The 72089-nt window shown below is 41.3% G+C and overlaps 2 protein-coding genes and 1 long non-coding RNA gene across 5 annotated transcripts; 1 reads left to right on the top strand and 2 right to left on the bottom strand.

The window, feature by feature from the left end:
* Positions 1–18456: 18456 nt before the first annotated feature.
* LOC148848509 (uncharacterized) lies at positions 18457–18813 on the bottom strand. Its single transcript, XM_088951328.1, has one exon. The coding sequence runs from the start codon at positions 18811–18813 to the stop codon at positions 18457–18459; it is 357 nt and encodes a 118-aa protein (XP_088807454.1).
* Positions 18814–38254: 19441 nt separating this feature from the next.
* On the top strand, positions 38255–39196 carry LOC148848508 (uncharacterized). Its single transcript, XR_016101182.1, has 2 exons — positions 38255–38704; positions 38867–39196. It is a non-coding gene; the product is annotated as an uncharacterized LOC148848508 (long non-coding RNA).
* An 8307-nt stretch (positions 39197–47503) lies between these two features.
* LOC148848507 (AT-hook motif nuclear-localized protein 10-like) lies at positions 47504–71723 on the bottom strand. Of its 3 annotated transcripts, none has more exons than XM_088951163.1 (6): positions 71452–71723; positions 70726–71259; positions 70572–70624; positions 58461–58592; positions 48610–48771; positions 47504–48523 (listed from the first exon to the last, which is right to left on the bottom strand). In XM_088951163.1, exons 2-6 carry the CDS (start codon positions 71168–71170, stop codon positions 48242–48244), a joined length of 1074 nt encoding a protein of 357 aa, XP_088807289.1. In that variant the 5' UTR covers positions 71171–71259; positions 71452–71723; the 3' UTR covers positions 47504–48241. The 3 variants fall into 3 exon arrangements, with proteins under 3 accessions (XP_088807289.1, XP_088807291.1, XP_088807290.1); XM_088951165.1 differs by having other exon boundaries at positions 70726–71066; positions 71452–71592; XM_088951164.1 differs by lacking the exon at positions 71452–71723 and having other exon boundaries at positions 70726–71322.
* Between the last annotated feature and the right edge of the window lie 366 nt (positions 71724–72089).

Below are 72089 nucleotides of genomic sequence, written 5' to 3'. Positions count from 1 at the left end.
CAAACCATTCTTAGTTCTTATGATGCCTACCAAGCTACTTTTTAGTACGGGTGAGCTACCTAGATCCTTGTTTATGTGTAGTATCGTCATAGATTGTCTATGTTCCAGGCCTGAGCAACTTTTTTCCCTTCGAGTGTCACAAGCTCATATGTGTTTCCACCGAAAACTTTAGAAATCCTATAGGGTCCTTCCCAATTCAAACCGAGCTTCCCTACTATAGGCTCAGGTGCCATGATTTTCTTGAGCACAAGGTCGCCGATCCTAAAATTCCATTTCCTGACTCTAGCATTATAGTATTGCACAACACATTGTTGGTACGCTATAGTCCGAATGTAGACGAGTTCTCTTGTTTCTTCTAGTAGGTCAAGGTTAGCTTGTAGCTCTTCCCCATTTGTTCCTTCAGCGTACGCTTTAGATCTCAGGGTTGGAATTTCTAATTCTATTGGTATTATGGCTTCAGTCTCATAAGTTAAGTTAAAGGGTGTTTCACCATTTGCCATTTTGACAGTGGTCCTATAAGCCCATAGCATGCTGGGCAGCTCGTCTACCCATAATCCTTTGGCTCAAGATAATCAGGCTTTGAGTCCTCGTAGTATCACTCTGTTGGTAACTTCGGCTTGCCCATTAGCTTGGGGATGTGCCACTGATGTGAATCTTTGTTCTATTCCCATTTGTCTACACTAGTCTTGGAATTTAATGTCTTCAAATTGTTTTCCATTATCGGATATTAATACTCTTTGCCAAGCGGAACCTTCATACTATGTTTCACCAAAAAAAATTTTGGACGCTACGAGCTGTTATTGTCACTAGGGGTTTTGCTTCCACCCACTTAATGAAGTAATCCACAGCTACCACCAAAAACTATTTTTGTTCCTTGGCCGGTGGGAAGGGCCCCAATAGATCCATGCCCCACTACGCAAATGGCCATGGGCTGGTTAAATATCTTAGGTCGGCAGTGGGTTGGTGTAGGATGTACGCATGTCATTGGCACTGATCACAGTGCTGGACCAGCTCAGCTACGTCTACTTCATAGTGGGCCAGTAGTATCCTTGTTGTAAGGATTTTTGGGCAAGGCCCCTTCCCCCTAGGTGTCCTCACAGAGGACCTCATGGATTTCTCGTAGAACTTGATTTGCTTAATCTTGCCTTAGGCATCGTGAAGGATCTTTTGTAGAGCAGTTCGCCTACTATCACGTAGTGAGCTACCTATACCTGGCGAGCTGTATTTTTTCCACTGGTAGCACACCATGTTTCAGGTAGTTGTAGAGTGGGTCAATCCAACTTGGCCTAGCGGTAGTGGTATTGGCGACCTCCGCACACTTAATTTGGCGACCTCTACTGGTAGTGCACCATGTTTCAAGTAGATGGTTCATTTTGTCGAGTCCAACATGCTTGTTGATTTGGAGAGGGCATCAACCTCTATATTCTTCAATCTCAAGATTTGTTGGAGATACCATGACTTGAAAACTGGTAGGAGTTCTCTGACTTTGGTGAGGTATGCCATCAGGGAGGAGTCTCGAGCTTCATAATTCCAATTTACCTGGTTTACGACGAGCTGTGAGTTGCTACATATCACCATGTGTTTGGCTCTTACTTCTTTTGCTAATGCCAATCCTACTAGTAGGGCTTCATATTCAGCTTCGTTATTTGATGCTTAGAATAGAAACTGGAGCGCGTATTCCAGCTTTGTTCCGCAAGGTCCGTATAGTATTAACTTAGCTCCGCTTCCACCCGGTGAGACGAGCCATCCACGCGAAGTATCCAGGGCTCCTCGTCCCAGCTCATTTTCTCACGAGGTAGGGGTGTCATGCTGGATAAGGCTTCCATTGTTAGCACCATCTGCTCGGGTGACGACGAGCTAAAGGTACACTTGGCGATAAAATATACCAGGACCTACGCTTTGATCATTGTGCATGGCTTAAATCGGATATCATATTTACAAAGCTCGATTTTCCATTTGGTGAGTCTTCCCAAGATCTCAGGCTTCAGGAGAATATGCTTCAGTTGTTGGTCCGTCAGCACCACTATGGAGTGTGCCTAGAAGTAGGGTCTCAGCTTCTGGGCAGCTAATACTAAGGCGAAGGTGAGCTTCTCAATGTTTGGATACCTCGTTTCGGCAGCCTGGAGTACTTTGCTAACATAATATATGGGTAGTTGTGTTCTATCTACCTCTCTGACAAGGACTGAGCATACCACTTCCTCACTTGCAGAGAAGTAGAGTTTGAGTTCGTCTCCCACCTTTGACCTAGTCAACAGAGGGGGCGAGCTGAGGTATTTCTTCAGTTCGTCGAAGGCAAATTGATATTCCTCGATCCACTCGAAGTCTTGGTTTTTTTTTATGGCCTTAAAGAAGGGAATACACTTCCAAGCTGATTTGGACATAAACCAGTTCAGGGTGACTATTCGTCTTATTAGTCTTTGGGTTTCCTTAACTGTCTTAGGTGGTCTCATATCTAAGATCGCTTGGATTTTTTTCGGGTTGGCTTCTATGCATCACTGGCTGGCGATGTAGCCCAGGAACTTTCTTGAGGTCACACCAAAATCACACTTGTTTGGGTTTAATTTTAAGTTATGTTTTCACAAAACTTCAAATACAAGATGTAAGTCGAAAACCAATTCTTTTGAAAACATAGTCTTTACAACCATATCATCCACATAGCATTCTACTTTATTACCAATTAACTTTGAAAAAACACAATTCACTAATCGTTGGTAGGTTGTGCCAACATTCTTTAAACCGAAAGGCATGACCTTGTAATAGTACATGCATGTCTCAGTAGTAAATGTGGTCTTCTCCTGATCTTTAGGGTCCGTCAAGATCTAATTGTATCCTGAATAGGCATCCATGAAGCTAACCAGTTCGAATCCTAAAGCCACATCCACTAACCAGTCTATGCTGGGTAGGGGAAGCTGTCTTTTGGGCAGGCGGGGTTTAGGTCCGTAAAATCAATACACATCTACTACTTTCCGTTTGCTTTCTTCACTAAGACTGGGTTCGCTACCTAGCTAGGGTACTGGACCTCTTCTATGAAGTTTGTAGCTAACAACTTCCCTACTTCATTTACTACGTCCCACCTTTCTGGGGCAAGGTTTCTCTTCCTTTGCCGAACTAGTCTAACAACTCAGATCGTTGGGGATCTTTTAGGTGAGCTTCTATCCATAGCACTTTCTATGGGTTGGTTTTGGAGACTTGTATTGCTACTATGTCTTCGTTCGGGTGAGCTCTTTCCTCAGTGCTTTTTGGTGGTGGGTCCAGGTTGATGTGGACTATCATCTTCCCTTTAGCTTTCAATGAGGCCATGTAGCACTTCCGAGATTCTAACTGATCACCACATAGCACTCCTACCCCAGTGTCTGTTGGAAATTTTAATGCTAAGTGGTATGTGGATACTACAGCTCGCAATGCATGTAGAAATGGTCATCCCAAGATAGCATTATAAGGCAATGATGCTGCTACTACTAAGAAATCATGTTCTAGGAGAATAGTGTGGGGGTGGGGAGTCGGCTTCAATTGGTAACCTAATCTTACCAATCCGGCTAACTACTTCCCTGTTGAATCCTACCAGAGCTATATTAGTAGGCTACAGGTCAACCTTACTCAACTCCATTCTCTTAAAAGCCTCGGCGAATAAGATGTCAATTGATCTGCTTGAATCTACCAAAATCCTTTTTACCTTGAAATCATTTATTAACAATTTTACAACCAATGCATCATCATGAGGGTATTGGATTCCCCACATGCCATCATCTATAAACTAAATGGCTTCTTCCATTCTGGGACATTTGTGGGGCTGGCCGTCCTTCTGTTCTAGCTTGCATACTGCGTTTCTCCCAACAAATGAAGTGCATCCTACTATAGTGGAGCCCCCCGCAATTACGTTGATTGTTCCCCTAACCTATTTCTCTGGGGCCTGTGGGATTCTGGCTGGTGGTTTCTACTACCTACTATTCTACGATACTTCCTTATTGGCTTCGGTTCCTTGGGTCTACTCATCTTTGATGAGGCATTTCAGGTAGCCTCACTTGATAAGGTCCTCGATTTCAATTTTCAGGTTCCAACAATTCTTAGTGTCATCCCCATAGTCTTTGTGGAAATGACAATACTTGTTCGGATTCCTAGTGTTGGGGTCTCCCCTCATCTTGGGAGGCCATTTCATGTAATCATTTGATTGGATATGCATGAGAATTTCCTTTCTGCAAGCATTCAACGGTGTAAATATCCTATTGTATGCAGGAGGTGTTTCCAATCGCCGTCCTACTCTTTTGTTTGGTGACTTGCTTTGTTGACACTGCAAGTTGTTGTGCCTTCTCCTTGGGGATCTGCCTTTACGAGACAATCTACTCCTTTGCGTAGTTCGATTGGTGCTTGCTTCTTCATCTATTCATTTCCATTTTCTTGTAATCTCAGTCTCCCCACCTATTGCTTCTTTCGCCCTAATGTATTTGTGAACGATGGTGAGGAATTTGTCCATGGTAGCTAGAGGGTGAGTTCTAGCTCTCATTTCAACTTTTTGTGCCTAACACCTTTCTTGGCTGCTGTTAGCTGTACAGAGGGATCCAAATCAGGGATTTGCAACCTTTCCATGTTGAAATGCCAAATGTATTTCCTAAGTGGCTCATTGGACTTCTGAACTATGTTGAATAGGCACGTAGCTAATTTAGAATGTGGCGTGCTTGTGATGAATTGGTTGATGAAGAGTCAAGCGAACTGGTCCCAATTTCTTATGGATCCTAGAGCCAATCCCGAATACCATAATCAAGCTTCTTCTTTCAAAGTGGTGGGGAATGCTATACACATACTAGCATCATTAGCTCCACGAAGGAGCATTAAAGCTTGAAAGCTGTTAACATGCTCCACCAGATTCGACTTCCCATGGTAAGATTCTAGGGTAGGTGCCCGGAAGCTTTTAGGGCGTAGAACTCTGAAGATTCTGGTGCAAGTAGGGTTTCCCTAGTTAGACCAGGTTGATCAGATAAGGAGATTACTCTCCCCGTTGCCGAGCTACCTTCTCTTGGTTGTGTTTTGCCTTTGGCCTGAGTGAGCCGTGTCTTTCTTCCTGCATAGTGCTTTTTCTTTCTTTTGGTAACCTCGGCAGAGCTCTCTGCATTGGATTCAGTGGGGGCCTCCGCCTAGCTCTCCATTGGTTCTTGTTCATCTGGTGCCACAATGCCTTCTCCGTTTAGAACGTGGATCTATCTACGCACTCGAGATTGAGGCAAGCCTTCTTGATTCTAGTGGTTGGATGGGGGGGGGGGGGGGGGGGGGGGGAGGGGGTGCTGCTGATTGTCGTAAGGATGACTACCCCTATGTGCTGGTAGTTTAGACATTGTCGGGCACCAAGGATGACTCCGCTACTGGGATTGCTGGTGGGGTTGCTGGGATTGTAAACGGAACTATTGCTGGGGCTGCTGCTGGTGTGGCTACTGGGATTGCTGCTATTGTTGTCCAGTGATAAATGAAAACTGATTTTCCCATGATTGCATTTGTTTAGTCATGTTATTAACACATCATACCAAGTCCTTAAACTGTCGCATATCCACCATTGCAGGAGGCACTGTTGGTTCCATGGATGGGGGAGGTATATTCACATTCTTTGCTTGCGATAGTGGAACGTCGATTTGACTGATGGTGATGGTCGGGATCTAGTCATTAACATTGTTGGAGGGATTTCCTGAAAGTGCAATCTAGAGTGTTTTTTTTTCTGAGTAAAATGAGAGAGATAAAAAGATGAATGAAAGGGATCACAAGCATTTTGTTGTGTTTCCCACAAACGGTGCCAATTGATGAAGCCAAAAATGGTGCCACCAATAGATGAGGCACATAATCTGTTCACTCCCTCAGATTTGATGAAGTGGCTCAGATCGGGTTCAACCTATGGTGTGAGTCGAGCTACAATGCTGAGCTATGAGGCCGAGCTGGAGGTCCGAACTGAGAGCTGAAAAGGAACAAAGGTTAGAGTGCCTAGGTATATTTTTGCCCAGGGGGACACTTCGATGCTTAAGTTGGTGAATAATCCTTTGTGAGAGAGAATATGAGAGAGTGAGAGTTTATGTGTTCATACCATTTGGAGTGGTCCTAAGATCTTTTTATAGCTACCTAAGGTTTAGCTGTTGTCTAGTAATATCTCTGAGCCTTGTACGGAGATGTTTCCTAAATCATGGGATATACTAGCCAATTATTTGCTAGATCCATGTGGCGGTTACAGGTCATCTACTGGTCTGGGAAAGGTCAACTTGGTGGACTGTTCTCTGTGCTGCGGTTGTAGCACTTGCACGAGCATAGTTTGCGGGGCTATTTTGCGCAAGCTAGGGGCTAATAGAGGATCAAGCTCACCCTAGCTCGATCATGTATCTGATGTGGATTGCCACGTGTTACTCCAACGAGTTGTTCTGCTGTGTCTAACATTGTGGGCCGAGCTTGCTCTAGCTCAGCTTTGTACCTGATATTGAATGCTACATGTCAAGCTGGCGAGTTGTCTTGTTGAATGGGATGTTGCATCATTGACAGCGCCCACATGTCCATCATTAAGTGGGTTGACCAAAATGCCCCTCATCAAACATGCTACAAAATGTCTCATATGTTTTATTTCTAACAAGAGTTACATTCCATCTGTATAATTGTTTAACTTTTCAATTTTTTTAACTTAAAGTTACATTTAAAAAGATAATTTATCTATGTTGCTGCCAAATATGAGGCCGACGACAGCAAGGAGATTTCATTGGTATCCGAGGCTGACAGGTCTGATCTGTAAACAAGAGAAGAGTATATGTTAGAGGCCTCGGGTGTTATCCAAGGGGTGAAGACTCCGATGGTCAAGTTAATTGAGTGCTTAAGAGGGGTCAGACCAGGCTAGAGACGAGGGATCAGAGCTTAGTCATTAATAGCCAAGAATGATTCTCTTGGAATTCGGAATGCAATGTCCTTACCTTGAGATGAGCGCCCCCTTTTATAGTCGGCCTTGCCTTGGAGTGGTTGGAAGTAGTTGGTGATTTGCGACCAGGATTTGATTTGACCGATGCCACGTGGCACGATCCAAGACCCGCCAAGTATCCTTACATCACATGCCCCCCACTTTCGAGGCCATAGTGGTCAAGGTCGGATGGTGTGTTGAGCAAAGACCACAGCCTCGGCTGAAGAGAGTACCATGTAGTTGTGCGGAGGCATCGGCCTCGATCGCAGAGGACTCTTCTTGGTGACATTGGGGCGACTACTTCCCTATTTGCTCCCCGCCTCAGTGGAGGATCGTGATGGACCGAGAACGTGTGATCGTGGTCAACACGGGTATGGGTCATCCACGTTCGTCGGTCATGCCCTATACGGGTGTCGATGTCATCTAGTGCAACTCTGTACACGAGACGGGCATCATTGCTGACTGGTCGAGGTCGTGTGCGAAATGGTGCAAAGGGACATCTAGTTTAAATCACTATTGACTTGAAGTTGATAGGCAAACCGGCTCATTCCTTTGGTGTCATTTCGTCTTCTAGAGGTCGATGTCATGTGTAGCTCATCAGACCGGTTTGTTAGACCGACTAGTCCACGGCAGTTGGATCAAAGAGATATAAGTTGTACATTTTTCTTTAAATAGGGGTGTTGGTTGAGCGAGTTTTCATCATTTGCTTGAACCTTGAGCAAACCGGCTTAAATAGGGATGCTCGTTGGTCTGGATTAAAGGACTCCTGTTTCAACATATCAGCCTCAAACTCTGGACCTAAGTGCTATGAACTTCCCAACTGGAGTGACCCTAGTAGCTCGTCTTCCACCTCAACCAGTAGTGTGTGATAGTAATGACTCTGAGAGCTCCCCTTGAGCGTCTAGCGTCCAGGTACTAAGGGATAGGACCGCCCCACGGGGAGTCGAGCACAACCGGCAGGGCCTAAATTCTCCTGATGAAAGTACTGGCTCTACGAGGTTGAGGGTTGATGCCATGGGGAATGCCCCTATGCTTCCTGAAGTGGTGGAGTTGGAGGAGGCTGAAGAACCCACACCCGAGGAGTGGGCCGAGGTGTGACGTTGATGCGTCATCCCAACTCCGACTTTGATAGTGAGCTTGAAAAAGAGCAAGTGAGGGCTCTGTCTGAGATGTATCATATTCCAAGGGGCTATAGGTTTGTGGTGCTTCTAAGGCCAATAGGATAGGGTAGCAGACAACCCATCATTCGTCCACAACTGAAAGAAGAAGTTTTTCTTTGTTAGAAGTCCACAAGGATGGTCTTTCTAGTCTGATTGGGGAATGCCAGACTCGTTGGCCAAGAGGATCAAGCCATTCAATAGCAAGTCTTCTAAATTTGACTTATTGGAAGAATTCAAGTTGGGCCCTTAGTGATAGAGGAAGCCTTGGTATGGGATGGCCTCAGCCCTGCCCCCCTCGGTATGGGCACTCCTATTGTCAGCTAGTTGTGTCATTTGTTTAACTTTCATTGCCTTTCTTCTAACATTGATTGTCTTCCTTGGTTGTAGAAATGGATGGTGTCTTGAAGGAGAGGCTTCTATAGGCGTCCATGGCCAAGTCCAAGAAGGAAATGGCCAAGGGGCCTTCACAAAGGCCTAGCGAGAGGGAGCCACCTCGGGCAAACAGGATTGTCAAGGCCGAGAAGAGGAAGGCAGCTACACCCAAGCGATTGGTCGATACCCCTCAAGATTCGAGGGAAAAGAAGGTGGCGGTGAGGGACTGCAAAGCCGAGGGCGCTACAGGAGGATCTCGGCAGTCGGGCCTCACTCCTCGAACCCGCTGGATGACATCCTGCTACCGGCGCATCGGGTGTTTCGCCCCAATTGGAACATTAGGGAGGGCGACATGCTGAGCAACGTAAGCATCGGCCGCACCCTGATCACCAGCATGCTTCCTATTGGTGATCAGTAATCACAGACCCAGGTCTACCCCTAGACTGTTTGAGACACGTTGCTCAACAAGTTGGTTGAGGCAAGGTTGAATCTCCACTTGCTTTGTGCTACTCCCCTATTACTTAGATTTTTCTAACTGACATGGATTCCTTGTATCTTTGCAGACGTCTTCTTGCATTGTCAGCCTCTATGACGAGATGAAGGTGATGATATAGCAGCTCTGGATGTCGTAGGAGGAGAAAGAGTAGTTGAAGCGCTAGCTGACCAGGGAATGGGCCAGCAAAGAGGTTGTTGTTGAGATGGTTGGTGGGGAGCACAAGTGTTGTAAGAAGCTCGAGGCCGATGTAACGGCCAAAAGGGAATAGCTGAGGTATGCCCAGGCCTAACTATACGAGGCAAAGCAGAGGTTCAGGAAGCATTAGCCCGAGCCATGGAGGCATACAAGGCCTCTGAGGCCCACAAGGAGGAGCTGGCCGAGTTTGACGCCTCTTCTTATTTGGAGGGGATTAAAGATACTCAGGTTGGCGTTCTTCCTTGATTTCAATGTCATCTAGCTGGGCCCTTGTCTTCCAAGCCAACAGGCACTGAGCAATCTACGCAGCAGGATGTGGCTGACAAGCACGTTGACATTGATGTCGAGTGAAGATGCTTGCGTAGGGCCGAGGCTCCTTTTGGGTAAATTTTTTCTTCTTTTCCTTTTGCTTTGACATACCTTTTGTAAGGGGCTCAACCTCCCCCATTAGAGGCCTCATTTTGTAAAGAAAGTTGAGTGGACATATTGAATATACAAATTTTTTGGCTATACTTGGTTTTTTTGTCAAAATTTTGCAAAGAAATTCGCTCTTGACTTAGCTACTTGCGAAGGCATTTCTCCTTAAGGTTGTAAAGCTAAGGCCAACCCTTGTCACCAAGGTCTTAGAACCCTCTTACTTAGCAAAAAAGAAGAGAGGTGATTGCCTTGGCCTGCCTAGCGTATTCTTCCTTAGGGACTTGGAGATCGGACTCACGCGTGGCTGAGGCCCAGCAAATGGTGCGTAGTCGAGGTCACGGACTGCCTTTACCTTGATGTAGTAGTGTTATTTGTTTAGTGTTGTTCATTATGTTTTGTATTAAGTAATTAACCAGCATCGGCTCTTAGCCTACCCAAAAGCTCGCTTCTTTTGAGGGTCTCTGAGACCAAGGCCAATGTCATAGGCGATTAGGCGTATGACTCTCAAAGAATCGTGTGCCTTGGGCCAACATCCAGTCTGAGCATATAACCATAATGAAGGTTGTATGCTACAACCAGTCATTCGGCAGAGGGTCCTAGCGATTGGATAAAATGAGAATGTCTACACTAAGGTGCATCAAGCCGAGGTGAGAGGAACTTGCACACTTTATTCACAAAATTTTTACTATCCATATTATAATACATCCAGAGGTTCTCGGAGTTCCAGGTATAAGGCATTGATCTTCCACTCATGTACTCTAGTCGAAAGGTGTCGGGGCTGATCACTTGCTTGACTATGTAGGGCCCTTCCTAAATAGTGCCAAGCTTTCTGATGCTGGGACACATAACTTTCTTGACGACAAAGTCACCTTCCTTGAATTGATGCTCTCAAACCCGAGAGTTGTAGTATCTGGCAACTCTTTGCTAATAGGTCACGACCCTAATTTGAGCTTACTCTAAAATGTCTTCCAATAGATCGAGATTGTTCCTTAACTCTTCATCATTCTTAGCCTCTTGGCATGCTTCGGTTCAAAGCATCGACTAGCTAATCTTTACTGGGATGATAGCCTCTATTCCATATGTCAAGTTGAATAGAATTTCACCCATGGAAGTCCGAGGTATCATCCGATAGGTCCATAGAATATTGTATAGTTCATATGCCCAAGGCCCCTTGGTTCTGTCTATTCTTGCCTTCAGTCCATCCAAGATGGTTCTGTTGGTGACCTCGGCTAGCTCGTTGGTTTGGGGGTAGCTGACCTAGGTGTACTATTGTCTTATCCCCAGACTCGTACACCATTCTCTGAACCTCGTGCCATCAAACTATTGGTTGTTGTTTGTGATAAGCATGTGGGGGATGCCAAAGTAGAAAATGATATTCTTCTAGAAAAAATTTTGGATCATCTTAGTCGTGATAGTTGCCAAGGGCTTAGCTTCGACCCACTTGGTGAACTAGTCTATTGTGACAATGAGGTGTTTCTTGTTCCTACTGGCTAGAGGGAATGGTTCGAGGAGGTCCATTCCCCATTTTGCAAAGGGCCATGGGTTGCTAAGGGCCAAGAGGGTCGTGGCAGGCTGATGAGGGATGTTAGAAAACCTCTAGCATTAGTCACACATTTGTATTAGCTCAATAACATCTTTCAATATGGTCGGACAAAAGTATCCTTGCTTAAATGCCTTTTGTGCTAGAACTTTGTCCCCAAAGTGGTTGTCGTAGATGCCTTCGTGGGTCTCTATGAGTACGTACTCGCCCTCCTCATGGCGAATGAATTTGAGGTAAGGCAAAGTGAAGGATCTTCTATTTAGCTTATTTTCGAGTAGGACATAGTGGGCTGATTGCCGTCAAACCTTCCTTGTTTCATTCGTGTTGGATGGCAAGTGCACACGTTGTAGGTTGGAGAGGATGGGGTCCCTCCAACAGGGCTCAGCTTGGATAGGGTACAACTACTTCTCTTCAATTCTAGGTCATGCCAGATTCTCAACGTGTACTCTCGGCTGAGGGTCGACCCTGAACAGCTCGCAATTTTAGACAAGGTGCCGGCTCTTGTGTTCTTGACTCGTGGGACCTAGTGCAGGGCGAAGGATTGGAAGTGGTTAGCCAGTTCTTGGACTTTAGCTAAGTACTTAGCCATATTTGGTTCCCTAACTTCATACTACCTATTCAATTGGTTAACAACTAGTTATGAGTCACTAAAGACCTCAATGTGGTTGGCTCTGAGGTCCTTGGAGAGCAAGGCCTCGTATTCGACTTCATTGTTGGAAACAGGGAAGCCGAACCATAGTACATACTCCATCTTGTTATCGTTTGGGGTGAGAAGTATAAGGCCTGCTCTGCTTCCTTTGGCATTGGAAGATCCATCCACAAACAAAGTCCAAGTGGGCCAAGGCCTCTCATCCCCTTCATGGGCCTAATTGAGGACACTGCTAAAAGTGTATTCTACCAAGAAGTCCGCCCACTTGTGCTTTTATTGTGGGCTTTGGCTGGCAGTGCAAGTCAAACTCCGACAGTTTGATGACCCACTTGGTCAGTCGAACCAAGGTCTTTGGTTTGGAGAGTATTGACTTGAGGGGCTGGTTGGTTAGTATCAAGACAAATGTTTATTTCACTCTATATTTGCAATCTCTCTCTCTCTCTATCTATCTATCTCTCTCTCTCATTTGTTCTATTCTTCCATTAATTTGCTCCTCTTTTTATTGCTACAATTATTCTTGGCGTCATAGAGGACCTTACTGACATAGTAGACCAGCCTCTGAATTACTTGGTCTTCTCGTACCAAAACTAAGCTGACAGCCTCATCCCTGGCCAAGAGGTCTAAGAACAAGGCCTCTCCCGGGAGGGGTCATGTGAACAGTGGAGGCGACGCGAAGTAGGACTTTAATTCTTCAAAGACTTTTTGGCACTCTTTGTTCCATTGGAAGTCCTTTAGCTTCCTAACAACTCAGAAAAAATGTATGTAGCGGTCGACTAACTTTAACATGAATCGGTTGAGGGCAGCAATTCGGCCAATGAGTCTCTAAGTTTCTTTAATGGATCGAGGAGGCTCCATGTCCAGTATGGCCTATATTTTTTTATGGTTGGCCTCTATTCCTCATTAAATGACCATGAAGCCTAGAAACTTGCCTGATGTGACACCAATGGTATACTTGTTGGGTTTCAACTTCATGTTGTACTTTCTTAGCACCCCAAAGGTCTCGCTAAGGTCCAAGGTGTGTTGGCGAGGTGTGTTGGATAGGCTTTAGGCTCTTCACCACCATGTCGTTGACGTAGGCCTTAATGTTCCTCCCCATTTGGTCCTCGAATATCTTGTTCACTAATCAATGGTAAGTGGCCCTGATGTTCTTTAGTCCAAAAGGCATCACCTTGTAGCAATAGGTGTCGTGCTCGGTGATGAACGAGCTCTTCTCTTCATCGTCAGGGTGCATCTTGATTTGGTTGTACCCAAAGAAAGCATCCATGAAGATTAACAACTTGTACCATGTGGTGGCATCAACGAGGTGATCAATCCTCGGCAAAGGAAAGTTGTCTTTAGGGCAAGCCTTGTTATGATTTCTCGGATGAACCTGATGTCGAGTAACTTATCCACCTACTCTTCAATGGCTTTCCAATGCTCTGGTGCAAAGTTCCTCTTCTTTTGCTAAACTGGCCTACAACTCAGGTCCATGCTTAATGACCGTGGACTCAATTCCTAGCATGTCAGCGGCATTCCAAGCAAAGACGTCGGCGTTAGTTTTGAGGAATCTTACCAATTCGAAAAGTGTATCCTAAGGAAGGCGTGACACGACTCGTACCATTTTCTCCAACCTAGCCTCGTCTATGGGAACTTAAATGAGGTCCTCAGCTAGCTAGCATTGGCTCAATGGTAAAGCTTTTTTGTTCTTGCCTTTTAGTGTTGCCACATAGCACTATCTGGTAGCTTGTTGGTCCCCTTGGCTACTCCCACACCATGCTCAGTGGGAAACTTCATGGTGAGGTGATAAGACGAGATGGCGCCTTGAGTGCATGAAGGGTCAACCTCCCTATGATGGCATTGTATTGAGAGCCTATCTTCATAACCACGAACTTGGTCATACAAGTGACTTGCCAAGGCTCGGCCCCTACTGTGACTGGTAGGGTGATCTCCCCTTCAGTCTTGACGACTGCTTCAGAGAACCCGACTCATAGCATGTCCACAAGTTGTAACTGATCTGGCATCAGTTGCATTTTCTCAAATGTGTCATAGAACAAGATGACGATCAAGAAGCCGTTGTCTACAAGGATACTCTTCACCATGTAGTTGGTGATGGTCATAGACACCACCAGCACATCGTCATGGGGCAATGAGACCCCTTGCAAGTCGTCATTGGAGAATGAGATGATGTCTTCCATTTAGGTGTCAGGCTTTGTATGTTGTACTGCCTAGCATATAACTTTTGGACTAAGGTTGATGCTCTACCCGAGGTCAAGCCCCCAGCAATGACATCAATAACTCCAACTAGGGGGTGATGGACCTAGGGCATGGCCTGTTGTTGTTGCTACAAGGGTGAGGCGCTAAAGTTTCCCCCAATGGACTCCTTCAGGTGCCCGTGGCAGATGAGGGACTTAATCTTATTCTTGAGTTCATGGCAGTCCTCAGTGTCGTGGTCGTTGCCATGGTGGTACATGCAGTACTTCTTGGCGTTACCTCTCTTTGGGTTCCTCTTCATCTTGGCTAGCCACCTCATGTATTCCTCCTTCCCTACTTGCATTAGTATATGTATCCGGGTGGAGTTTAGTGGCGTATATTTGTTGAAGGAAGGGGTCAATGACTTTTTCTCATTGTCTTTGTTGGTGTGGTCATGGCCACAGCCTTCCCTTTCCTTCTTCTTCTTGTTCATGGCCCCTCGGCTGGGCTTGGCCTCTGGTTCCTAGAGGCGTTGGCTGGCTTCGGCCTCCTCAACGGTAATGTATTTCTGTGCCTTTTTCAAGAACTCGGCCTAGTTCCTAGGCAAAGTCTTGGAGATGGATCATCTCAGGTGTTTAGGCCAGAGGTCGTTGATGGCTTCATGCATGGAGACCAAGGGGTCAAGATCTCTTACTTTGAGCTCTTCATGCTTGAATCGATCTATGTACACCCGAAGGCTTGTCCCACGCTTTTGCTTGATGGGCATTAGGGAAATGATAGCCTTCTGACACTATTAGCTGTTGACAAAGTGGGAGAGGAAGAGATCTGCAAACTAGTCCTAGGAGTTGACGAACTGGGGGGGAGCATTGAGAACCATCTGCGTGCTACTCCCTTGAAGGTGGCTTGGAAGGCTTGGCACATCAGGGCGTTGGAGTACTCATAGAGGAGCATGAATTCTTTGAAGCTTTCCAAGTGGTCATCTAGATTCATGCTCCCATTGTAGGTCTCCAAAGTGGGAGCGATTTTGAGGTAATGGAGTCGATTAAGGCATCCATCCGGGTATATGAGGGGTTCTGACTGGTGGAGGCATCATGTCGGCCCTCCTTCACTTGCTGAATCTAATCTTGGATGGCGCCTGTCTATGCCTGAAGTTCACCGAGACGTCGATCGATGGGTGCTTGGACCTCGTCCAAGTTCTCTTTCACTTGAAATGGGTTGGCCCTGCTTCCGGAGTGCTCGAATGCTGACACATCCTAAGCCTTACGAGCTTAGCGATCATTGAGGAGATCATGAAGATCACATACTGGTGAGGGAAAGGCATAGTGTCAGCGTCCAGCCCTCGAAGGAGGACTGTAGTGGCCAGAGCACCCACCATCATCCCAATGGTGGTCCATGTGCTTATCATGGAACCCCACTAGTTTGCCTCTTCAGGTGGGGAGCCAAGAGGTCTTCGACGGGGGCTATTGGCTCGTTGGCTACTGTTGTTGGACGTTGAGGGGTCAGCCTTCCCTTGGCCGATCGGGCGCTGGCCCAGTGGTGCATGGGTGGATCATCCACTATATTGCCCCTGGCTTCTAACAGGACAGCCACCCTATAGGCGGCCTCTTGTCGGATGCCCTATCTCATCCAACCTCTAGGCTAGGTTGTCCAACCTGTTAAGGACCAGGTTGAATTGATCCATCGTGACTAGGTTCTAAGCGCTATGAGTGTGGTCTTGCTTATCGGACATGTCGGAAACTTGATAGATTAAGTTAAGTTGTTTTTAAAGGGAAATCTTGAAAATGTACCCACAAATAACACCAATTGTTGCTACTAAATTTGATGTCGACAGAGGGCAATAAGGAGATTTCACTGGTATCCAAGGCCAACAAGTCTGATCTGTAAACAAGAGAAGAGCACAATTAGAGGCCCCGGGCGTTATCCCAGGGGTGGAGACTCCGACGGTCAGGTTAACCAAGTGCTTAAGAGGGGTTAGACTAGGATAGTGACAAGGGGTCAGAACTTAGTCCTTAATAGGCAAGAATGATTCTCTTACGATTCTGAATGTAATGTCCTTACCTTGAGATGAGCACCCCATTTTATAGCTAACCTTGCCTTGGAGTGGTTGAAAGCAGTTGGTAATGTGCGACTAGGATTTGATCTGACCGATGCCACATGGCGTGATCCGAGACCCACCAAGTATGCCTAATCAATGTAGAACATCATGATGAATCTTATGATGATCTAGAATACATGATAGCATCAAGAAGCTTCAGTTCATTCTGTTTTCCACGATGGCAACAAGCTTCAATTAACTCATGTTCCCCTACGATGACAAAGAAACGATGGGTTATTTCTTCTCCACCGACAACGTAACAAATGCGGAGATTTTTCATGAGAGATGTTTTCCTTCTTTGATGACATCCAAAATAAGAGCTTCTTAACAAGTGAGATGACAGAAGTATTTTCCATGAAGAAGAGATGAAGTCATAAGTATTTTGGTATCATCCGACTTAACGAGGTGAAGACGGTAATTGTACTGACGCCATAATAGAGGGGGTCCTTGTGACAAATGATAGTTCCAAGGGTAATTGATAATTGTCACTGACCCGTCCCTATAATTTACCCAAAATTTAATGAGACAAAAAAAAAACGAAAACTTACCTAGATAGAAAAGATTGAAACTTACCTAGTTATAAAAGAAACAGGTAAATTAATTACCTGGATAATTAATTTACTTGTAAACAAATGGGCTTTAAAGGAAATATATCATTTCGACATTTCTTGCTAAGAGGTGTTGTGTGGGTATTTTCTCTTATATGATTTATTTGAAAACAAATAGGGCCTTAGGGGAATTACCATTTAAACATTTCTTGCTCAGGCTTTGTGTGAGCCTTTTCTCTTATGTGGTGAATGGTGCCTACTGGTACACACATGTAATAAATGGCAATAAACAAATCTTACCTTGCATTTTGCATTCATGCATTGGAAATATATTTATATAGCAATGTTTTTATTTATGGGAGATATTTATAATGCATAGCCGTAAGGGGCTAGTGCTAAGGTTTTTAAAATTGAATCGGACAGGGAATCATCTTAGAGATCGGTTTTTGGGTTTTATGGTCTGACCATTCAATTCGAACTAATGGCTCATTTTGACAAAAAAAAAATTTTAAAAATTGCCAAAAACTATTATTCAGATCAACGGTTTGACCGCCTGTGTTAGTGGTTCATTGACAAAATCAACGATTTTTGGTAGTTATAGGGTGAAATAGGACCAATCGGATGACCAATTCCTAGTTTCTTGGGTCTGGTTTGGTTTTGAGAACTATGGTGAAGACGTTGTGAGGACTATTTTGTGAATATTCAATCCAAACTCAATTTCCACTTTCTGATCCTTGATCATTACAACGAATCCAAATTTGCTTAGCACACCTCCACAGCATGTCCTGGTCACACATGGAGGACATATGTTCCAAATATAAAGTGAGATATGGCCGTAAGGACTGTGTGAGGCGTGCTCTAGACTGCACTCCATCTCAGAAATCTAAAATTATAGTGCATCTTATAAACTGCATCCTACACATAAATTTAACATCAATCTAAGGTCAGGATTCATCCCACCTGTACCGTAAGTAAAGCTAAGGCTTTTAGGGTTGGACTGAACATTAAAATCCCCAAAAGGAAATATGTTACCGTTGTGAGGCTGGCGTCTATACGATAAATTTGTCCTCAGAATCCGCCGTGCATTGTGAGGACGAAATCTGATTTCCTATACAACACCACTTTCCCCAAACACAATCCCGAATAGAAAGAATTCGGATCAGCTTCCAACAAGTGATCGCAGCTATACGGAGCCGGAAGTTTGCTTTGCTTTCAGGAAATCCTATCTCCGGATCAATTTTCCAACCGGTTAGTGCTTTTTTTTTTTCTCTGGGGAAGGTGTTTATCGTTTATGGGAGCCAGTTGGTACCGTGAACTGAACTGTGCCGGTGTTGTACATTTCCCAATTCACCCTGCCTGGATGGGGAGAGATATTCTTCGCCCAAACCTTTGAGGTCCACTAGTATTTGGGATGACCTCTCTGGAGATCAGCTTAAGAATCATGCCCATCAGATTCACATCATCAGAAGTTTAATAGCGTCTTTTTCATGGGACAGACTATTCAATTTGAATTGCCAAGTGGCAATACTCACAGCACGCACTGTTTCTGGATTGAAACCTTTGCCCAGTTACACAGACACAGACGAGCGGAGGAGAGATATTCTAAACATGTCCTCAAACATACACTTGTCTGCGTTCGACCTTTTCAATAAACGAGAATTGAGAAATAACAAAACACACACTTGGTGGAAGCAGAGATGATCCAAGGAACAGAAGCGCTCTCAGTTTTCTGTATCCATATTTAACAGCCACATACACTTTCAGATTAAGAAATAAAAAAAAAATAATAATCATAGATGAAAAAAACTGGGAATTTAATTTGTTTTATAGGTATATTTGGGTATGTTCATACAAGGTTAAACCTCTCTAAGAAAGATTACCTTTTCTTATTCTAATTAAATCTCTCTAAGCATCTTGAGAATAGAAGTCTATAATCTCCTTAAGATTGAGCTGAAAAAGAGAAGAACAATCATTGTACAACAACCACAGCATGTGTTCGAACAGAATTGCGTCAATATCAACGAAAATCACCCCTTCCTCTTCGTTACCGTCCAACTTCTCTTTCTTCCTTGTCATCTCGAACAGTACCCGAAATGGGTCTTCCTCCAACACTAAACGGTCCACCAAGAACTCCCTCTTCTCCTTCCCAACAATCACAGTCACCGAATTCTCCCCGACTTCATTCGACAAAGTCCGGTACCCGAGTCTGGACGTGAAAGAACGTCGCCGCAACAGAGCCACCGGGAGAACCAAGCAATCCATGCGGATGAATTTCTTCTTCTGCAGAAGCTCGGATTAAATTGTAGGAGATGACCATCAATCGGTGAATTCTAGAGCTTCTTAAAATAGAGAAACTTGGAGGGAGAACTTGTCTTTCAGGGCTCTCTGTTTTGGTGTATACAATCGAATTGCTTGTCTGGAGATGAAAGTGAAGGTGTGATAACGAAAAGCTTGGACTGATTCCGATTGAATCGGTCTCCCAACGGCTCTCGCAAGAGTAGTTTATATATGTTCTGCTTCTCTGAACTTTCTGGTTAATCCGCTGGCGAAAGAGCCATTGGAGTGAGGTAGAATTGGGACGAGTAGAAATTGGAATGTGCAGAATGCGTGAGATAAACCTCAACATTTCACTAATTCATTAATAACTACCCGTTCATTGCTTTGACTTTGGTCATTTAATAGTTTCATCCATTCTGGATCCAACTCTGTAGACCAGGAAAGACAAGATGTGATAGAAGCGTTTAGCAGTTGGCATTATTGATTGGACTGGAGCTGGAAGAGGCCCGCGTCTGACAGGGAGAGTTGGATTTTGACGCCTTGGTGACGTCGGTGGCGCTTCTTCCTTTGCGCGTATCGATCGACTCCGTCTCTCGGTCTCACCGACTGCTTCTCTCTCTCTCCTTCTTGACCTATTCCCATTTCCTATCTCAAAGAAATCCTCAGTCCTTTGTGGCTTAGTTCCAATTCCCCCAACAGAGAATCGTACTCCCTAAAATTCCATACTGTAAATTAGTCCTCATCTCAGGGTGTGAAGTATTTGGAACAAATCCTGCAAAAAGGAAATTACCTTCTAGTCAGAGGTAATTAATTCAAGTGTTGATGACAAATATGCAATGCTGATTACATGCTCGGTAGAATGCTTGAAAGAAAACTTGTATCTTTTACTAAAGGAGAAAACATAATTTCTTTTGAGTTGCATTATTTTGATCAAAATTATAAATGCCTAATCTATACGGATGTCTACTAAGCATGACTAATTCACGATTATACTGGATTGAAGTTGAAATGTAATGGTAGAAAATTAAAACACCACGGCGGATGATGCCAAATACCATTTTTAATGATCTTTTACCAATACTTCAAATAAGGATAATAATATAATTTGGTCAACTGGGAGGTATTGGAAGGTTAAAGGAACGAGATTGAATATCATAAAAAATTTTAATTGGTTATTGATATATGGCAAATTTAGGGGGTTTCGATGATACAACATATGTACCGCTTAGGGCCACCATAACTCGCCACATGGGTCCCACTTGGCAGAACAAATGAGTCAAATTCAATGATCGGTTAATGGCAGATGAGCCTCCTCAAATATACGTAGTCATCTCACTCATCGGCGATAACTATTTGAGGTTAGAGGTCTGCAATCTGCATCAGTTAAACATGAAGGAGGTCTCGCTGCTTGCATTGCTTACATCATTCATACCAGGTCAAATTCAGTAATGATAATTGATCATCCAGGCTGGCATGCATATTAAGCGTCTGATTAGAACCGTTGCCGTTGTTCCATTAAACAGTGCCACATTAGCGTCATGTAGGAAAAAACGGTACTCTACGAAACAGTCTTTTCTTTTGAATCGTTGTTTCATAGAAAACGGTGTCTAACCCATGCCTTGGAAATCGGAAATGCATGGTTTGGAGTAACGTTAAATTTGGTGTTTCTTGGAGCTGCAACTTGTTACTGCCAATAGGGCAGTAATGTGGCAGTGGATAATGGGTAGAAGTGTAGAAAACGTTTCCTGGAGCATTGGTACCAAACAAAAAATGTTGTTGTTGCTCCAAGAAACGTCCTACCTGACAGCAACGATTCCAAACATAAAAAGGCACCATTTTCTGAGAAAACGGTGTTGCAACTGCAGCATCGATGCCAAACATAGATGATAAAGGAAGATTTGGCCCGACCTCATAATTACGCAAAACGTGGAAAATGCAACAGCTCGGCACAACAGCGCGCCTAAGGCACGAGCACCAAAAGGAGGAACCAGTGGTCCGAACTCCCTACCAGCAGTCCGAACTCCCTACAAGGAGCCCGAACTCTCCCTTAGGCCCCGACCCAAACCCAAAGGGCAGTAACCCAAACTGGCCTACCCTATGGCAGTTCGGGACACACCTCTCCGAACTCAAGACTTCACCTCGCTCACCACTCCAGCACTTCACCTCCAAGATGCCAAACTGAACAACCATACCATGCCTGACACCGAGGAAGTTCGTATCCAAGGGCAGCGCACCTGACTGACTTGGGATCTGACGCTTGACAGCCGCACTTCAAACGGCCACCTGCCACCGCCATCTCCAGTTACAGAGACTACTCCGACAAGGAGCAGTGGCGGTTATGTCCTAGCAGAAGGGATGACACCCAAACTGGTAGAAGCACAGAAGTAATCATACCCGACCTGACAAAAGCCTCGGAGTGAGTGCGCGAAGTGGTTATAAAAGCCCCCCTACCCCCAACAATAAGGTATGCAAAAACTTTGCGCCATCTGGTTTTATCTTGCCTTTGAAAGAATACTAACTTGAGCTTCAGAGCAATCTCATCGGGTTCCCCTCGGAGTTCCCTCATCTTCTCTGTTTCAGGTTCTCCGTTGCTCCAGTCAGAGGCAAGGTCGTTGACAACTAGGACCGGCCGGATTGCGCACCATCAATTGGCACCGTCTGTGGGAAACGCTTCTAAAAGCCTCCCTCTAAAACTCTCATAACCTCCTCTTCTTCCAAAAAACTCTAACACCCATGGCTTCTTCCAGCAATGCCGGACATGGCACAGAAACGAACACCACCGGGGAACAACTCCAAGTTCTCGTGGTGTGCATCGGGCAGTTCACGATCCCCCTTTCAGTGGATGGGATCCCCAGCTTGAATGCGCCACAAGCAGTGGCGCCCCTGAACCTTCCTGCCTTGAACGTCCCTCTTCCACTCCCTATCGAAGCAACCTTCGCTGAACCAACTGTTGTTCTACTGGCAACCCGCCAGAACCAGCTGGACGACCTAATGCAATGCATGCGGGCAATGCAAGCTCAAATGCAACAATTCCAGCAACATCAACTCCAGCAGCACCAAGTACTACACCACCTCTCTCAACACCATTATCAGCAGCAGTTCCCTCAGCTACCCCTGAACCAGTCACTGCTTTCACCTTGGCACCCTGTTTCGAAGCCGGTTAAGGCCTCCCCTCGGGGTGGACGCCCTCACCGAGGAGAAGCCTCCGAACTCCAAAACCCCCTAATAGTCAGGCCTCATCCCTAGGCCGAAAGGAAAGAAAAATTACCCTTGCCTCACAGCTCGCAGATGGGTCGGGAACCTCACCCACAAAATCAGCACCTCGGCGCTCCAAGCCTGAGTTCCCGCTCACAGAGAACCGGTTCAACGCCCTAGCAGCAGACCAACATTCCAGGCCCATCGAGCTCAGCAACATAGAGGCCAGCAGTGCCAGTACCAGGCCCACTCAACGAAGTCGCCGAACTGCCACCCGTGTCCTGTCCGACCTCAGAGGTAAGGAAGAGATGAGCTCGGACGAAGTAAAAGCTGCCCAAATTCGCTCAGTTCCTTCCCCCCTCGCATCAAAACTGCTGGCAGTCCCCATGCCCAGAGACTTCAAGCTCCCTACTTTGTACAAGTACGATGGGTCCTTTGACCCCAACAACCACGTTGATGCTTTCCAGTCCCAAATGCACATCGCTAGAGCCAGTGAATCATGCATGTGCATGGCCTTCACCACCACCTTCAGGGGGGTGGCTCGCACCTGGTACCGGAACCTAGCCCCCGGGTGAATAAGAAGTTGGACCTAGTTCGTGCAAGTCTTCACCGCACACTTCATTACCAGCAAGCAGTGCCCTAGAACTGAAGAAAGCATCTTCGGGGTAGTCTAGAGGGAAGGAGAATCCATCTAGGGCTACATCCAGTGGTTCAATGAAGCATGCTTGCAGATACTGCGATTAGACCCCACAGTACAACTCGCGGTGACGAAGAGAGGGGTAACGCACAAGGAATTCAAATGGCAAATGGTGGCCAGCCAGCCCGCGACCATGGCCGATTTCCTCAAGCTCGCGGACAAGTTCATGAGAACAGAGGAAGAAATCAACCAAAGAACCAAAGGTGGGGTCGAGAAAAGAAAAAGAGAAGGTGAGCCCTCCAACCTAGGTGACAGAAGAAACCAGGCCCGAGAGGCGAAGCCAAGCCAGCCGTCCCGAGCTCCCTTAGCAGTTTGGATGGATTACACGCCATTAAACACAAGGCGGACCAAGATCTTGATGACGATCAAGGACACCCATACGTAAAGTGGCCACCTCGCCTAAAGAGTAATCCAAACGAGAGAAATAAAAATATATATTGTACTTTTCATAGAGATCATGGTCATAGTACCGAACAGTGTAATAATCTCCGGGACGAGATAAAGGGACTTATCCATCGCGGATACTTGAGAAATTTTGTACAACATAATGATAATAATAATAAGGCAGGTCGGCAAGGGGAGCATGGAAAGGATACCCCCAAATCCAACAGCAGACCGGCCGATGCCTTGCAGTGACCGCCTCTAGAAGAGAGGCCAGTTCGGGGAATCATCCATGTGATAGTGGGAGGTTCGGTGGTAGTAGGGTGCACTTCGGCAGTAGCTCGGACGTCAGTTCACGAGGCAGCCCGAGAAGAACAAAACCCTCCAAAGAGGCCGAAGACAGAAGAACCGATCTTTTTTACGGAAGACGACGCGCGAGGTGTCCACTACCCCAACGAGAACGCGCTCATCATAAAACTAAGGATCAGCGACTTTGAAGTCCGACACGTACTTGTGGACTCAGGTAGTTCGGCGGACATCCTCTTCAAGTCGGCGTTTGACCAGCTACAGTTGCAGAGAAGCGAGTTGAAGCCCACAAACACTCCTCTGGTGGGCTTCAGTGGAGAGGAAGTTAGGCCCCTCGGGAAAATAATAGTACTTGTGGAAGTCGGCACATGGCCTTGCGCGGTCAGACTCAACCACGATTTCCTGGTGGTCGCGACCCCCTCCCCATACAATGCCATAATAGGGCGGCCAATTACGCATATTCTGTGGGCAATGGTCTCCACCTACTATCTGGCAATGAAGTTCCCCATAGACTTCGGTGTGGGGGTAGTGTGGGGCAACCAGCTTGAGTCTCGCAAGTGTTATGTTGCCGCCCTGAAGGAAAAAACCAAGGTAGCCGACGACCTCAAACTGGAGCGGCCTACGGAGCAGGGCGAGGAACGAGCTTCACCCATAGAGGAAACGGTCGCGATCCCGACCTCGGCTACAGATCCGGCTCGAATGCTACAGATCGGTGCTTCCGTCAAGGAGCCTCTACGAACCAAACTGGTGAGTTTCCTACTTCAAATTTTAGATATTTTCGCATGGTCCGCGACCGATATGCCCGGTATTGACCCTGGCCTTATAACTCACAAACTTAACACTGACCCTGTAGTCAGACTCATTAGACAGAAGAAACGCAACTTAGCCCTGGAGCGCTGGAGGGCGGTCGATGAGGAGGTCGAAAATCTCCTCGCAACGGATTCATAAGGGAAGTTCATTACCTGAGCTGGGTAGCCAACCTAGTGCTGGTGAAAAAGGCAAACGGCAAGTGGCGCATGTGCGTCGAATACACCGACCTGAACAGAGCTTGCCCAAAGGACTGCTTCCCCCTCCCCCGAATTGACCGCCTAGTGGACACGACCTCAGGACATGAGTTGCTAAGCTTCTTAGACGCCTACTCAGGCTACAACCAAATCAGGATGGACCAGTCCAATGAGGAAAAAACCAGCTTCATAACCGAGTTCGGCCTGTACTGTTACAAGGACATGCCCTTCGGACTGAAGAATGCTGGGGCGACCTTCCAAAGACTTGTAAATAAGCTTTTTCGGCCCTTAATTGGCACGAAAATAGAATGTTATGTGGACGACATGGTCGTCAAGATGTAGTTCTCACAGAAATTAATACAAGACTTAGATTTTGTCTTCCAAATTCTGCGTCAATTTAGCATGAAACTGAACCCTAACAAATGTGTCTTCGGTGTCACCTCGGGTAGGTTCCTAGGGTACATTGTCAATCGGCGCGGTATTGAGGCCAACCCGGACAAGATAAAGGCCATCCTATATATGAGACCACCCTGAAAAGTAAAAGAGGTTCAGAGGCTAAATGGCCGCATAGCCGCTCTAAGCTGCTTCATGTCCAAATCTGCAGACCGCTGTCTGCCTTTCTTTAAAACGGTCAAAGGCCAAGGGTTCGAATGAACCCAAGACTGCCAGCTCGCATTCGACGAGCTAAAGATGTACCTCACCACTATGCCAACCTTAGCCAGGCCCAAGGAGGGCGAGGTCTTGGAACTGTACCTCTCAGCGAGCGATGAGGTGGTCAGTTCGGTACTAATAAAAGAAGTAGATCGGGTTCAGCGGCCCATCTATTATGTTAGTATAATTCTATAGAGAGCAGAGGCAAGATAACAACAGATAGAAAAGCTAGCATACGCACTGGTAATTGCAGCTTGGAAACTCCGCTCATACTTCCAGGCTCACAACATCATCGTCTTGACTGACAAACCCCTGAGGCAAGTCTTACTCAAGCCCGAGGTTTCCGGTCGGCTGGCGAAGTGGGCCATCGAACTCAGCGAGTACGACCTCCAGTACAAGCCACGAAGTGCCATTAAGGCCCAAGCCTTAGCAGATTTTATCGCCAAGTGCACATTCAGCCTCGAAGCCCCACAGGCAAAAAGGTTTCCTCATAATCGATGCCTTCTTTCTAAGTATACCCTTTCGCCACCAAGCGAGCTTTATAGGTCTCAATCCTGCCATCGGGGCCCTTCTTCCTCTTGTAAATCCATTTGCAACCAATTGCTTTTACCCCGGAGGTCGGATCTACTAGAGTCCAGACTCCATTGGTCTCCATCGAGTCCATCTCAGCTCTCATGGCCTCCACCCACTTCTGGGAATCTATGTCTAACATAGCTTCCACGTAAGTCACGGGATCCTCTTCACTAGTCAAGGCTTCCACCAGGTAGGTATCCTGGTCATAACCATATCGGACTGGTGGTCTGAATACCCGGGTGGACCTTCTAGGTTGGTCACCACCTGAAACTTGGGCGTTTCGACTGCAGAACACTTTCTGCTCACTTCGGTCATAGAATAGATAACCCACTGAATCCTTTGGGTAGCCTATAAATAGGCAACGGTTGGTTTTGGATTCCAACTTGTCCACACTTGTTCTTTTAACGTGTGCAGGACAACCCCAAATCTTCAAGTGTCTTACAGTTGGCTTCCTTCCGGTCCATAGTTCATATGGAGTTTTCGGAACTAATTTGGTTGGAACCCGATTCAGCACGTAGATAGCAGTCTCTAATGCATATCCCCAAAAGGATGTGGGTAATTCTGAGCGTACGAGAAGTGACCGGACCATGTCCAACAAGGTCTTATTCCCCCTCTCTAAAACACCGTTGAGTTGTGGTGTAGCAGGAGGAGCTAGTTGTGACACTATCCCATCGTCCTTTAAGTAGTCCCTGAATTCGTCAGAGAGATACTCGCCACCTCGATCCGATCGAAGGGCCTTAACTTCTCTCCCTAACTGTTTCTCGACTTCCTGTCTGAACTCTCTGAACTTTTCAAAGGATTCAGATTTGTGTCTCATTAGGTACACGTAACCATATCGTGAAAACCATCTGTAAAGGTGATGAAGTACACGTGTTGGTTTCGTGTCCTAACACTCAGGGGACCACATACATCAGTATGTATTAGGTCAAGTGTGCCTCCAGATCTTTCAGGCTTACCATCAAATGGCCGCTTAGTCATCTTACCTTGAAGGCAAGGCTCACAAGTGGGAAGATTTTCTACGGTTAGAAAATCCAAAGGACCATCCTTTACCAGTCTTGTGATTCGGTCAATACCGATATGGCCAAGTCGGTAATGCCAGAGGCATGTGGGATTAATTGTATCACGACTCCTTTTCTTGGGATTTTTGACCGATGTAGTTTCGGTTAGGTTAGTTTCTAGAGAAGGAGGTAGAACATAGAGACCATTCTCCAGTTCCCCACATGCGATGAATTTGTTATTTCGTTTAACAGTAATCATATTACTAAAATAAACAGTATATCCATCAGCACACAGTTTAGAAACAGAAATTAAATTTCTTCTCAAGTTCTGTACATAAAGACAATCTTTAAGTACAATGACTCCTTCTCTAAAAACTAATTCTACGGTTCCTATCGCCACAGCTGCAACACTTGCAGTCGTTCCCAAGAAAAGTGTCACTTCACCATCACTCAATCTTCTGCTAACTTTGAACCCCTGCAGTGAGTTACACGCATGAGTTGAAGCCCCGGAGTCAACACACTAGGACACAGAAGCAACTAACATATTAGTTTCTATGACACAAGTTTCGATGTTACCTTTCTTAGATTCCAGGTAGGAAGGACAGTTCCTCTTCCAGTGGTCGGTCTGTTTGCAGAAGTGACAGACATTCGATGCCTTGTTCTTCTTCTGCTTCTTGGGTTTGGCAGCTTTCTTCAGGGGCTTCTTTGCCTTTCTCTTTTTCTTGCCTGATTTGTTAGCTTCAGAAAGCATAACCATAGGCTCATCCTTCTTTAAAAGATCATCGGCCCTCTGCAACATATTGCTGAGTTCCTGGACACTGACATTCAGCTTATTCATATTGTAGTTCATAGTGAACGCATTGAAGGAAGAGGGCAAAGAATTCAGGATGGCATCCACTTGCGTGCCAAGATCTAGCCCGGATCCAAGAGCTTCAAGTTCATTAATGTATCCCACCATCCGAAAACAATGGTCATGAACTTTCTGCCCCTTGGACATCTGCGCGGTCATGAACAATTTCAGGACCTTCTGTCGAGTAGAACAGTTCTGCTCTTCATACATTGTTCTTAGACTATCCAATATGTCCTTGGCTAGTTCGATCTGATCGAACTGCCTCTGTATTGAGTTGTCTAATGAGACAATGACAAAGCAGCGAGCTAGGGAGTTCTTATCCTTCCAATCTTGGTAGTCCCTCCTACGGGCCTCAGAAGCCCTATCACTCAGACGTTCCAGGGCAGGATTTTTCACCACCTTATCTAACTTTTCAGAAGTTAGGACCAGCATAAGATTTCTGTACCAGTCGGCATAGTTTGGGCCCTTAAGCTTGTTATCATCTAGAAGCTTTGCAAATTGACCGTTTGCCATTTTCTGATAAAACAGCAAAAACATTAGTCCATGACCTTAGTTTGATTCATGTTACCTACATAGATATGACTTTTAATCTTTGTTCCACTCCCATTTATTCATCTCTGAGATTTTCCCTCCTTTCTCAGTGACGGAGACGACGGAATGTCTCTGGAAATGTGGAAAATCACATAGGGTGTGTGAAGCCAATTGTTTCAGCTGCATAACCCCACCACCTTTCTGTGACGGATCATATCCACTCATCATATGAGTTTCCCTTTGGCCTCTGTCAGACAAGGTTCAGAGCCGTTTTCAGGTAAACCTTTCTATCCAGTGAGTGCACACCCATCATATTCATGTTACGCCAAGGTACCGTGAGAGAGTTCCCATTTTCTAGTGAAGCCCTTCCCACATCGGTCTATGACGCCCCTATCATCTAATGAAACACTCTAACAGATCCAACAGCAAATGGATAGCCCAATTTTATGGTGCGTTTCCTCATTACTGATGGACCCATCATTGTGCTAATGACGGAAGGCCTTTAGAGAGTCCATCAAATGGATCTCCCTATCACACGCACTCATATTTGCTTGGAGGGAACAAAATTACGCCCTAGTTCTAATTTAGGTCAAACCAAAGTGGCTCCCACTAGCTTTCATAAAGCCAGATTTCTGGTGGGCCTCAATCGGCTAGGGGTTCCGTACGCATCCCTTTTTAGGGTTGTGGGGCCCACCAAGTAGAGAGGGGTCATCTAATGACCTTAAGAGACACCATGGCAATGATGTGCATTCAACCATGGTGTGCGCAAGAGCCACTAACGAGTTAACATGGGCCAAGTGCTTATGGCCCATGGTCGCAGTACATCATACATCCAAACATCACATGTAAAGGAAGAATTGATCCAATCAATTAACTGCTGTAAAGCCCATCGAATAGCCCATTTAAAAAACCTAAATCATTAACACTTAATGTTTACTAGGTGTATGGGCTGAATAGCAGTTAGCAGTTTGGCCCATACAGTTTTTCTCACAATAATGGGCTTTTGCAGTTTTAACCCTTTAAAACTGGGCTTTACAGGTGGGCCGAATTAATCCCTGTAATTGAACATCAGATTTGGAATAACCAGTGTGAGAAATATGGACTAAAAAACAGCCCCCTTCGAATCTCAGATTCGGTCCAAACAATTTTGGTCCAATCTAGTCCGAAAAGGTCCAAAACTGATTTTCAATTCAATAATTAATTCAAGAGAGATCTGAAATTAATAATTTTTTATTTTAGACAATCACAAATCAAAAATATAGACTGTTCGTACTACCTGCAAAAAAGAGGTTAATCACAAAAGTTACAGTTTCATAAACTGTAAATCGCAGTATGCGATTTCTCCATCTGCAAATCTCCAGCGCCGCCATCTTCTTCCTTCTTCTTTAATCAAAAAAATAAATAAAAAATAGAAATCCTATTTCTATTAATTAATTACATTCTTGATCAAATCCTATACATTCAGTCTAGAAAAATTAAAAAATATATATTTACAGACCGAATAATAATAAAAGGAAGAAAAAAGGGTGCGTAGACTATCTGCGCCAAATCTGCATTGCAATCTCCAGGTTTGAACAGTCCATTAAATCAAAAATAAATAAAGAACAATTCTAAATAAATTTTTGGATTTAACAAAATTAATTTCGGATCAAATGCCCTTAACAAGAAACCATTTCTTGAAAAACAAAAAGGAAAGCAATCTGCGCAGATCTTGGCAGAACATTTTATGTTCATCTGCGCAGGGTCAGATCTGATTTTCTTTTGGTTCAAGATTCGAACATGTGGCTCTGATACCACTGAAAGAATGATAGGATCCATCTAATGGACGCCAAGAAGGGTGCGGAATGGGGGGCGAATTTCAAAAAAAAATTCCTACCTTCTTCCAACTGGGAATCATATTCCCTAAATTTAGAATACTTTATTCAAGGATCCTACTTGAACCATAAACAAACCAGATCTGAACCAAAAGGAAACAGGAAGGATTATACCTGATCCGGAGAAATAATATCTCCCAAAGTTGGTGTTCACGCCCAAAGAAGTAACCAAGATCCGCTCCTGCTGAAGATGACACAGCTGTGGATGGAACGGAACCAGCAGGGTGTGTCCTACACACTGGATTCTTCACAAGAACCCTCTAGAAACCTTGAACACCGAATCCTAGTGTCTTTCTTGCAAGACTATTGTCAATGACTGCTTTCTTGACTTCCTGTTGCTGCAAAGATCCAATCTTCCAACAGGTAGTGGCGGCGGCTGAAGGAGGAGAAGTCCAGGGACGAAGAGGGCAGAATTGTCTCTTCTCTCTGGAGTCTGTGAGAGATCAAATCTCAGATTGCAAGATGTGTTTCTTGCTTACTCAAACCCCCTAGTTCGAAATCTGATATTTCTGCTAGGGTTTTCTCCTCTTTCTTCTTGATTAAGAAACCTCCCAATATTTTGGGAGTTATCCCAATCCAAATCAGTATTTGGATAGAGGTTAATCTTAATCCTACCTGCAGATTAAGTTAACTCCTGATCTTATCAGGAGGTTACCGGATTCAAATCTAATTTGAATTGGTCTCTTAGAGTGGATAAGGTCAAAGACCCAATCCTTTTACTAACACTAATCTCAGATTCGCCCTATGAACTGGTGATCATATCAGCCCAGTTTGAAATGGGCTTTTGGCCCATTAAGTGTTCAGTGTTTAACTAGTTTCCAACCTGCTGCCCAGTTGGGCTTCTTTGTATGGCGTGGGACCCAAGCATTGATCTACACACCAGCCACATGGGTTCGGCCCAGCCTTTGTTACAAGGCCCAGCCAAATTCACTGAAAGACTCAGTGACCCCATTGAGCCCATCACATGGACCCTATGGGCCCAACACTTACATTAAGTAGTCCCTAGGCCAAGCCATCTTATAAAAACCCAGGGACTGTGGGCAGGTGCAAGATTAGCCCATCAGGTATTATCCTAAATGGTCTTACACTTAACCTCTCAACCCTTAATGATCAAGCACTACCCGACAAGAGAAGACATCTCTCTCGGCTGCAAGGAACAGTGCCGCACTCTCTACTCACATGGATCCCGGGAATTAAAACCTTTTGCAAATCTTTTAAAACCATACATATACATATATATATATATATATATTGCAAAACAAAATTCCAACGATTGAAATCAACTGCCGGCAGTTTGGTTTCCATCAGAGAGAGTGCATTCCCAATCATTACCATTGTCCGAAAAAGGGGTTGATCCTGTCACTATGACCACTCACTCAGATGAATTCTCAGACTGCCCCAACATGTCCAGGTTTTGACCCCCACTAAGGATCTCACTAATTGACACATTAAAGACAGCTCGATCCAACACCTAGTGATGTGTCATAATCGAGTCTAGGGGTCAGGTGTAACTTTCCAGTTTTGCCCATCTATCTCCAAGGTCTAGGGCAATACTGGAAATCTGGTCCGGTTCAAGGGTTCAAGCAATCCCATACTGCATGTGCCTTGGGTCTTACCCTGATGGCCGAAACAAGCCATCCCAACACTTGGTGGCACACCAGTATCAGCCTTGGCAGGATAAATCTCCCCAGACTTATCCAATGGCTGTGAACATTTAAAACTAACACAAGTTTCTATAAGTGTCCAGTTTTAGGGTCTTACACAGAATTATACCAAACAACATGAATCAAACATGCACTTTAATTTATTTCCACTAAATAACAAAAGTACATCAAATCCAATTTGAACCTAAGGGCATACAAGACTGTCTAACACACCGAACTACAGAAAAACTGCCACGGGAGAGACCCCCTTTAACCTCACCTACGGCACTGAAGTAGTAATCCCAGCGGAAATCGAAATACCTACACTGCGACTAGAAGCATATGATGATCAGACAAACGGAGACGAGTTACGTACCAACCTCGACCTACTAGATGAGTTAAGAGACCTCGCGCACATCCGGACAGCGGCCTTCCAGCAGAAAATAGCTCGGTACTACAATGCCAGAGTAAAGAAGCGGAGCTTCCGAGTAGGCAACCTGGTTCTCCATAAGATTATGGTGCCCGAACCCGGCATGGGCAAACTTGGACCAAATTGGGAATGGCCATACAGAGTAAAGAGAGCGCTCGAGGGGGCATATGAGCTCGAAACCTTAGAAGGAAAACAAGTACCCCGAGTGTGGAACATCGTCAACTTAAAGCGATACTACCTATAGACCGCCAAGCGAAGTGAACGAAATCGCTACCAAAGCCTGAAGGCCAGGATGCCAAGCTAACGAAGGAACCTCGGCATAGGCAAGAAAAGAGACAGGCAAAGCGGAGAAGTATTAAACATCGAAATAGGTCGCGCGAGTGCAGTAACCCGGACAAGAAACAGATCGGGCATATGGTCAGTTCGGCAAATACGGTTAGTTCGAGAGAGAACAACCAACACTTAACCAAAAGAAAAGTCCATTCCATCACAAGATAAGAGTACATTGAAAAAAAAAATCACAATCGGCAGCGTTGGCCATCTCCTGAGTTATGCGCGAAGTGGATATGGCACTAATATCGAGCCCAGGGTACGTGTTCCAGATCATCCACTGGCTCAGTTTAAATCCTCTTCTTTACGAGTCCACCATCAGGTCATCAAAGCGCGACGAGGCGATGTACTCATCAACAGCCTTCTTCTTGGCATCTTCGATGCCTTGAGAAAAGATCTGCATCCTCTCCCTAATGTCCTCCTAAAAGTATTCAACCTGACGCTGCAGATCCAGCCTCAGGTCCACCATGTGCTTCACAACAACCCCCATGGCCTCGGCATCCCTCTGGGACCTCGCCTGCCTGGCCATAGCAGCGCGAGTGGCCTCCTCAGCAGCACGAGCAGCCACCTCAACAGCTCGGGTAGTCGCCTCGGCGGTGCGGAAAGCCTCTTCGGCAGCTCGCGCCTGCCTTGAGCTCCTCTCCACCTGGGCCGCCAAGGCATGAATAGAAGAGTTCACCTACCAAAAGGAAAGAACAAGTAATTAAGAGAACAACAGGAAGAGGGATAAAAACAAAGCCCGACAAGAAATCTCACTCACCACCATAGCATGAGTAGCAGCACGACAGGCGACCTGGTTCAAAGGAAGATCAGTCTAGGCCGTGATCTCCTTGGGAAGGTAGCCTCCCTACTCTTCTGAAGAGCGTAGTTCGGAGATAGTACGCTCCTGAATTCCCCTTGAGCTCCCGAGCCTGAGGGCCTAGCTCGCGTATGAGCGGACCCAGAGTAAGCGGGAGCACTAGAGTAGGCGGGAGCCCCGTGTGAGTAGTCTCGGCATAAGGGGCCCCTACCGCTTCTTGCATTGAAGGAGCCACCTCAGGCTCCCTGGGCGGATCCTCTGTCGTGTAATCTAGTACATGAGACTCTGCATCCTGGGCCAGCTCGGCACAAGTTCACTTGGCGACTCGCTTCCTCCTCTTCATACCTTGGAACAGGTGCCCACCGCGAGTCCTTTCTGAATCCATCACACCTGCAAAAAAGGGTTCGGCACCAAAAAAAAAGTGAAAGAACAAAGCAAAACAAGAAACCTCTGAGCAAGGAACCTACCCAAACTCAGGCCGGCCGCAATGAGCTTGGCCTCTGTCAGGTACTGATGGCAACTTATCCCTAGTCATGCCCATTGCCGGAGGCCCTTCACTATCTCTTTATCAACCATAACACCAGAGTCAGGGGTGGCCATCCCCCACCCGGTCTGAAAAGGCCACCCTAGTACACTTCGCACCCCGAAGTAGTCCCGCTTCCATGCCGGGACCTTGTTGGTAAGTTCATGCAAGAGCTTAAAACCCGAGCGAGGAGATAGGTAGTACGCCTGCCTACGCCCGGGAAGAGGACCCGTTTGTTTCTTAAGCATTAAAATAGAGGAGAATATCTCCAAGTCTAAAGGAAAGCCCTAATCGCAAAAAAGGCAGATTGTCCCCACCAAGTTACGAATGGAGTTCGGGTGAAGCTGACCGACGGTAACACCGAAGTGGTTTATGACCTCGACAAGAAGGGGGTGGAAAGGCAGCCGCAACCCCGCAGTGAGCTGCTCCCGAATGAATGAAATAGGCGTACTCCCCAAGCAAGTAATAATAGGTAATAAGGGATTGGATCCCCTCAAGCGTCATGGTCGAAGAACCAAACCTGTCTAACATCTGACCTCGACGAGAGGTAGATGCCAAACTGCCCGAAGCGACTCGGCCTACGGGCTCAAACTCTTCCTCAAGTTCTACCTCAGGTTTGCTAAGGCCATCGGGGGGTGCAACTCGGTTCGTAGAACCTGCATTAGACCCACTTGAAGAACCATCTGAGCTTCCCAAGCTAGACATCAAGGAGAAAAGGTGAATTCCAGGAAAGTACTCACCCGAAAAAAGGCTTCAACAGACTTCAGAAACTGGAACAAAGCGAAAAACCTTGAAGGCGAACTAAAAGCTTGGACGCGAGCTCAAGAAGGAAAGCGTAGAAGTGACAAAGCGACTGGGGTCCCCAACTATTTATATCCACAGTGACCAAAAACCAACAACGCAGATCAAAGCCAATCTGACGGCCCGTAGTCGTGTAGACCACACGTCCCCTGAGACTGAGACGTGATTGGTGCATGTCTTTCTGAAACTGGTAGAACGCCGGCGCACGTCTTTCTGAAACTGACAGAAAGACAGCGCACGTCTCCTCACCTTACAAACGGCAGCGACGCGCTTTTTTTCAATTTTGAAAAGACCCGCTGTCACGTCTCCCAGTGGCACACTTTTTTGAGATTTGAAATAAGCGTACGCCACCACGTCTGTCAGCATTTGTAGGTAGGTCAGCACGTCTCTCGCCTTTTGGACGCTCGAGAAACCCAAAGAACCCTGACAACGCATATATATATATATATATATATATATATATATATATATATCAAAACACCCTTCAAACAAACTTTGATACATTTGCTTGCTTTATAAACCTCCACCAAGCATAAAAGATTACTAGATTCCTTATTGTTTGAATTTCAATCATTTGTGTGGCCGTTACATAACTCAGTCAACCAAGTCCAAGTCATCAACCAACATCTCTCACTTGGCTACACAAAGTATCAGGTTTGTGTATATTTTTTAATCTCTTATATACTAGTAATGGAGTGTGCGTCCTAACAAGGAAAAATTATCTGAAGTATTACATTAAATCACCATCTAACTAACATAAAACTATAACTCTATATCCGGCCTATACCCTAAATCATTTAATCACACTGGATTTAACACCTCTGATCCCTCTATAGAGTCATGTTAAACCTAACTAATATATTAAGAAAACTCTCAATCAGTATTTTGTATTTTGGCTTGAGTAACAATTTGATCTCCGAACTTTAAAATGTGACAATCTAGTATTTGAACTTTTTAAATGTGACAATCTAGTACTTGTTGTTAATGGAGCATCATTTATGTATATTACGTGACTTCATGTGCGATTTAAGACTTTTGAAAATGTCAGAATTACCCTTGAAAATAAAACACATTGTTCATCATCTTCTTCCTCAAGAAGATGAAACAGAGCCCAAACTCTCTATCACCGAAAGAGAAAAAAAAACATTACTACAATGAAGTTCACCGAGAGAAGAAACTAGTTAAGTGGGAAGATGAAAGAAGACGGCCCCATTATTATTTCTTGAATCTTGACGGTAAAAATTGAAACAAAAAGCTTTTCTTTTCCCCCCACCGAGTGAAGGATCTTCTAGTGAAGCTTCAATGTGCGATAAACTTTGACGGTCTATATACAAATGTAATTAGCGGAGGCAATGTGTGGTCTTGATTAGTTCAGCTTCAGCACCATTTTTCCATTCTGGTTGCAATAGTGACGATGGAACGAGAGAGGGGGAGGAAGAGGAGGGGCAGCGAAGAAAAACCTCTTTTGAGCTTCAGACCACCCTCTCCCTCTCACCTCTCTCTCTCTCTCTCTCTCTCTCTCTCTCTCTCTCTCTCTCTCTCTCTCTCTCTGCTGCATCGTTTTCTTCTCTTTGTATCTCTGCTATTCAGTTTATCATCTCTTAGAGGGAAAATTAAAAGGGATGAAATGGATTTGATTTTAGTGAATGGTTGATAAAAAAATTAGATAATACTTTAAGGGCATTTGTGTCTATTCACATGCCACTTAATGGCTGGTTAACGACAAGTACAAGAGTATCACATTCCGAAAGTTCAAGTACTGGATTGTTGCATTTTAAAGATTGGGGATCAAATACTCAAGCCAAAGTATATGGTATACTAATGGGGAATTTTCCCTAATATATTTATAGTCATAATTGCATCGAAATAACCGCTGGAGCTATGAATCACAAACCACAAGTGTGATTTCAAATGACTTTTCCTTAGACCTTCATACATAGTAGTCCATCTAATGCTTGATTGCTTTCTTAGACATGCTCCATTGGATTGTATCAATTACAACCCTTGGATGACACCCTAAAGTAGAAACACCAAGCACCGACTTCATGCTATAGTTCTAAGTCCCAAATGCTTGATTGCTTTCTTAGACATGTTCTGTTGGACTGTATCGATCGTGGCCCTTGGATGACACCCAAAAGTAGAAACACCAAGCATCAACTTCTTGCTACAGTTCTAAATCCCAAATGCTTGATTTCTTTCTTAGATATGCTCGATCGTGGCCCTTAGATGACACCCAAAAGTAAAAACACCAAGCATCGACTCCATGCTATAGTTCTAAGTCCCACATGCTCGATTGCTTTCTTAGACATGCTCCGTTGGACTGTATCAATCATGGCCTTTGGATGATTAATAGTCAAATCAAACCTACATCAATAGTCTAATTAAACCCTACCTTTTGCATGGAAGTTCACAAGTGGGCAATTCTTCTTGGAAAAGAATGAAATTAATCGCATTTATTTAGGTTGTGTAACTCAATAGTATGATTTTGATTTTTCAAGAAAAAAACTATTGTCACATCAAAATAATCATACTAAAAAAAAATTATACATACTGGCAAAACACCCCCTTATATAGCATTTAACCATTGAAATTTTGAATTATTTTTACATCTGTCCAAGGGTAAAGTCCATCCATCGAAATTAAGCACTTATTAGTGTTTGAAATATACCTGAAATAAGTGTTTATTTTAAAAATAAGGGCCTATATTTTAAACCCAAATTTCTAGCTTTTTTTAAGTGCTTATTGTATTTATTCAATTTTTTCTTCCAAAATGATCCCTAGTTGAATTCTAAAATACCACTTATAAAATTATCCCTAGTTAAATTTTATAAACATGTTTTTGTAAAAGTCTTTTTATTATAGTGCTTCATAAAAGTGTTGCTTTCATAAAAGTACTTTTATAAAAGTGATTTCGTAAAAATACTTTCATAAAACTGTTTCCATAACGAAAGTACTTTTATAAAAGTGCTTTCATAAAATTTGAAAAAAAATAAAGGACAAAAATAGTGACAAATACTTACTTAAGTGCTTATTGGAGAAAAAAACTACCACATGCCCAATATAGAATAAATGTTTATTTTTTAAAAATAAGCACTTGAAAAAATTGGATGCCGAATACAAATAAATCCCCTATCCGAATAAGCATTTATTCAATAAACACTTTTTTTAATATAAACACTCCCAAATATACCAAAGTTTCAAATTATTATTATCATAGGTAATTATTATAGATGTAAAGTAATATAAAAAGTTTCAAAACGTTCCAAACTGATAATAACAATTCACTATAGATGTAAAGTATAATTGCTCAATTTATATAACCAAGTCCGAACCAGACCCGACCAATTGACAGCTCTTTCAATTGAGATGATATGATGATGTTGATTTTTGTGTGAGCATTCTCTGAAATGAAACTCAGTCAACTTCGGATCCTTGTGATACCAGAATTCTTGTGATGATCTCTTCGTCGGGTGGTAGGTTTGTGTCAATTTTTGCTTATTGGATATGGAAACTACTTTTAACGCAAGGAAAGTATCAAATCGAGTAACCCGTTGTCCGATGTGGCCGGATCCGGACTCGATTAGAGTAAATCAAAGAATCGGATTATAATGTGACGTAGATACCGTCATATATAAATATGTATTTTCCTCTAGGATTTGACCTCTAATCCAACTTTAATACATTAAAGGATCCGGTACAAAATTACTTCATAAGATCCAACAAAGATCCGCACCTGCTTTCCACTTGGATGTGGGTCTGGGTTTAGTGGGAAGGTGTCCAAGTCCAATCTATCCTTTTTTTTTTCCTTTTATGGACCAAACCCGAGAACGCAGATTCCTAATTGCAGAGACGCAGAACCCTATAAAGATTAGATAACAGTCATCTGGTGGCTCAGAAAGGTGTGTTACTATCGCAGGGAAATTGGATCGACCTCCACGTGTTCTTTCCGGTTCATAGTTCAAACCATTGAACACAACTTCCAGTGCCGAGGTTATCTCTGCAATCCTTTCTGTTACAGTTCTCAAAAGTGAAAACCTAACAAGGAGAAAAATAAGATATGAACAAGCTTGGAGGAACTTCTAAGCTTCTAATCGTTTACGTGTTCATAATCTCTTCTCTAGTTATATCCACATTTGGAGATGAAGCACATCATGAAGAACACCAGTTAGAAGGACAAAAGCCAAATGCTGCTGAAAGAGCCATTGGAATCAGAGATATTATAAGCCCCTGGCACAAATTCAGATCTTTAATTAAAATAGCTTGGTTGAATTTCAGGCCCCCAGATTCACAGTAACTCTCTCTCTCTCTCTCTCTCTCTCTCTCTCTCTCTCTCTCGCTTATTTGTTCCTATCTTCTTCTCTTTCTGGCAATACTTTCTTTATTTCTGAAAGAAAAGATAAGTATTGATGTGGGTTTCCTTCATTTTGTTCTCTTTGTTCTGCTATTGTGTAGGAAAATTACGGAGACTCCCCATAGTGCAAGTGAGGCGATGAAAGATGCCGCTGCTAAGAGTTTTAAAACAACTAGAGAAACTGCCAAAAATGCCGCTAAAGTCGCCGGAGATGCAGTTCACAAGACCGCCGATAAGTTGAAGACGAAAGTATCGGGCTCCGGAGGACACGATGATGAACTGTGACGCTGGGATGAGTTCACCTTTTCCTGTTATTCTTTTCAGCCAATCTTGTGTGATCTATCGTGTATTTGCTTAGACAATATGCAAATGGTTATGATGTATTTCTATGGGAAAAAACAATCAAACTTTTTAATTTCTCCTTTTTATTATATGCTGTAGTATATTGTTTCATCGTGAAGTGCTTCTTTATTTTATATCTGTTGTGGAGGGCCGGATGAGTGGGGGGTTAAGGGGTTGTCTTACAAATTCTTGTGACATTTGCTAAGGATGCTACATGAATTGGATTAGTTCATGAATCATGAATCATGCTAAAGTAAACTATAAACAAAGAAGATTGGTTGGGCAGTTGGGTTTTGGGGTCTAGGGATTAAATAACTTCAGATTTTTTGGGCATCTACATGTTAAGAGCTGGGCTTATTGTTCTTGATAAATTCTTTATGTCTCAACTGTTTATTTTGGGGAGAAACAGAACAGAAATTACAAGACCTAATTAAGTGAAGCAATTAAATTGTTTGGAATTGGATTGTCAATGAGCCCAAAGTAATCAGCTTAAGTCCATGTTCTTTAGTTGAAATCTAATGCAATAATGCTGTGGTTTTTAATTTTTACTAATTTATACTTTATATGTTTTTATATATTGTATTTGTTCAGATTTTGATTTTCTTCTTTTTTTGTTTTCACTCTGTGTTTGGTTTGAAGGAAAAAGTAGGGAAAGGAAAGGAAGGGCAAAGAAACCTATACAAGGTTTGTAAAGGTTTCCCTACCTTTCCCTACTTTTTCCTTCAAATCAAACATAGCCTAAATGTGCTTCAACGTAAAATGGACGGGATTTTTTACAAGCTTAAATATTTCAGCTATAGTTTTACAAACTGTGTTTTACAACAAAACAAATTAGGAGGCTGGAGACATGGATAACAATGATTTCATTGTGAAGAGAGCAAAAATAAAAGTTTTTGAACTAACAATTGGACCAATCTATTATATAATTCTTCCCACTACCTTTCATGAGAAAATGATCCCACAAATAAAAGAATCCTTTCGGTAAGTTGGATCTTTGGATATGATCCGATCCAACTTGTTTTCTTTAGAAATTAATAAATTATTAAAAGAAAAATAAAATATATTAATTTAATAAAATAAAAACAAAAAATATAAGTATTTTTTTTATTATTTTCACCATATATATACACGTTTTTTTTATAAATAATATAACAAATTTATAAAAATATAATATATAAAATATATTTATAAATAAATAACATATATATGTATTATATATATTTATATTTATAAATATATAATATATAACAAATCGGATAAGGATGATCCTAATCCGATCCAATTTCTTATCAAATCCTATTATCCCATCTAAAGCTCCGAACATGGGAGATCCAAATTTGACCAAATAAGATCGAATCTCTGATCCATTTGCACCCCTACCAATTGTCTTCTGCATCTTGTTCATTTTCCATTCGTTTGGAATCACATGCTCTATTACTCGAGATAACTTGACAAGTTTTGATTATTAGTCATTCAAATCTATGATGTGGAAACTAAGGAAGTTTTGATTCATATTTTCTTATACCATGTTTGTCCTTATCTTACACTCAAAACCAGACATTTTGGATGTTTAAGTAAGTTTTTTTTTTTCTAGTCAATTTTAAAAGAAAATTGAACTTTAGGCTATGTTTGGTTTGAAGGAAAAGGAAGGAAAGACAAGGAAACCAATACAAGGGTTGTAAAAGTTTCCCTACCTTTCCCTTCCTTTTCCTACATTTTCCTTCAAATGAAACATAGCTTTAGAGAGCAATTAACTTGCTAATCCATACTGACAATATATATATATATATATATATATATAGCATTGAAGACTGAATGATATTTCTACCGGATGCAAATTTCAAGCTGTCTCCAATATAACATTTTAGTAAATCCATAATATTATAGGGGTGTTTCAATCCAATCTAATAAATATTTTGGACTGGGTTGGTCCAATTCAATGTCTTGTTGATCCGTCCAATCTGTCCAAATTGATTTTAGATTAGACGGGATCCAATTCAAAACTGGTCCATTGACACCATTAGTTTGATACCCATGTTCGAAAATGTATATTTGTGGGGTATCCATACGTGAAAAAGGGTTATCGTGTTTATGATTTGGCTACTAAACCACTTTCACCTCACAAAATGTAGTCTTTTATGAGAATCAATTCTCGTTCCAAGAGTTATGGTCCTCGGTTCACACCTCTATCATTCCCTTGACTTTATCCTCCACTAGTTCAAACTGCCACATAGCCCATCAGATCTGATTTTTAGATCATCGAATTACAAACCACTGAATATGCCCACGATAATGGGCATGGGCTTATAGTTGAAAATTCACTTTCTTTACACCCTATGCCAGACCTGCAAACAACCCACAGTCACACGCCTCAATGATTAGCAATGTTGTTTGCCACCTTTTCTTGACCCCATAGTCAACACCACAGTTCAGCCCATAACAATGGATCCACGATCAATAGTTGATCCCACTTCCTTTGTATAGGCTATACAACATGCCCACTGGCGTAAGGACATGGTTGAAGAGACTGAGACTTTATAGAATAATCAATTAATCACACGTGGTCTATAGTTGAATTACCACCTACTGGGTCAAAATGGGTATACAAAGTTAAGTTTCTGATAGATCTATAGAGCGTTACATGACTTGTCTTGTGGCCAAAGGGTATAGTCAAGTAGAGTGTCTTAGCTAGTTGGCTACCATGATACCTATGCCCTCCCAGTTGCTAAATTTGTGGCAGTCCATTGCCTACTTATTGTAATTATTAATGTATTGATGTTTAAGAAGCAAGGGATGAGTATAACTCATCCATAAATTAATGCCCAAATGCCCAGAAGTCATGAGACCAACCCTTGTTCTCTCCCTGACTAAGCATATTCTAGATGGGTTGACATTAGGGATGGGATAGTATAGCTCATGAGACCAACCCAGTTGTGAATGTTGTCATATCAAGGGCCAATTAGTAGGTTGTACTTAATAGAAGGCACAAGCTGACTTGCTGGTAATTAAAGTCTCCAGCTGGTTGAGTGGAGACATAGGATCGAGTCCCAACTGCAAGGTCAAGAATCTTCTACCAAGCCTCATATAGCCTCTTGAATTAAGATTTGTTGCTGTGAATAAGGTTATGTTTTCAAGATAAATTAGGAAACTCCTAAGCAAACTAAGTACTTGGGCGCAAATTGTAAGAGCAAAATATTTTAGACAAGGGAGTCCTTTCCTTGCTAGAGCTAAGGCAAATAGCTCTATGTGGGGGAGAAATTAAAAATGGTCAAAATTTTGACTGAATTTCATCCTTACATAGCATGATTTATCAAAGATGGATCTCATGTGAATGTCCTTATAAATCCAAGGACCATGCTCACCTCAGGATCAACAATGATTTCAATTGAAAACACACAAAATAATCCCAATTTATAGACTAAGAAAGTTTAAGATCTCTTAAACATCAATAGTCAATGAACAATGATCATATTCATTATTATCCTTATAAGACCACCAAATTTGCCAATTTTTTACTCCCCTAGCTAGTCGATTGAAGCTCTATATATCCCACTCCATATTAGAATTTTCAAAGTGAGAAAAACCATCAAAATTTCAAAAATTGAACTCAGTCCAAACCAAACAGTTGAAATGGTAAACCGGTGACCCACTATCCATATGGAAAATCTATATTAGACTTTTTATTTGATTAAATAAGCTTAGATATAATTTGTAATTAGCAATCCATTTTAACTTTAGATGAAAGAATGTACCCATGCTAGTGTGTGTATTGAAAGCCTTTTTGTTGACCACTACTTAATTGGTATCCATCACAGAGTTTCTTTTTTTAAATCATCAGAAAGGAAATCTAACATTTTGGATTTGGTTTACTTTTATGTGTGTGGATCCATTGAGGAAGAACCTATTGGTGGAAACTTGTATTTTATTATTTTCATAGACAATGCATCTAGAAAGGTATGGGTTTACTTCTTTATGGCCAAGGGTTTCCAAATATTTCAAAAGTTTCATGCAAAGGTGGAAAAGAGAAATTTTCAAGCTTCTAAAGTGTCTTCTTATAGATAATCGGGAAAATATACATCAAATTCATTTAAAGATTATTGTGCTAAACATGCATTAAGCATGAGCTAGACACTCCTCAACACAATGGTGTGGTAAAGAGAATGAATCACACCATTATAGAGAAAGTCAGAATTATGCTATCCATGGCCAATTGCCTAATCAATTTTGGGGTGAAGTAGTTAAGGCATACTATTATTTGATTTATAGATCACTTTTAGTTCCATTCAATGGACATACTCTTATATACATGTGCTCAAAGAACATAGATCCAAACTTGATGACAAGGCTGGCCCATGCATTTTCTTAGGCTATAAAAATGAGGAGCTTGGGTAAAAACTATGATCAAGTTCTAGAGAAGAGAATGATTCAAAGAAACAAAGATGTGGTTTCCATAAAGATTAAACAATTAAAAAGTTTGAAAGAGGGAGAGATGCAAGAGGAACTGCCCAACAAAAACAATGAGCCAGAACAAGAAGATGTTGAGCAAGGGGAGCAGCCCACTTATGAACATGTACAGCATCAAGTAAGGTCTACAATGGAACGTCAACCATCACAAGGTACCTTGCATCTAAATTTGTCTTACTTATTGAGCATGGAGAAACAAAAAACTTCAAAGAAACACAATCTCACGATGACAAGAATCATTGGATGAAAGCTATGCAATAAGAAATGAATTCTTTGTAAAAAAACAATACTTATGAGTTGGTTCAGCTTCCTCATTGTAGAAAAGCTTTGAACAATAAGTGGGTGCTTAAATTAAAAAGGGAAGGCAATAATAAGCAAGTGAAATGCAAAGCTTATTTAGTTGTAAAGGGCTTTAGCCAAAAGAAGGGAATTAACTTTGATGAAATTTTTTCACAACCATTGGTTGTGAAGATGTCTTCCATACGAATTATTTTAGGTCTAGCAGCAAGTTTAAACTATGAGATTGTGCAGTTAGATGTTAAAACTACTTTTTTTAATGGGGATTTGAATGAAGAAATTTAAATGGAACAGTTAGAAAGATTTAAAGTTAAAGGTGTAGCACTTGATTTGTAAATTGAAGAAAAAGTCTCTATGGGATGAAGCAAGCAACAAGACAACAGTATAAGAAATTAGAGTCATTCAAGGTGGGTCATTATCCTTATGTTAGAAACGTTTCCAATGGAAATTCCTCTACCCTTCTTCTTTATTTTGATGATATGCTTATTATTGGCCAAGATGTTAATGCTAATTTGGTTGGATGGTTAAAGAAAAAATTGTTCAAATCCTTTGGCATTAAAGATTTAGGAGTTGCACATTATATTATTGGTATGAGAATTATTTGTGATGGGAAAGCCAAGAAGTTGTGACTATCACAAGAAGCATATGTTAAAATAGGTACTTGAAAGATTTAACATCAAGAATAAAAAAGAAGTCAATATGCCATTTGCTAACAATTTCAAATTGAGTAAGAAGTTTTGTTCCATAACTCGAAGGCAAAAAAAAAGAGAGAGTAGTAATTCCTTGCTCTTCTGTAGTAAGTACTTTAATGTATGTTATGGTTTGCACAAGGCCTAACATTGCTCATACAGTTGGGTTGTAAGCATATCTTGCTAATCCGAAAAAACAACATTTGGAGGCAATCAAGTGGATTATTCGATGATGTTTGGCATCGATGCAATTTCCCAGAAATCAGCACCACGATAGATCCACATCAGCCATGGAAGAATCACTGATTATAATCCTATTTGGTTGGTCAAATCTACTAATTTCTAGGAAATTGATAGAAAATTGATCCCTGAAACCGGTCCTGGGTGAGGGATCATTATTTTCAGTGATTCTGATTTTTCTATGGTGATGTGGCATCCAACATGGCAGGGGAGAATGTGATCCTTCACAAATTCACTGCTACTCCCTCGTTGAAAAAAAAATAATAAAAGAAAGTAAACAGTCAGAGCTTGGAAACTGCCGCTGCCAAGGTATGCCTGCAATTTTCAGGTTCCAACTGTTCCTAAACTTCTTGTACATAACTAGTTTGGAAGATCAACCACCATCTGTACATTTTAACTCTTCGACTCCCTATATCTCCTTTTTTACTCTTCGAATCAAAAATTTCCACCCTTTCATTTGCTATTCTAAATTCTAATTGCATAACTTTATTCTATTTGTACTTATGTTATCATTATTGTTATTTGATAAGCAACAGTACAAAATTATTTATTGTCATGGGAACTTCATCCTATCCAAAGTTTTGGATAACCAGATGCAAATATCCATTATTCTGAATGCCCCTGTTCACTTCCTAACACTTGAGATTCACAATTCACACTCTGGCCTAGGCATTCCTCATGCAAGATTTTCTTTTGTAAGTCACGATTTAGCTAAGGAATCAGCTAGGCTTTGCCTGATTTAGATGTCCGTTGGACAAAGCATTCAGGTTGGTAGCCAGATGATGGAACACCATGTAATCACTTTGGTGCAAGCCTCAGGCTCACCCAATCAAACCAGTTCATAACATTCCCTCACCCCTTTATTGGCTATTGTCTACTGGTAAACCTATATTTAGGAGTCAGTGGTGGTTATTTTTTGTGAGATAATGTTACTTTGTAAATTAAATTGTTCAATAAGATAAGAATCAAACAGGATTATTTCCCTTGGATTCATTCCCTTAGGTTCTAGTACCTTTTGAAAAGTAACAAACACTCAATAGTAGTGTAGTTTAGTGCAGAAGTAGAATATAGAGACATGGCTTATGTTGAATTACTTTGGATAAGTTCCTTGCTTGGGAAACTTGGAATAAAGGTAAAAGAGCCTTTGAGACTTTATTGTGACAATCAAATCACCATTAACATAGCTCACAATCCAGTACAACATGACTAGAGTAAACACATAGAAGTGGATAAACACTTTATTAGGGAGATAGTTACATCTGGTGAAATGGTCCTATCTTATGCTGCCTCTAACTTACAACTTGCTGATGTATTTTCAAAGGGAGATACAAAATATACACTTGGGATCTGCTATCCACTAGTTCCCACATCCATACCCACACAGCACCACCACCGTGTATTGGGAGCATCTCCCCATGAATAAGAAAGGAGATATTCCCAATGTGCACCTGCCATGCCTCATGGGTAGAGATGAGAAAACAGCTCGTGGGCAGCAGATTCGAGCCCCAAAGAATAAGCTGTAGAATGACATTGGCAAGATCTACCCAGGGGGAGTGTTGAGTTAGCAGGCTTCATGTTCATTCAACCAATATGTTTATATAATGGGCCTAATGGGCTTTATGCTTATTGGCTTTAGTTATTTTTTAGTTATTATGTTTAATCATTGGACCTTTAGCTATTGGGCCTACGTTGTGTCATACTGTCATTAGAAATCTTGTTTTTATGTTTGGGATCACAATTATGGGGCAGCTGAAGAGACATTTTGACTCCTTTAATTCATTTCTTCGTTCTTTTCTTGTTCAAAGCTTATTTACTTTGCAATTTTACTACTGTTTAGTGAGTTGTACAAATTACAACTCTCAAACTCAAAGTGGCATCATGCATTAGCGATGACTGAAATATGAAATAAATTGAGCCAACCCCTTGCACGTTGCAATGAAATAGTGAGATGGATGCAAACTTTGAACAAATTTAGGATTTGATAACTGAAGTTGCTGAACTGAAAGGCTAACTGTTTTGTCCTTTAGTGGATAAAACAGTTAAATAATAAATAATGGATCATTTACTTAGACCCTCTTACAGTTGATAATTTGATTATTAGATAGGCACCCCCATATAGTTTGCAATTACTTGATTGAATTCTATTTGTCGGAGAATGGGCATGTGACCTCTTAAAATGAGGAGAATGTGAAAGGGCATGGATCCAAGGTCTTTATTCTGAAAATACCACTAGCAATTCTAATATCATATAGACTCCACGCCTCTAGATCAAATGTTCAGGCCTCAGGGAGATTTTGTTTCTAAAGCTCAGTTTGGAAAGAATACAAATGCAAATATGTACAGTGCAAATACATACAAAATTTAAGGTTTTACACTATACATATTTGCATTTGTACTCCTTCCAAACTAAGCCTAAAAGATTGATATACAAACTACTAGGGGTGTTTTTGAAATAAGAAAAAACCATGGAGCTATGTCCTTTCCATTTTCCACTCATTTTAAGAGAACTGGCCATTCCCAGACGAAAATATAAATGATTCTTAACCAAAGATCAATTACGTAAAGCAATTGTAAATTATGGGGTAGTTTTTGTAACACGCAAACTTGAGTTCAAGTTATTAGTAATTAGGTGAAACTATAGGGGGTAAGTAAATGACCTTAAAATAATTAAAGGTATAGCAGCATACCAAATTTCAGCTTCAGCCGTTAAGAAATATACAACCTCCTTAAAATCTTATTCACTAAAAGACAAAGTCAAAAGTTTTTCAGTTCAGCCACTTCAGCTGTCAACAAACTGTCCCTTGGTTTCCGAATACATCCCTAAACCACCAATAAAAGCACTTCGAACTCCATAATACAAGAATCAAACAACTCAATGAAATCTAGAAGTTCACCTACCATATAATACCAAAAAATAACCTGCGCATGTAAGAACCAAAACCAAAACTGCAATGCCTATCATACCCTAAAGAGCTACAACCACAAATAAATCCAGGCCATTTGCAGCATTTGGAACTCAAACATGGGTTCGAGTGAAGCCTACGATTCTGAAGATTTAAGTAGGTGAATTAAAAAAATTACCATGAAACCTATCACAAAATGAACTACATCTGCCGGTATGAGAACATGTAACAGCCAAAGTTCACATAAATGAAATAAAACAAATTCAACAAATGGACTTGAAGAAACAATGTCCTCAATGGGACATGTTCCAATCTCAGGTGAGGATGTGCCTTACCAGCTCAAGGAATGATGATTCACATTAGGCCTGCATCTGTAGGAGCAGAGAGCCATTTGCCATACACCCTCAGCAACCTTGTACTTGGACCAGCGGAGTCAATCAAACAACACTCGGAACTTCTTCTCATTTGTTAGACACCTCTAGTTAACATGTATCTGATAAATATTGAATTTAGATCAATACCCTGAATAAGGTCAGCATCTTCATGTCTGAGGATTTGTGGAGTGAGATGTTCCCCAGCAGCCAATAGATGAGTATGCCAGCATGCCGTTAATGGACGGGCCAGTGTTGTTGCATGGTCCTGATCCTCGGTTAAGAGGACTATCAGGTTCACCAGATGACTCACTTGAGGTACCCTGAGAGGGGGGACTGCCTGTTCCAACTGGTGCCCCTAAGCCTACCATCTGTGATGCTGAGGTGGGCTCTCGTTTTGACAAATCTGAGTTTGATTTTTTCGCTTCTGCAATAAAGCTGCCTACGACAACCTGGTACACGGTCAAAAAGGAATATTTAGTAACTAATACATAGACTTATTAAAAAGCAATTCAGGACAAATATGTCAGAAAGATACCTGTACTGGGGTTGCTGCCATTAGCATTCCTGCCACTCCACCACCCAATACTCGACCATCTGATCCTGCCAATGATACACTCAAACCACCAGTCCTGCTGCGGGTTCCACCACTCTCTGTAAGTAAAAATGAACCTGATAGAGAGATTATCTCAAATCTTCCCTGCATTAACCATAGTCCAAATGGCTAGTAAGGGGAATTTGGTAAATTAAGAACAATTAAAAATAAGCTTATCCTTGTACAAAATCATAATCATGGATTCACATTAAGATAACTATCAAATAAAATGAAGGATTCACATTAAGCTATTTGGTCAGAACAAAGAGATCCAAAATACTGCATAAGAAATCATTTTACATAGCATTATCTGAAAATAGATCAGGTGCTTCTTTTGATCCCAAAACTGTTTATGGAAAAAATGTTGATTGTAGAAATAGTGGCATGCCAGATTGATCAAACAAAATGGTGGGGTGCGGTGTCAACAAATTTGCAATGGAATAATGAATTCAAATAATGCTCTTTTTCCAAACATATTTCATTACCCTTAAATTTCAGCCTTTTTTTTTTTGCTTTTTTTCTCTTGATCAACAACAAAAGTATTTCATTAATCAGAAATGAAAAAAATAATACATCTCTTGGGTAGCTCAGCTACCCAGCCAAGTTAATTTATTTGTTTAAACAAAGACCAACCCTTTTTCTTCTTACATTACAATTGAGCCCAAAAAGACTGCCCTCTGTCAACCCCTTGCTTTGCTAGCTGATCCGCTAGGCTGTGTGCCTATCTTGGTACCCATTGTATTGTTACTTGCATGTCTCTGATTTTAGAAGAAAAACAGTCCCAAAAATAAACAAAAAAACTGATAAAGAGAGGAAGAAACAGAGAAGACAGCCAGAGAGGAGAAGAGAAAAAGAGACGATGGAAGAGAAAGGGATGAAAGAGATGAGATGTCCGTACTCTCTCCCTTCCCTAATCTTTTAATTAATTAGGTTAATCACTAAATAACAGTAAATTACAAGTAATCCCTTAGTGGGGCAGCTGACTAATTAAAACAAGACAAAATAAAGCTAGCTAATACTAAACAGGATCATAAGAAAAATAACCATTAACTAACAGATAGAATATAAAAGATAACTGTGCGTTATGGGCCACTCGGCCCATCTTCTTCCCCCAAAACTCTGGATGGCATACGATTGATTAGGTATGTTGCTGTGAGAACAGCATCCCCCCCCAAAACTTTGTAGGAACATGTGAAGCAAACAAAATGCTTCTTGCAACTTCAACTACATGACTATTCCTCTCAGCTACTCCATTTTGTTCTGAAGTATGAACACAAGAGCTCTGGTGGATAACCCCAAAGTCAATGAGATACGTAGTGAGGTTTTTCTCAAAATATTCCTTTGCATTGTCAAACTGAAATATCTTGATTCTTGTATCAAATTGAGTAAGAACAAATTCATGGAATTGTTTCACGAGTTTGGGAACCTCATCACGAGATCTCATCAAAAATAACCAAGTATACCGAGAAAAATCGTCAATGAATAAGATAAAATATCGATAGCACCCATAAAAGGTAAGTGGTACAGTCCCCACACATCGGAGTGCACAATATGAAAAGGAAAAGTGGATCTTTTAGTACTCAAGGAATAAGTATTTCTACAATGTTTTGATAACTCACATGCTCACAATGAAGACAGGACATATTTATTCCTTTGAACAATTCTGGAAATAAATGACTCAAAGCAGAAAAGGATAAATGACCCAAATGTAAATGACATAACATAATACGGCTAAATGTGTCTATAGAAGAAGACCCAAAAGCAACTCTCTCAAGTTGTCCTTGGCTTTGCCTAGGAGTATCTAGCAGATATATTCCATTCACCTCATAGCCACTCCCAGTCATTCTCTAAGACTTAAAGTCCTGAAAAGCACAGTAAGAAGAAAAAAAGGTTATATTGTAGTCTAAGGATTTGGTTAGGCTGCTCACTAACATCAAATTAGTGTGCAACTTAGGGACATGAAAGATAGAAGTGAAAGGGAGTCGGTGGCCTTGATGACTCCCTTGCCAGAATAGGAGCAAGAGAGCCATCGGCCAAGGTAATCTTATCACGGCTAGAAAGTGGGTCATAAGAACTAAACAAGGTAGATAAGCTGGTCATATAATCAAAAGCTCCAGAATCTATAATCCAAGGGATTCTACGATTACCTGAGATGACTGCAAGGTTGGCAGTAGCTCGTATACCTGATTGAGAAAATGCAAAAGAAGTTGGACTGCCTAAAGAGTTGGAGGAAGCAGCTGCACTCCCAAGATGGTTGATCATCCTCCCATATTTCTCGTACTCAGCCTTCATTACAGCTAACTACTCACTAGCAACCTTCTCATCAATTGCACTCCTGTCATTATCTAGAACTATGGCTGCATTGGCATTCCCAGTCTTCCCATTTTCGGCCTTCCTTTTAAAACAAGGTGGAAGAAGGTCTAGATGCAGCTTCCAACATGTATCCTTGGTATGTCTTGGCCTCTTACAATATTCTCATATAACCTCCTTCCCTACAATCACCTTAGGTTTAAGCCCCATATTAGAAAAATGGTTAACTGGAATTTACCCTTGAACCTGAACCTACCTCCTACTCTCCTCACTGCTCACCATGGCATAAGCCTGAGACAAAGATACATTGTCTTTAGCTAGGATATTCTGCCTGGTAATGTCAATTTCTGGATTCAACCCTGTCAGGAATTCAAAGACTCTATTCCTTTCAACCAATCTCTTATATGTTTCTATGTCCTTTGTACTTTCCTAGACAACAATATCCATGAGATTTATCTCTTGCCACAAGGATTTCAGCATTGAGAAGTAGACCGCTAAAGGTCTCTCCCCCTACCTCAGATTATTCTCATCACTTCTTAACTTATATGATCTAGCCACATTTAATTTTTGTGAATAGGTTTCAGCAACTGTCCCATATCTCCTTAGCAGAATTCATCCACAAATAATGCTAACTAATTTGGGGTTGCATAGAATTCAATAACCACCCAATAACAATGTAATTTTCTTGCAACCATTTTTCATGAGACGGGTCATCTTCCTTTGGTGCTTTCTTGCTACCGGAAATGTATCCTCACTTGCCTCTACTGCAAACATGTATCTTTACTGATTGTGACCATGCTAGATAGTTAGTCCCATAAAGCTTGACTATGGTCACAACCAATAAAGAGTCTACAAGTGCTCCTGGAACCTAATGGACACTAAGCCAAGCTTATTTTCAATTCTAGAACCACCCATCCTCCTCAAAAAATCCCAAAACAATCTTCAAATGGCAAGAGACAACTGGCTGGGATCCGGGACTATCATCTAGGGCTTTAAGAGCCTCTCCTTGGAAGTCCATTCATGCCATCCTTTAGTCTTTGCTTCCCTTCATCAGGTATGATCTTGGTTCTGGTTTGTCGGTAAATTTTTGGGAACACACTTGGGTGGGGGATTTTCCTTTGAAAGAGCAGTTCCCCTCCTTGTATGCTCTGTCTAGATTTAAAAATGAACCAGTAGCAACCTTTGCTACCTTGTCTAATTCTGCTATTGGTTGGAACTTGGGTCTTAGAAGGGCTCTCAAAGATTCTGAGTTGGAACCCATTTCAAATTTTCTTAAAATCTTGGATGAGGTAGCTCTTGAACCTTCTAGTGTGGACTCTAGGGTTTGGTCTCTTGTCACTTCAGGTATCTTCTCCTGCTCCTCTTTTTTCAAAGCATTGACACAGCCTAGTCCGGTACCTGGATCTTTTCCAGTCTGGGAAGTTTGGGGTAGCCCTATCCCTCCTAGGGTAGGTGCTTTTTGCTGGGAAGCAATCCTAGAAAGGTGTAACACTTGTGACATACTTCAAAAGAAAAGGCCTAATTGGTGTTTATCTCCGCATTGGTGCATCTTATGTAAGAAGAATGGTGAAAGTTGTTATCACTTACTTGTTTCTTGCCCTTTTGTTTTAGAGATTCGGTGTTGGTTCTTTTCTTTATTTGGTTGCAAGCGGCCCTCCCCTTCAAGTGTGCAAAGCTTGTTCAGCTCCACTCCAGTGAGGCGTTTAAAGAAGAGAGGTAAAATTTAGGAGATGTGCTAGAGCTGCTATTTGTTGGACGGTCTAAGAAGAAAGAAATCAAAGATTATTTCATGACAAAGAAAAAAGCAAGGAAGCCCTCATAGAAATTGTTTATGTTAGGGTGGCACACTGGGTCAAGTCTTTGAAGCTTTTTAAAGCCTATTCAGTAAGAGAAATCATTAGAAACTGGGAAGAAGTGGCTCGGTCAGCTCCTATGTCTAGTACTATTAGACCTGTTTGGACTCCACCACTTTTGGGTTTCATCAAATTGAACTTCGATGGTAGCAGTGAAGGTAATCCAGGCCCTTCAGGCATAGGTGGTATTTTCAGGGATGAAGAAGGTCGAATTATTGCTATGTTCTCAAGATCTATAGGTTGGGGGGATTCTCTGAGAGCTGAAATCCTGGCAGTTCTAGGAATAAAAAGAGCCAAGCAGTTGAATATTAGTAAGCTTCTGGTGGAAGGAGACTCTCAACTGACTGTTGGTTGCAAAAGGAAGAGTCTAGCCTGTGGAAGTTCTCAAATGAAAGAACGAAAATCAAGTAGCTAACTCAGAATATGATTGTAAGGGTTCAATGGGCCAAGAGGAGCACTAATTCCATTGCTGACACCTTGGCTAAATAGGGGGTGGGAAGATCTAATTTCTTTTGGGCTATATTGTAATAGGTGTTTTCAGTTCTGTAAGTGAGGGTTAAGATATCTTACTCTTCCAATCTGGTTGTAATTTTCATATATTTTTAATAAAATTACTGTTATTGATCAAAAAATAAAAGAGAGAAAACAACAAGTACCAACCTTCACAGATCCCCAACAGTAGAACTATTCCTTGCCCGATACCCGGGAGAAACTAAGAACTGGCAATCACTCCTTGTAAACTTCACAAAATCAATCTCTGCTTGGACCAATCTTCAAGAGAACTACAAAGAACCCCTTCCACCACTGAGCACCAAGGTGAAACCTCCTGTGGGACCCGCAATCAGAAATCTCCAGTTGTCTAGGGTTTTGGGTAAAATTTCAAAAAAAAAATTGTTTTGAAGAATAAACAGAGTATCTTCTTTTCTCCTAGAAACCACTTCCAACTAGGCTGAATATCTTCTTCAATTAATCAATGATTCAGTTCTCCATACACATTATGTATGGAATTAAAAGAAAAAGAAAAAAAAAAGAAAAGAGGAGCCTGCTCTGATACCAAGAAGAAAAACAGTCCCCAAAAATAAACAAAAAACCGATAGAGAGAGGAAGAAACAAAGAAGACAGCAAGAGAGAAGAGAATAGAAGAAGAGATGATGGAAGAGAAAGGGATGAAAGAGATGAGATGTTTGTACTCTCTCCCTTCCCTAATCTTTGAATTAATTAGGTTAATTACTAAATAACAGCAAATTACAACTAAGCCCTTAGTGGGGCGGCTGGCTGATTAAAACAAGACAAAATAAAGCTAATACTAAACAGACCCATTAACTTACAGACAGAATATAAAACATAACTGTGGGCTATGGGCCATTCGGCCCATCTTCACTACAATTTTGTTCTTAAAAATCCAGAGCTTTTTCATCCAGCATCAACCAGCTTATAATCACCTTTGAGTCTCCTTCAATTACAAGCTCCCTTACCCCCCATCTCCAAAGCTTTTTGCACCCCAAAAACTGCAGCCTACATTTCTGCCCTAGTTGAATTCCCTTCTCCAATTGGTCCTGAGAACATAACCTGAATATTTCCATTTTCATCTCTCATCATCCCTCCTATTCCAGAGTGACCTGGGTTACCAAAACTGCTCCCATTGAAGTTCAATTTTAGGAATCCTTTTTCAGGTGGAGCCTAGTTTCTTTATACTTTCTTCTTAAATGAAGATGAGGCTGCAACTGCTCCCACTTTCTCATTAAATCCTCAAAAGTGAACCACAAAAACGATTCCAAAGATTTCACCCAATGTGCCACCCTTACCATTCTACTTTAATTGATGGCTTCTTTACTCCTTTTTCTCCTCAAAAATTCTAATGTTTCTTTGTCCAAATCACTACTGCCCTTGTGCATTTCCACATAATTCCCCCCTTCTTTTTTGCCACCTAAAAATAGACAAGTCAAACAACTTATCCAAACTAGCTGGGGTAATCTACCTGCAATCAAAAAGAGAAAAGAACCAATCCCAAATACAGCAAACAAAAGGACAAGATATTATAAGTGGTAAGAGGTCTCACCATTTGGTTCACACATTATGCACCAATCTGAGGACAAGTACCAATTAGGTTTCTTCCTTAGTAACAAGTTGCAAGTATAAATTGTACCACAAAAGACTTCCTAACTGAAAGCACACACTTTAGGGGGATAGAATGACACCAAACCTCTTTGACAGGAAAAGGTGGTAAAAGAGGAGACAACAAAGATAAAGACTTAAAAAATGAAACACAAGAGAAAACCCCAGAATGATGAGGAGTTCAAACATGACTATCCCCTTTACTTGTGTCAAGAAGGACTCCATCAAGAGTCTGTAAAAGATCTGACAAAGTCCCAGTTCTGAGTTTCACATTTCTACGAAGACCTTAGTTCCAATCAAAACTGGATAAAGGAGAACGGACTATAAACTCAGAGATTGGTTCTCTCCTGAAAGACAAGAGAACACACAACGGAAGAAACACCTCTTTTAAAGGTAAATCACCCACCCAAAGGTCTTCCAAAATGTAATCCTATTACCCAAGTTGAGAAAATACCTGATGTAGATATTCCAGAACCCCAAGAAACTCCATAGAGAGGCACAATAAGATCTATTAGATGTTTCAGCATCCTAACATTCTCCAAGAGCCCATGAATGCTAGGCACCACCTCCTTGTGCCACAACTTTTCTATTTTTGAGGTATTTCCAAGGGAAATCTACATAACCATTTGCTTAAATGAGCCATGTTTCTTTCTTTCAATCTCCCTAGGCCTAGCTCCCCAAACTCCTACACAGATCTCCCACCTAATCAAGTGCACTTTTTATTCTTCCCCCGGCTCCCATAGAAAATCCCTCATTAGTTTCTCAACCCTCTTCACTATAACTTGAGGCGTGATGAAAATTGAAAGGTAATAAACCAAAAGATTTGCTGATATGCCCCCCCCCGGAAGAAATGTAGTTCTTCTTCCACACTGCCAACTTCTTGTCAAACTTCCAGACAACCAGGTTCCAAAAACTAATGCTTCTAGGGTTTGCACCAAGAGGGAGCCCTAAATATTTCATAGGTCACTCACTTGAGCCCATACCCTGATTTCTTCAAGTCCCAAATTAACTCCTACAAGGATACAACTAAGATTTTAAATTCACCTTTAGACTTGATAATTTCTCAAAGATTCCCACCACCAACCTCAACCTCCTAGTTCCTTGTTCTCCCTCACCTGCATAGGGAATAACGATATCATTAGCAAATTGCGAGTCCCAACCACATTATCTCTCTTCCCATCCTCCAACACTTCATTACATTTAACCCATCAGCTCTTGAAATCAAACTACTGAAAACATCTGCAATGAAAGTGAAAAGGAATGAACATATGAGGTCTCCTTGCCTCAAACCTCTTAAAGCCCCAAAGAAATCCTACACCACCCCATTAACCAATATTGAAAAATGACTAGTTTGTAAACACCCTCCCTCTTATTCATTTATACCATTTTGCACCAAAACCACAGTAGAAATCACTTCAATCAGGACCTCCCAAAATCTACAAAGTTGTAGAGTTTTTCTAGATACAATTTGCATACAATACCTTTCCTCCCAGTTATCCTATATTCCTCCATGCATTCGTTGGCAATTGACCTGTTCATGGGCAGGGCTTCGGGCTCAATTTTACACTGTCAGGCTTGGGCATCAGGCTGGGCCCATTAGAATTTTGGAAAAAGACAACCCCAAGCCTGGTCCATGAACAGGTCTAATTGGCAATAAGTATTTGGTCGATTTTTGTCACTCTAGGATAAAAGCCCCTTGAAACTGAGACAGGACCTCAGCTATAATCTTTTAAATTCCTACTTTCAATTCTACTAGCTTAAAACATTAAACAAATACCTTCACATATTAAATACAATGCTTGTCTTTTCCCTAAATAACTAAACTAAACTAAAGGATGGACACACTCAACAAAGCCTTGTCCTAATTATAAGGGATCAGCCAAGTGAATTTTGTCCTTCATTTGAATATATTCAGTGGCATGTTAACTGTTACATTATGGGCCCTAAAATCAATTGCAACCATTTTAACCCATGCCCTTTTATATCCATCAAGAAAAATTCCATGGTTCAACAATAACTCAATGGAAGGATCTATATTCTATAAATGGCCCAAGCCTTCCTTAGACATGCATTAATCAGAAGAGTCCAGATCTTTTTTTTTTTTTTGATAAATGAAGAATTTATTAATAAACCACTGATATAGAATACACTTGGAGAGGTACGTGCTGCAACCTCTCCAACCCATCAAGAACTAAAAAGGATTGCAATTGAGCCCATACAGATTTTCCCTATTAGCCCCTTGCTTGGTTAAACAATCAGCCATAGCATTGGCAGATCTCCCTACCCATTGTATTCTAACATCCAAATTCCTCATCAAGCATTTGAATCTTTTAAGTTCATTTTTGAAGCACCAAACCTCTGGTTTTTGTAACCACCCCACAACCACCCGAGAATCACCTTCTATTAGTAGCTGCTCCACTCCTAGCTGTACAGCAAACTGTACCTCTTGTAGTGCAGCTAATAGTTCTGCCCTCATGGAGTCCCTTCACCTAAAGGACCAGAAAACAAAAAAGTTACAGAACCACTTACATTCCTTATAACCCCTCCCATCTCAGAAAGACCTGGATTGCCCAGACTACTACCATCAAAATATAACTTCATGAAACCTTCAGGTGGAGGTACCCAGATCTGTTACCCACAAGATGCTACCCACACAGCTCCCAACATGATCAATAGCTGCACATCCCTAGTATGACCCCATTAATGACAACATACAAGTGCCAAACATGTTTGAGATGTGCAGCTGTAGATCATTTTGGAAGCTATGGGTAGCATCTGATCTCCAATCAGAAAACAACTCCAGGACCCACGCTAATTCCAGGAGCATCAGTGCAGTCAGGCAGTAGAGACAAAAGCATATCACTGTTATAGCCAAGAAGAACATTGCAGAAAAACACCTCCAGTAAAAACTATTTTCATAGTAAACAAAGGGAAAGGACAAGGGAACAAAAGATGTCTATACTGCTTCTCTCCCTTTTTCTTAGGCCGGGGATGAGTCCCCAAGTTATACATGAGAAAGTATATTCACAGCAGATGATGTAGGACAGGAAGGAGAAAAGGGCTATTATGGTGCACAAGGTGGATGGAGAGGAGAAGTGGCTTACAGAATATAAGAAAAATGACTGTAACAGAGCAAATATAAGAGAAGATAAAGCAAAAGCAACATTCAAGAGAGAGAGCTAGAGGCAGTACTTAAATCTGAGGTATAAAATCTAATTTCATTGTCTTTCAAGCTAAATAATCTTCCTTAAATTGTGAGGGAGGCATAATAGGGTTCTTTTATCTCTCTACATTGCCACCAGAGGGATCCAGAGGTTCTACCAAATTTTTTACGAGGTTGAATTGTAGATACATATGGAAATCCTGATATGCTTTTTAAAGTTTTGAGCTGATATATCTAATACTGAAAGATGAAATGGACAATTAGCATTAGAAGAAAATTAGTACATAATTACAGTTATCACATGCAGGTTAGATTGATAAAAGCATTGCATCTATATTCAATTCCATCCTAACCTCATAAGTTACAGTGCCTCCAGATGTTGCTGGTTGGCGAAGAGTGACATTGCAGATGGCACCATTTGCAGAAAGAATACATATGGTATGCGGGCCTTGTTGTGAAAAGGCCATAATTTTTGATGCTACGTCCTGTAAAACAAAAGAACAACTTAGTGACAAGTAAGACAATAAAATCAAAATGCCATGTTAGTTTGTTTGATTCCATTTGAAATGTCAACCATGAATCATCATGCTCTAATTTGGTAAAAGAAATAAGAAAAAGACAGAAAGTAAAAACAATTGAATAAAGGGATGTTTTCTAGCATGAATTATCTTCTTTGTTGTGATTTCAAGAAAACCAGGGCCCTACAACATGAATTATCTATCCCTGAATCAGGATGTGTCCTTTCCAGCTAAAGAAGTTTGGTGTATTCCAGTATCTCCTAGAGTTAGGGCTTTCTGTGTGGAAGTGGTTCTCAATAAGATAAACACTTGTGATTTGCTGCATAAAAGGAGGCCCAATTGGTGTCTCCTTCCTAATGTCCGATGCCTTTGTCTTAACAGTGATGAGATTTCGAACCACCTATTAATCTGCTATTCTTTTTCTTATCACTATTGGAGTTGATTCTCTTCTCTCTTTGGTTGCAGAGCACCCCTTCTTGTGTTGCAATTCTATTCAATGCAAATTTACTGAGGCAACCAAAGAAAAGAGGAAGAGTCGTGTAAGCAATAGTTTGGATGCTTGGCTGAAGACTGGATTTTCAAGTAAGTTTCCCTTGATGATATAATAATGAATTGGGTTACAGTGGCAAACTCATCATTTCAAAGCCTATAGTTCAGGAACATTGTGTTCCTCCAGGCTCCAGTGAGTCAAAGGTGGTGTGATAAGAGATGGAGAAGGAAGATAGGAACAACACTAAATTCCTTCATGCATTGGAAAATGGGAGGAGAAGGAAGAATTTTGTGTTAAAATTGGAGGCGAATGGGGTGAGTGTTTGCCAACAAAGTGAGATTGCTCAGAGACTTTGTGGAACATTTCAAATCAATTTTTAGAAAACCTTTGAATGATAGAATTTGGATTGATGGATTGGAGTGGCCAAAGAGGTGGATAGAAAGAAGATTTGATAGTGAAGAAATAATAGAAGCAATATTTTCTATGGATAGGGCTAAAGCCCCCAGCACTGATGGTTTTACCATGGCCTTATACATTGTTGGGAGAAACTAAAAGATGACATCCAAAAGGTCTTTGATGAATTTTTTGAAAGAGATATGATTAATCTGAGTCTTAATTCAAGTATTCAACCTTCATTACTTTGATTACGAAGAAAGTTGAGGCCTAGCATCCTAAAGATTTCAGAGTCAAACCGATTAGCTTGGTTAATAGCCTTTATAAAATCATTTCTAATGTGCTCTCTCGAAGGATAAGGGTTGCACTCCCTTCCATAACTCCACAATATCAAAAGGCTTTTGTTAGGGACAAGCAAATAACTAATCAGATTCTAATTACTAATGAAAGTGTGGAGGACATGAAAAGAACTAGGAAGAAAGAGTTCCTCTGTAAGTTGGATCTAGAAAAGGCTTATGATCTAAGTTGATTGGGGTTTCTTTAAGAATGTCATGAAAAGTTTTGGGTTTGGTGACAAATGGTGTAGAGCATACTTGTCAAGGCGACGCCTAGGCGACAAGGCACCCTTGGAGGCTAGCCTACCCAGTCGCCTAGCAGTTTTTTATAGTGTCTTATAAAATACTTTTATATTGTTTTTTTTTTAGATTATAATTATAAAAGACATTATTAAACAAAAATATTCATTTTTTGTGTTTATAAACAAATTTCTTTTTATTATTTTCTTATGTGTTGATTAGACAAAACTTTAATCAACACCACCTCTTCTTTCTTCTTTTTCTTCTCATAAATATGTTGATTTTCTAGACATAAATATGAAGTTTATAATTTTCTTATGAAAATTATGGATAGTTATTAAGGAAATATGGTTATGGAACCTAGGGAACTACCTAGGATATGTATTTTTCACTTAAAAAAATCCATCGCCTAGCCTCGCCTTGGCGCGTTGAAAACTATGGTGTAGAGGGATATTAGGGTGTGTTAAGACTTGTCATTACTTAATACTGGTTTATGGGACAGTGTGGTAAATCATTTTCCAGCCCTTAGAGGACTTAGGCAAGGGGGGCCCACTTTCCCCCTTTCTTTTCACATTGATTGCTTATCTGTTTGGGAGACTCATAGAAAGAGCAGATTCCAAAAATCACCTACAATTTGTTCAAGTAACAAGGGGATGGAGGGTGGGGAGAGAAGAGGTAACAATTACTCACCTATAGTTTGTTGATGACACTATTCTATTTTGTGAAAAGGGTGAGATTAGTCGTGTAAGGATCTCTCCTGCTGATTAATGTTCTTCGGCATTTTAGAAGGCTGGTAGGTTGGGACTGTTAAACCGTACAGGTCTGAAATCTGCCGAATCTTGCCTTTTTTGTCCTGAAATTGGTACTGTTTGTGCTCAGAATGCTTTCAAACCCAAGTGTGTGGGTGTGGACTGAGTATGTGTGTGGAGCATTTTTGTTTTTGGAGTAAGGAGGGATCCTAAGTCCAGTGTTTAGGACTGATTGTCTGTTTTTTACCATGTCATCTGAGAATTCTGCTACGTCGGGGGTTTCAGGAAACCATAATGGACTGAATGGGGGAATGGGTATGAGTTTTCCCATGGCTGTAATCCCCTTCGATGGACTAACCTACCTTGAGTGGTCTAGGGAAATAAAACTCTACATTACAGCTAGGGGAAAAATAGGATACATTAATGGGAAAGTGAAGGAACTGAAGGGTGGAAGTGCTGAATATGATAGGTGGAACCAAGAAAATAGTATGGTTATGTCATGGCTCTTGATTTCCATGTTGCCACAAGTAAGAAAGGCATTCATGTGGGCTGAAACAGCTTGTGAAATATGGGAACAAGCGAAGTCTACTTATTCAGAGCAAAGGCACTATGCCAAGATATACCAACTGCAAGCTAAGTCCTCTACTTACAAACAAGAGGAGAGGAGTCTCTCAGTGTACTATTCAGATCTGACATCGATCTGGAAAGAATTGGATCACTATCAGAATGTAAATTGGAAGTGTGATGAAGATGCAAAGGCATACAAGTCACTTGTCTCTCAGCAACGTGTATTTGCTTTTCTCTTGGGGTTGAACCCTTCATATGAGTCCGTGAGAGTACAGATCTTGGGAAGTAAAGACTTGCCATCAGTTCAAGAGGTTTATGCCTTAGTCCAGTCAGAAGGGGGAGACAGTTGCCCTAGCTACTTTGATTGATGATTACTCTAGATATACTAGGGTTTACCCTATGCGAACTAGAGATGAAGTGCCTAAAATTGTGAAAGACTTTCAATGCATGGTGTTCACTCAATTCCAAACTAAAATTCATATTTTCCGGTCAATTAATGCAAAAGAATACTTCCATAGTGATCTCACAAAATTCTTTGCTTCGAGTGATCTATTCAACGAAGCTCTTGTGCTTGGACACCCCAACAAAACGGTGTTGCTGAAAGAAAAAACTGGCACCTTCTCGAAGTAGCTCGTGGCTTGTTACTCCATATGAATGTTCCGAAATGTTTTTGGATGGATGTTGTTCTATGTGCCACGTACATCATCAACCGTATGCCATCTCGGTTACTAGAGTATAAGGCTCCACATCACCTTTTGTTTCCCACAACTCCGTTGTCTCCCATTCCAATGTGTGTTTTTGGGTGTCACTGCTTTATTCATAACTTGTCCCCTACTCAGGGTAAACTTGATCCTCGTGCTATTCCTTGTGTTTTCCCTGGTTACCCTTTATCTCAAAAGGGGTATCGTTGCAAAAATCCCACTCTCGTAAGTACTATGTCTCCGTTAACGTATCCTTCTTTGAAAATCAACCTTTCTTCTCGGTTTCTCCTCAAGGGGAGAGTAGGGTTGAGGAGAAACACATCTAGGCTCAACTACCTCCTCTACCTGATCCTCCTCCATTCCGTGTCTTTCTCCGTCGCCACAAAAGCCAGTAGAGTTCAAGAGTCGTGGAACCTGACACTATGCAACCAACATCATCAAATTAACCAGAGACAGATCCTTCTCATCAGCCAAGTACACTTGTTCCTATTGATATGCTTGCACCGCTCAATGTTGACTCCCCTGTCATTAATGATCTTGATGTTCCTATTGCTAAGAGAAAGGGTGTTAGATCCTATACCACTAATCATCCTATCTCTCACTTTGTGTCCTATAACCATATTTCGCCTTCATATCGTGCATTCCTCTCTTCTGTTTATAGTATCCCGATTCCTAAGAATGTAGTAGAAGCTTTACCCAAACCTGAATGGGCAGATGCAATGAAGGAAGAAATTGATGCATTACGCAAAAATGGCACTTGGGAGTTGGTGGATCTTCCTGAAAGGAAGGAACCAGTGGGTTGCAAGTGGGTGTTCACAGTGAAACACAAGGTTAATGGAACTGTTGAAAGGTACAAGGCCAGACTAGTGGCAAAAGGTTTTACACAAGTATATGGAGTGGACTATGCAGAAACATTTGCCACAGTAACCAAGATGAACTCTATCAGGATTCTTCTTTTGTTGGCAGCAAACTTTGATTGGAAACTTCACCAATTGGACATTAAAAATGCCTTCTTGAATGGTGACTTAGAAGAAGTGTACATGACCCAACCTCCAGGTTTTTGTGCCAAAGGCAGTGAGCAGAAAGTGTGCAGGTTAAAAATATATTTATATGGGTTGAAACAATCACCTCGGGCTTGGTTTAGTAAGTTCCACTTAGTAATTCAACAGATGGGGTTCAAACAATGCCAGTCAGACCACACACTGTGAAGAAAGGCGAAGGGAAAGTTGCAGCTTTAATTGTGTTTGTGGATGACATAGTGATCATAGGAGATTGGGAGACTGAAATATAGAAACTAAAAAAATTCTTAGCCACTCAATTTGAGGTGAAAGATCTAGGACCCTTACGTTATTTCCTTGGAATTGAAGTTGCCCGCTCTAAAAAGGGCATCTTTATTTCTCAACGGAAATATGTATTGGACCTACTAAAAGATATAGGCAACCTAAGGGTGAAACCAATTGACTCACCAATTGAACCTAACCATCAGCTGGGAGACAGTCAGGGGGAGTTCTTGAAAGATGTGAAGAAGTTTCAGAGACTTGTAGGGAGACTCTTATATTTGTCTATGACTAGGCTTGATATTGCTTATGCAGTGGGTGTCCTTAGCCAGTTCATGCACAATCCTTGGACAACTCACTTTGAAGTTGTAGAGAGGGTCCTTAGATACCTCAAGAAGTTTCCCGGAGCTGGTTTGTTGTTCCAAAAACATGGACATTTAAAGGTGGAAGTATAAACTGTTATTGATTGGGCAGGGGCAGTTGATGACCGAAAGTCTACCAGTGGGTAATGTGCCTTTGTAGGAGGAAATTTGGTTACATGGAGAAGTAAGAAGCAAAGTGTGGTGGCTAGATCCAGTGCTGAAGCAGAATACAGAGTCATGTCTCATGGGGTTGCTGAAATCATGTGGATAAGAAACCTGTTAGGTGAACTGGGTTTTGCAATTAGTAACCCTACGTCACTCTATTGCGATAATAAAGTTGCTATCAACATTGCAACTAATCTAGTCCTCCATGATAGGACAAAGCACATTGAAGTGGACAAGCATTTTATTAGAGAGAAACTTGTGAATGGAGAAGTGTGCACTCCATATGTCAGCTCAGAATAACACTTTGCAGACATCTTCACCAAGGGTCCTCATCATGTGCGGCATAATGATTTGTGTGACAAGTTGGGCATGAATGACATCTATGCTCCAACTTGAGGGGGAGTGTTGAAATAGTTTATTTTATTTCTTGTTTTCTAGTCCTGTATTGGTAAGGTCTATTTGATTGATTAATGTCTTTTTTATTTTTCTGATTATTGTACTTCACTTACAAAGGGGCACAAGGGTCTTTCCCCTTTTATTTTAGTCGCCCTATATATACTAATAGAAGCTGGCGCCACCAGCATTGTTCCATTGCCAATCTCTTCTCTTCTCCCTTCTCTCTTCTTCTTCTCTTCTCTTTCTCTTATTTCTGGCCGGCCACACTGTCAAGGGAACTTAAGGATGGTGGTGTAAATCTTTGAAAAATGTCCAACCAGAAAATTAATTTTGATAAGAGTTCCTTGGTCGGAGTGAATATGGAGGAGAGGAAGATGATAGACAATGCACAAATCTTGGGTTATACGATTTCTCAGTGGCCTAGGACTCACTTGGGTTTACATTTGGGGGATAATCCAAGGAAGAGTAACTTTTGGAATCATGTGATTGAACACTTCACCAAGAGATTGGCCTCATGGGGGAGCAATTACTTGTCCCTAGGAGGAAGGATCACTTCAATCAAATCTACATTGATCAACTTACCTGTGTACTACTTGTCAGTGTTTGGGATACTAGTTGGGGTAAGTAGAAGCTTAGAGAAGTTGATGAGAGACTTTTTGTGGGAACCAGGAGAGGAGAAGAAGGAACACAGAGTAAATTGGGAAGTGGTGTTAGAAGTAAGAAATTTGGAAGGTTAGATCTTGGTAACATCCAAAAGAGGAACATGGCATTGTTGAGGAAATGGTTGTGGAGATTGCCATTGGGTACAGATAAGTTGTGGGCAAAGGTGAATTATTATATTAACTATTAAAATGTATTGCTGTAATTAGATACATCAGCAAGCCCATGTGCAATAACAAACTGTATACTGGGTAATGCAAAAATGTTTAACAAAACTATAAGACAATATTTCCAACTACATAAAAAATTCTAATTGAAACAGACTAGCAGTATCACCCAATAATAAGTTATACCATTTATTTTGAAGATAAATAAAGAAAAAATACTACTAGAAATAAAATGAAGATATGATTACAATAGGTGATAAGGATCACCCCAAACAAAAAAAACAATAATAATAAATAAAAAATAAAAAACTAACCACCCCAAATTTAATAAAAAAATCTTCAAAGTCCCCTTACCAACTATGGAAACCAAAACAAAATCATTTCAGGCCTTCATCAGTTGGATACAAGATCTTTTTTTTCTCTTCATAGCTCTTTTTGTCTTCTTAACCCTCTTGTTAATTCCAACTCCAAATAAGCCTCCCCTCAAACTTGCAAAAACCTTCGAAACTGGCAGAATTCAGTAATTTTTTGTTGTTCTAAAACTGCATTTATTCTTTCAAGCTCTAAAACTGCACCCTTCTCAAAAACCTGCTATGCTGTCAAAACCATACCCTTCTCCTCGTCTACAACTGTAACCTATCATTAGCAATCGCAATATCCTTCTCGCTATTCTTCAAAAGTCCACCAAAATTTTCTTCCACTTCCTTAAAGGCTTTCCTTGCAAATTCCTCTCCTCCCAAGAAAAAAAGGCCTAGATTTTTAGTCACCTCCACCTCTATGTTAATAACCATTTCCAGATCAGCTTTCTTCTCAACTTCATGTGTTTCATCCAGCATAATCACATCTTCCTCTTCATTTTCAACTTCCAAATCTTCATCGAGAGGTTTCATTCTATAGGTCCTTTTTCTTTGATTGACCTTAGTTCCTTTAACCCAAACTTTTCCATTTCATCCTTTCTATTCCATTATTAGACCCCTCCTTTTCTTGCTTCTGCCCTGATCTGCCCTCATCATTGCTTACTTTCTTCCTCAAAACCTTCTCCACCCCTTCCTTTTCCTTTCATTCCAATCTTGCCATAGTGTTTTCCTTTTCACCAGTAAAAATCACATGAGAATCTCTTCTATTTTCTTCACCTTCTTGTTGTAATCCATTGTCACCAGGAGAAACCTGTGTCGCACCCAACACCTCAGCTGCTAGTCCCTCGTTCCTTCCTGCTTCAACCCCCTAAATATCAACTGACATGAGCCTGCATGCTAAAATCCCCAAATCCTCCCACAGATGTCTAATTGAAGAGGAAGATGATGGACCAGAAGAAGCATCTATCAATGCCCCTCCCAAATCACCCACTTGATTACTTAAAAGCCCATGCTGCTCCTTTATATTTGATGGCTTACATGCAGCTGACCCATAATCTTTATCCAGCTCAACAACTATGGGCTTCACCGCAATAGACCCAACTAACTCCATTGAAAATCCTCCCATGTGACCACATAAGCCATCACGTGGAGTGACTAGATCCAGATCAAACACCCGATTGGATCCATCAACCCAACCCACCTCCAATTCCTCTCCTTGTCTCTTAGACTTCTCGTTTGACCCTCGAACCTCTTGCACATGCTCAGGAGCATTAAATTCCATTTTTTCACTGCACACTTGAACAAATTATTGGGTTTTTAACCCAATGTCTTCAATTCTTCTCAAGAAACCTTCCCCTCCCAACTAATTGTTTGTTCCCACCTCATCTCTTTTTTCACATGTGTCATCCACCATGCCCCATCGGCATAATCTTCAAACTTTCTTCCACAACACCAAAGTGTTGCTTCAGCTTCTATTGCCACCCACTCTTTCCTCCAAAAAACTTCAAGAAACAAATCAATAGATTGAGGAATGGCCTCCGGATTTAAACCTGTAATTTTTGTTGCATGACACATTCAAAGCAGCCAAAACTCCCCTGCAAGAAGTCCAGTGACTTAAAAGGCGTGCCTCAGGTGCGCCTAGGCGCACAGGCAAGGCACATTTCAGGGTATGCGCCTCACCTAGGTCCTAGGTGCAGCCCTTTCAAAAGGTGCACGCCTGGTGTGCCTAATGCACCTTGCACCTCAGCTCAGGCATGCACCTTTTAAAAATTTGGTAATGTTGTTCATCCTAATAAAATGTCTTCTTAAAAAGCAATTAAAACTATAAAATCATTTATGTTTTGTGTGGAAACTAAGAATTTAAGACCTAACGTGGACTTGTTTGGGCTTGCCTCGAGAGGTGTGGCACAAAGGCGGCTTGTAAAATCAAGAATGTATTATGTTTTACATTACATTAGCTACTTGAAGTAATGCAATTGAGCAAAAAATAATGATTAGAGGTTTTACATGCTTGAAAATGTTTGATATGTTTGATTTTATTTTAAATTCTCATTTGAATATGTTTTACATCTTATGTTTATGTATTTTAATTTTAGATAATATGTTTTTTAAAACATTATTTTAAAATTTAAGTTTACATTTTTTATTAATATTATGTTTAATATTTATTGATTTTTTTTTGGCTTTTTTTTTAATTTTCTGACATTTTTTAATTTTTTAGCATTTTTTTTGTATTTTTGTGCCTTGCTTTGAAAAGGCGTGCATCTCGCCTTGCACCTCAAGCACAAATTGACCCCTACACCTTTTTTGCGCCTTACGCTTTTAAAACATTGAAGAAGTCACAATCTTGTCCAAAACTGATCGGTCCAAAGACTGAAAGGGAGTCCTAGAATCTTCAACAACAAGGTTCCATCCATTTGGTTTTGTGAATTGCAAGATGGGGTCCAATTTTCCACCATAACAAGACCTTCCTTGGATTCAAAGGAGCACAAACTGGGTTGGGTCTTACCAGCATCCAAGATTGTTTTGTTCATTTCAAAAGGTATGAGGATAGTAGTCTCTTTCAAGTCCAACTTGCTTGCCACCACATCCAGAATTGGTTGCCAATCTTTAACATCTTCCTTGCTTGAGACCATGGTTTAAAGTATTGAAACACCCGATACGCACGAATAGGCATATTGAGTGTTTCGATACTTCATAACTTTTTTTAGTTTTTTTTTCAAAATTATTTCAGGGGTCACTTTTAGGCATGCCTACCCCCCTGAAAGTGGCCAAATCAGAGATTTAAAAGGCGCGCCTAGGCACACAGGTGAGGCTCATTTTAGGGTTCTCGCCTCAATTTGAACATAGCAGCTAGGCCAGGGGCTCCGCCCCCAGACCCCCATGCCACACCCCCCAAGGCAAGCCCAAACAAGTCCACATTAGGTCTTAAATTCTTAGTTTTCACACAAAAAATGATGACTTTATAGTTTTAACTGCTTTTTAACAAGATATTTTATTAGAATGAATGAATGAACAACATTACCAAATTGGGGGTTCTTGGAGCTTCGGTGTGCGAGTGAAGCAAGCGAACCGAAGTGGACTAGTTTGGGTTTGCCTTGAGGGGTGTAGCACAAAGGTGGCTCATTCATTCATTCTAATAAAATATCTTGTTAAAAAGCAGTTAAAACTATAAAATCATCATTTTTGTGTGAGAACTAAGAATTTAAGACCTAATGTGGACTTGTTTGGGCTTGCCTTGAGGGGCATGGCACAAAGGCAGCTCGTAGAATCAAGAATGTAATAAGTTCTACATTACATTAGCTACTTGAAGTAATGCAATTGAGTGAAAAAGGAGATTAGAGATTTTGCATGCTTGAAAATGTTTTATATGTTTGGTTTTATATTTAAATTCTCATTTGGATATGCTTTACATCTTATGTTTATGTATTTTAATTTTAGGTAATAGGTTTTTTAAAACATTTATTTTAAAATTTAAGTTTATATTTTTTTTATTAATTTTTTTTTGGCTTTTTTTTTTAATTTGCTAACATTGTTTTTATTTTTTAGCTTTTTTTTGTATTTTTGCACCTTGCATCAAAAAAGCGCGCACCTCGCCTTGCGCCTCAGGCACAAATTGACCCCTGCGCCTTTTTTGCACCTTGCGCTTTTAAAACACTAGGCCAATTTCCAAAATACCCCTTATTTGGGGTTTCAGCGAGCTATCGATACAATACGATACACATGATGCGAGGCGTATAGTATTGAAATTTTGAACCTTGGATGAGACTACCATTTTTTCTCCCACTCCTTCCCTCCATTCACAATCAACTTGGAATCCATCACAAAGCTGACTAATGGAAACTCCAACTCCTTCCTTTTTGTTTGAGTTCTCCATCGGATGCCATGACTACCTCCTCTCTACCGCCGGTATCCTACTTAGTTTGCTTTTTCTCTAACGCCTTCTCTTTCCTTGAGAGAAAGTCCGTAACAATTTTGCTATGATTTTCCACCCATCTCTATTTCTACCTTTGGGAAATAGGTTATCTATCGTCGACCATTTCCATATTGTTCTAATAACATCAAGAACCAACCTTTCAAGTTTTTCCTCTGCTCCTTCCACCCATCTCTATTTCTACCTTGTGTTTTCACCAAAAAGACTACTCCATCTACAAAACCCTTCAACCAACTTGTTGCTTCATTAACAAGGAACTCATTTGCTCTCCTTCCTTCTCTAACCTTAAAGGATTCTTTGCCTCCAAATCTAGTCTCCTCAAGCAGAAACATCTTTGCCTCGACCCACACTGCTTTCCTCCATTTACTATATAATGCTAATACTTGCCTTGGCATCATGTCAAGATGACCACCCCAAAACTTTAGTCCATTTATTTTCCTCTCTCCACTACCTCCTCTCTCTTTCCTCTTGCATGTGCAAATGTACATGTCACTCAACCACTAATCATAAGGTGTGGATAAGCTTAAATCGAACCAAATCATGAATCATATTATAAATCCTAAGAGCAGTTCCATCTTTTAAAATATTAAATATAACTAAGTTTGACTTTAAAGAGATTTAATCCACATACAGTTGTTCTTTAATCAAACTATAATGAAAAATAAACCCAAGAAGGTCCTTAAATATTCTTAAATTACCCAAATATGTCTTATATTTGTAAGGATTTTAAATCAATGGTCCCTTAGACAATCTTAAAAAGTAAAGAAATTAAAAAAGTACAAACTTAGGTTCTAATCCAATTGTTTCATATTGTGTGAATGGTAAATGGTAAATTGTAAGATTCACAAAATAAATAAGAAGATTCAAACAATGATTGCAGGATTTTTCAAAAAAAAAATTGATTTAATGATATAATTTGAATGGAAACCCTTGAAATTTATGACTTGAATCATGAAGCATAATGTAAATCATGAGATTTTAACAACATTAGAAATAAAACCCAGAGACCATGTTGTTGATTAATAACATCAAAAACTGACTTAGAAACAAGGTCATGCCAATAATAGAGAAATGCTATCTGGAGTTCAATGGTGACTAGCACAACGATTTTAAATATCAAAATTGATAGAGAAATTGATGCTGTAATAACATACTTCGCCTGCTTTAACAGTGATGATATGCGGAGTAAAAGCAATTCCAGGAGCCCCTATCACATAATAAACTCATAAACAATCTATCTTATGAAAATAATATATATATGCACAACGATAAATCAATAAATGAATCCAAAATGAAAACACAACTTACCCAGAGCATCCATCTGTTGCTTCTTTCCTGAACCTGGAGGGCGCCCTCTGTTCTTCTTATATGGTGGTTCAGCAGATGACGGTGTAGTCGACTGTGCCGGAGCCACTGAAGACAGAGGGGCTAATGCCAATGCCATTATGCTACCGTCAGGTCCATATTTCCTCGGTCTTCCTCTTTTCTTCTTCATTGGCTCACCCATGTTAAACCCACATGGTCTCAGACTCTCTGAAGACCCATCGGTATGATACAGCAAGCTTGAAGAATCTGAAGGTCTTGAAACAGAATTCATCACCGAATTGAAAGGAAGACGCACGTTCTGCATCAACCCTGCAGAGTTGGGACTGAGCATCGAACCATTAGGTATGCTCAACCCATATGGATTGGGACCCACTATCATACCATGAGTTTCAGATGAAGCTAATCTTGTAGCTTCCCGGGCATCCATTCACAGAATTCAAATAAAACTAGCAAGAGAAAGATATAAAACTTCTAATTTACTTGTGATCTTTCACATCAACCAAACTGTCGACAAACCTATTCAAATGCATCAAATATATTAGAAAAAATACGCATTGTTTTTTCTTTTTTTTTTCCTGATCGAAATCTATTCAAAAAAATAAAAATAAAAATAAAAAACGAAGAAAAATTAAAGTGAAGTAAATGAGAAAATGGCGAAAAAAAAAACCAGTAAGAAAATAACGGAGGAAAAAGATAAAGAAATGGCACCTGATCAGGTGGTGTGTGAAATGTTGAAGAGATTTTTAGGGTTTAAAGCAGGAGAGACGTCTTCGATTTGGGGTTTAAACGAGTTTCTCGCCTTTCTTCTTTTGGCCACCGACCATTACCTTCCCTGGATGGAAAAAACGTGCGGGATATGGTAATTATGATTTTATTTCAATCTACATAAATAAAATTATATTTTATGCTTTTTTATCCCTTTGCATTTTTTTCTTGTGTGAATTGCTTTCAAAGCCTTTTTGTTTTCTATACAAACACTTCACGTCATTTCATATTTTTTATTTTGCTTTTCTATTGATATTTGATGGATAAATGATTTTTTTCATGTTAATACAAGTATATATAAATACATATTTACTTTTTTATTAAATATAATATAATAGCAATATAAGGTTCAACTTTATTTTCCTGGTTTTGTTTTGTTATTGTTGTCGTTTAGGTGGTTTTACTTTCCCTCCTCAATTGAAAGTTCAAATGTCAAGAATGGTCACGTGCTAGGAATTGGAGCTGGTAAAAAGTACACATTAAAGTGGTGTTTGGCATTGTTGCTTTTAGTGTGATTGTTTTTGTTTCAGTGTCCTCAAATTTGACTGCAAGCTGGGCTAACTTCTTCGTAAGAGTAGATA

Source organism: Nelumbo lutea, chromosome 6, assembly GCF_056320005.1.
Source record: "Nelumbo lutea isolate HS-2025 chromosome 6, American lotus-T2T, whole genome shotgun sequence".
Lineage (NCBI taxonomy): Eukaryota > Viridiplantae > Streptophyta > Magnoliopsida > Proteales > Nelumbonaceae > Nelumbo > Nelumbo lutea.
This window is presented reverse-complemented; position numbering and strand designations above follow the sequence as displayed.

Excerpts from the sequence above, each read along its gene's own strand:
- LOC148848509 (XM_088951328.1), bottom strand. The coding sequence starts at position 18,813 with ATGGATTGCTTGGTTCTCCCGGTGGCTCTGTTGCGGCGACGTTCTTTC.
- LOC148848507 (XM_088951163.1), bottom strand. The coding sequence starts at position 71,170 with ATGGATGCCCGGGAAGCTACAAGATTAGCTTCATCTGAAACTCATGGT. Across the intron at positions 58,593-70,571 it reads TCACTGTTAAAGCAGGCGAA|GACGTAGCATCAAAAATTAT; the intron begins GTATGTTATTAC and ends TTTGTTTTACAG. Across the intron at positions 48,524-48,609 it reads TGGCAGCAACCCCAGTACAG|GTTGTCGTAGGCAGCTTTAT; the intron begins GTATCTTTCTGA and ends ACCGTGTACCAG.